Source organism: Symsagittifera roscoffensis, chromosome 7, assembly GCF_963678635.1.
Source record: "Symsagittifera roscoffensis chromosome 7, txSymRosc1.1, whole genome shotgun sequence".
Taxonomy (NCBI): Eukaryota; Metazoa; Xenacoelomorpha; order Acoela; family Convolutidae; genus Symsagittifera; species Symsagittifera roscoffensis.
The window spans coordinates 28210629-28282717 of NC_087068.1; the positions used below are offsets into that span (position 1 = coordinate 28210629).

At 34.7% G+C, this 72089-nt stretch overlaps 4 protein-coding genes across 6 annotated transcripts in view; 2 read left to right on the plus strand and 2 right to left on the minus strand.

Annotated features, from left to right (window-relative positions):
• Nucleotides 1-3589: 3589 nt before the first annotated feature.
• Nucleotides 3590-17274, minus strand: LOC134851975 (trypsin-1-like). Its single transcript, XM_063868250.1, has 5 exons — nt 17151-17274; nt 7608-7783; nt 4935-5096; nt 4252-4426; nt 3590-3780 (listed from the first exon to the last, which is right to left on the minus strand). Exons 1-5 carry the CDS (start codon nt 17272-17274, stop codon nt 3590-3592), a joined length of 828 nt encoding a protein of 275 aa, XP_063724320.1.
• Nucleotides 17275-28115: 10841 nt separating this feature from the next.
• LOC134851976 (uncharacterized) lies at nt 28116-56523 on the plus strand. The gene is made up of 8 exons (XM_063868251.1): nt 28116-28139; nt 28676-28786; nt 33826-33936; nt 38968-39078; nt 43401-43511; nt 48543-48653; nt 53695-53805; nt 56500-56523. Exons 1-8 carry the CDS (start codon nt 28116-28118, stop codon nt 56521-56523), a joined length of 714 nt encoding a protein of 237 aa, XP_063724321.1.
• A 2126-nt stretch (nt 56524-58649) lies between these two features.
• LOC134851677 (calmodulin-like) lies at nt 58650-60435 on the plus strand. The gene is made up of 3 exons (XM_063867861.1): nt 58650-58719; nt 59264-59406; nt 59768-60435. Exons 1-3 carry the CDS (start codon nt 58650-58652, stop codon nt 59900-59902), a joined length of 348 nt encoding a protein of 115 aa, XP_063723931.1. The 3' UTR covers nt 59903-60435.
• Nucleotides 60436-61353: 918 nt separating this feature from the next.
• LOC134850907 (torsin-like protein) overlaps nt 61354-72089 on the minus strand; it is a 442884-nt gene continuing 432148 nt past the window's right edge. For all 3 annotated transcript variants that reach the window (XM_063866699.1, XM_063866698.1, XM_063866700.1), the window contains exons 4-5: nt 62163-62530; nt 61354-61898 (exon numbers count right to left, since the gene is read on the minus strand). In XM_063866699.1, the coding sequence (XP_063722769.1) occupies nt 61542-61898; nt 62163-62530 (725 nt within the window). In that variant the 3' untranslated portion in view covers nt 61354-61541. The remainder of the gene's footprint in view (nt 61899-62162; nt 62531-72089) is intronic.

The window sequence follows — 72089 nt, forward strand, 5'->3', positions numbered from 1 at the left end:
GACTTTGAAAAATTCAAAGCTACTAATTCAGCCAAAAATGTTTAAAAAAAGTTTCAACATTCTCCAGGAAACAAAACAGTTCCGTACTATTTTTAATATATTTTTTCGGCTTTTAGGTAATATTTTAAAAAGAAGTTTTTGAAAGTTTTTTAAATTTGTTTTGGTCTCTATAGCCTTCTAGTCTCAGTTGTTTTCTTCAACATCCTTCTGGTAGCATTTGTTCAACATCCTTAATTGTAACATTTTCAGTTCTGCTGTTGGGTAATAACTAGCATCAAAAAAATGCAAATTGAGCTGAGCGAGCATCTGAAGGAATTCAATTTGAAGGCAAGTACTCTTCCTGAAAACAAACAAGCCAACAAACAGTTGCAAAAGAGTCAATGAACGCAAAGAAACAAAAAACTGAATTAGTTTTTGTTAACTTCATATTTCGAGTTTCAAAAAAAAATTACATGGCTTAAAAGCTCTTCTAATTTTAAGAATAATTTATGACTGGAATTTTTGATAAAATGAATTCAGGTCAAAATGAACTCAGTTAAATTCCACTTCGAAACTAGAATTCGATCACGTTTTTTTTCACACAACTTCTTCGTTCGTATTTGGTAAGTGCATTGTACTGCCTGGTAGCAGATGAATTTCAATTGAGCGCAAGAAGTATATGATTACCTAAGTACATTCATGAATGCATTAAAAAAAATTATGCACTACAGTAGCTAGTAGAACTTATTAAGATTTTCCTGAAAACAAAACAAATCATTACGATCTCTGTAAGAGTCTGAACTACGTTCATCGACTATTAACCAGTTACACTACTGGCTTAAAATATCCTGACAAAACGCAAAAATATTGAAACTTGAAACGCATTTTTCTCAAATTGAGTTGACATTAGACAAAAAATGATGATGAAAAACTGGCTGAGAGTTTGGACAATTTTTTCGGTGTAATTTGTTTTGCGAAGTTTGGGTTAAAATTTTACCCCAAAATTGATCATTTTAGACTTTTTAGTCAATAGAAAAATACACCACAACTACGAAATCAATTAGTGTCAAAACAATATCAAAGTGAGCCTCTTACTTGGCCTAGCAAAAATTAAGAAAGGTATACACGCCAAAACATTGTGTAAAAAAAGTTTATTTCTGTTTGATAGCCAAGTAAACCAAAACGATATCTATAAAAATTAATAAACTTCTGAAAAACAATTTTTCAACGTTCCTTATTTTTGGAGAATATAATTGACTTTAAGAGACTCATTTTAGCCAGTAATTGTTTTGTAACTTCGGTAATCTCAACCCATCAAACTCAAGTTATGAAAATTTAAATCAAATCTTTGCTAAGTCGAGCTTTTTAGGATGAATAGAAGTAGAGGCGTGATTTGAAAAAAAAATAAAAAACCTTGAAGTGGAAATTTTTTTTTTTGAAAAATTGTATTGCCTAATTCAAAAACCGGAGATTGCTCCTTTTTTGCTCCGGATCGTCAATTTGTGTACAGATTCCAAAGAAACAAGCTTTTTTTTTTACAAAACTTCCTGTTTCAAGACAAGTTCTTGAAGGTTTCGCGTATCTTTTTGGAGACCAAACTGTTCCTTAATTTTGTTGAGCCAGAGAAAAAACTTACATTGATATATTTTTGCCAGTATTTGATTTCACAGTTTCGGTGTAAATTTTAGTTGACTAAAAAGGCTAAAATGATCAGTTTTTGGGGGAAATTTGGCCTGAAATTCGCAAAACAATACACCGAAAAAAATATGTTCAAATTGTGAACAAATTTTGTGCTCGTATTTTTGGCTAAAGTCAACCCAATATGAGAAAAACGCGTTGTAATTTTCAAATTGTATGCTTTTTGCCTTGATAATTTAAATCAGCACTGTATTACAAAGATCAATAAGTTTGATTCACCGCCAAATGTGTAATTTTTTGTTTTTATAACAATAATAGGATGTTCACAAATAGCTGTCAATCTTTTTGTTATATTAATTGAACATCCTTTCAGGTTAGTTGAGAATTTTAAGCGTTTCTTAAGTGTGTCAATAGCGTTTCCTAAACAAGAAAAATTTTGGTGTCGCTTATCCAAATTTGATGCTTTTAAATATTACCAAAGTGGGTAACTTGTGTGTGGTCGGGGGGTCGAACCCCTGAAAAAGAGCTTCCTCCATAAATCCGCTACTGTTTGTAGTAATTCAGTCTCAGCGCGAAAGTCTTAACGAACTCGAGTCGAGCTTTCAGTCTAAAAAGAACAGGTGGGCCGGAGCTTTTGTTGAAGCACATCGGAGAAGTTAACATTCTCCTTTATATTTGTGCATTTAGGTAGACCAGCGTACTGGTGGATGCGCTGTCAACATATATTGGCGGTCTATCAAGAGAAGGGTTCAGTTTTGTTATCAATAAAATCGCTATTTAGATTTTGGGCCACAATAGTCACCTCGGTTTTTTTGAGAGTTGGTCCTGAAAATAGCCATATTTCAATGAAGATTTTGTAGGTGTATAAGTGTCTCGGCTCTCTCTAATGTTCAGCCATGGACCTATGAAGTCACGAACAGTTGCCACATGCACTTATTCATTTGCAAAAAAATCGACTGCAGTAATTTAAAATCTGTTTCCAGATTATGTCAAAGATTCTGCCACACCTTCCCTCCAAATGCTGGTGGTTAATAACATACCACTGTAGTTCAGAGACACTTCTCTGCGCAAAATGGTTGAGAAAATTGCTATTCTCAAGCAATCTGCACAACCTACTAATGCATAAAAATGTTTTTTAATCAGGGTTGTCCGATTAGTCACTTGCGATAGCCCACCCGCACCGGAGTTCCATGGATAATAATCGATTATATTGGATTTTTGTTGACAACCTCAAAAAAACTACAAAAATAATCAATTATAATCGATTAAAAATGGATTATAATGATACTATTTTTCTAAGCAATATAATCCCAATATAATCGATTATAATGGATTATAATCGATTATTTTTGAAAGAGAATAAAATTTGTTTTTAAAGCAAAATAATCCGCAGAGGTCACTGGTTCTGGAGAAGTTTAGGAGAACATGAATATGAACAAATGGGAGAACATGAAGATGAAAACATTTAGCCTGTTTTTCTGATTCGTTATAAATGTATGCTGATTCTATGTTTTAAATCATTCTTTGCTTTAACTGCATGTTTTTAGGAAAACTTAGTAACTTTACATTTTTAAACTTGCTTTTTTCTTCCAGACATAGAAAGAACTAAAAATAGAATAGCCTAATTAACGAAATAAAATGGATTATAATGGATTATAATGGATTTTTATTTTTCAAAAAAATCAATTTTAATGACCACATAATCGATTACGTGGTCTAAATTTGCCACAATAATGGATTATAATGGATTATAATGGATTATAATGACAACATTTCAGACAACATTTTTCCAATATAATCGATTATTATCCATGGAACTCCGGTGCGGGCAGCTGCTGAAATTAAGACGCCCGCGACACTTATTCGACAAGTTTGCTTGTTCGTACTCACAAACATATACTGATAAATAATTGAACGATCTCCGTTCTGGATCAATTAACTGGACGGAGGATAGTTCACGTGATCTCTACTTTTATGCTATTTCGAAGATGTCGTCAAATTTACTTAAAGTGACGTTCATGTCTTTGTTTCCGTACAACACCCCTCCACTGCGGAGAAAGTCGAGCACCTGGATGAAATTGGTCTTCGTGTAGGCCCCTGGAGTGAGGCCACAGTCGGGGGCCGCTGGACCGGCCGTGACCAGACCACACAAGTAGGGCACGCCTAAGAACATAACAGGCGTTCTTCACACCTTTCAACCGGACGTTGGTGTTTTGAGGCCCGACACCACAAAATAAAGCACAAAATAAACCAATCATTTGAGTTTGCTTCACACCTAACTACAAAGATCATCGTCTGTAAAGTCTCAGAGGTTTCGGCCCAGAAAATCAAAAAGTGGTTCACACACAGTCGGAGTTTATTTCGCGCACACTCGCATAAAATTATGGATTATTTCCATCCCCTCGCCTCACATAGGCATCAATTTTTTGGTATTACAAGGTTAGCTAAATGAAGACTAAATTTGTTTGGATTAACCAAACGACTCTTCCATATCCCAATTTGTGTAATCAACTGGTAATCATTGAGAGCAAGAGTTGAACATGCATAATATTCGCAGTTGGGGTCGGAGGAAAAAAGAGCTAGATTACATTGTTGCTCGTTTTTTGAGATTTTTATAAATGAAGTGATGGGCACCTGAAACGAAGCACTCAAGAGGTCCCCCTGAGTCTCCGCCACACGCATCTGCCTTGTAGCCCCTCTCATTCCCTCCCCCACACATTAGAGTCTGCTTCTGACTCGGACCGAATCCTGTGTCCGCAACCAGTTGATCTGTGATGCACGAATCGTCCTTCCGGGTAATGTCTCTTTCCTAAATGGAAATGTTCAGAGTATTTAAATGAAATTGCTGATCTTGAGCATACCACAATTTACATATGAGTTGATCTTCTTTTTCCGAGGGTTGACTGAACATGATTACGGTAAAAAGAACCAGGGACGGGAGGGGGGGGGGGATTTCATTGAGTGATGATTCGCTGAGTTCTTGAGGAATGATGTCAAATCCACCCGCCATTTTGACAGAGCATTCCTTGCTATTGCAAAAGAATTGATTACTATTGTACTGATTGGTCGCTGAATGAAGAATGCTGTCAAATTGTCTATAACTTTTAATGTTAACAGAATCGCGAAACACGTCCGATTTAATTTTCGATGTTTTTAGCAATAGAGAAGGGAAAACAAAACTTGTAAGTTGCCTTACCCTCGTAAAGATTGTTTTTAACGATCATTTAATTTCACCAACTCACAGCGAGTTTGGTAATATGAAACGAAATTAGTAATTAACACAAATTAAAACAACCATCCGTGACGTGAGAACTTACCTGAACAAGTTCCGGGAATTTGGATTGATCATTACACGTAGGTGGGTCCTTGCATGCTAGCCCCCACCCTGTCACAACCATGACATCCCCAACTTTGGGTTCAGTAGCCGCATTGGCAGGAAGCGCAATCGGGCCCACATTCACTCCCAAATTCATCTTATTCTAAATAAATTTAGAGTAATAAACACGGAGCCGTTTATTTAAAACTCGTTACATATATGTTCCCTTCTAGCTGCTTTTATTTCCCTTTGAAATAAAATCAGTGAATAAACGGCAGAAATTTTTAGAAAAAACGGTTCAAGCTTGTTGCAATCAGACGAAATTTTTCAGACTAATAACCAAGTAATAACCAAGACTGCTCGTATATCAGGGCAAAGCCATGAATGTTCCGACTATCCCTTAATTCATATCGAATAGTTTTTAGGAAAAAAAATTATTGAAAACCTATAATTTTTGGACAGCATCAAAGTGTGAAATTTTGAGTTGTACAAAATCAATACGACCAATCTGATTAGCTAGCCTCAATTTAATATGAACGATTTTGTTGTGCGAGATAATTCGCCACGCATAAATAATTCGCGTTACCCTCTCAGCATTAAGAACAAGAGTGCTCGTATCAGGGCGAAGCCCTAAATGTTCCGACTGCCTTTTAAGGTTTATGGAGCAGTAGTAACATATAAAAATTAAATACAATAAAATAAAATAAAAAAAAAAGTTCTTAAATTTGAAATTTTTTTTATGAAATCATCCCCCCACACGCCAAATAAAGTACAAAAAAATAAATTCCGCTAATTGTAACCAATCAATTATGGCAAATAAGCTTCTTTCAACCAATTTGGAACGATTTCTAAGACGGATTAAATCTCGCTTACGCGTTAATAGAGCGAAATATATCGTGCGTTAATTGTCCCAAATTGACCAAAATGGCAATCTTTAAACCCCCATAACTTTACGAAAAAAAAATCACAAGTGAAATAATATTTCAAATTTATGCTCAAGACAGCAATAGCTTTCGAATGATATAAGAAAATTTTGTAAAAAATTGGCTAGTTAAAAAGTCGAAATTTGTCTGAAGAAAAAAAAACCCACCCCGATCACAAATATTCAATTACTTTCAATAAACTCTTCAAAGCGCGCATAAGTTACTCCAGTACATGACCAATTTGAAGAAAATGTCAATATCTTTTTACATAATATCTTTTTAAATCTGAACTATAATATCGTTTTAGATAATATATTTTTAAAGTATTATAGGGTAGATAATATCTTTTTAAATTTGAACTCAGGAAGTCGATATCTTTAATAGGGTGTAAAAAATTTTGGTTGAAAAATGTTATTTCGATTGACTGAACAATTGACTGATTAAAACAAAACTCAACAAGCATATAAATTTTCAGTTTTCATCGAAAGTCGGAACAATAAGATGCTCCAATCATTAATTTTTGGCTTTCAACCGCTCAAAAACCAGGCGAAAATGAGATGCATTTTGGATTGCTGGATTTTGAATTGTTCAACCTTAGCGTTGAGCCTACATTGAAAATAAGCGTTAAAAAAAGAGAAAAAACAGCGATCGCCATCGATGAACTATCGATGTTCATTGCATCAATAGCAAATTTTATTGATAGATTATCGCTAATTTGGCTTATTTCTAGCGGTGAAATAGCTATACAAAACTATCAAGTGCAAAAACAATGAACTACCCGTATTAGATCCCGCAACCATCAGCTTTGTAGCTATGCATGTTACCTCTGCTCAATCAGTTCTTAGCTTATATCAAGTTAAAGAGATTATCAGATAAAAACTCTCATTTGAAAGCTACTAGAATGAGCCAAAATTTCTGAAGTTTTAGCGCTGATTATTACAGAATCATTACTGAAATAGCTCTGAAATGTCGCAGGTTTAGCTATGCAAAAACTCTGAATTATACATGAATCAGCGCTGGAAATTAGCGATCACTAGGATACTGCAGAAAAAGCAATAATTAACGGTGGGACTTCAACCCGGGTAAATAAAGGGTGGATAGCAGGTCTATACTAAACATAACTATCTCAGATTTACGAATTGAAAAGTCGGTCCTTTTTCCTTTCCCTCCCACTTCACACATCTATCAATTTTATGGTAAAACGAGTGGTTTTACAAAGTTAAAAATGGAGACCAAATATGTTTGGCACAGCCTAGTCAATCCGCATGTCATTTTTTATAACGATCGGACAATGTAAACAGTAGTTTTTTCAGTAAAAATTGCAGGTGGGGGAAAAGGAAAAGAGCCAAAAAGCCTAACGCAAACTCCGGAGCATGTTTTTCTATTAAAAAAAGTATATCACATTATTTGAACATTTTATGAGGGCACATTGCTTTATTAGATGTTTTTAAAAATTCAGATCTGTATCATACCCAGGTGCGAGAAAAAATATACCAAAAATTTCGTTTTGAGGCACTTTTAAAAAAAATTTTACCAAAAAATTGCGTTTTTTCGTCGCGCGCTCCCCCCTTAAAATTAATATTATGGGGCCGAAGAATGTTATGGGTCCGTCAACCAAAAATGGATATCTCAAAATAGTACAAAGGGGGGGGGACTCTTTGTTTTGGCAGGGGGTCAAACCACTAAAAAAGAGGTGTCCGCCCAATTCACCCACACCCCCTCTCCACCCCTAAATCCGCCCTTGATCATACCTGCAAGAGAATTAGTGCGCAATCAATGTATGATTTGTTGTGCAGTATTATATCCCACTGATCAAATGCGATGGTGTAGTTTTGATACAAGGGGTATTTGGAACTGGACCCGTAAATCACTTCTCCTGAGGAGAATCCTCCTTTTGCAGGGTCCACACAGTGGCGGGCTGTCACGACTAAAACTTTTTTAAACATATTTGAACTTGATTTACACAGTATTTGAAAAACTAAAGAAATTCAAGAGTCACGAGCCCAAACATCTAAGTGAATTCTTTAAGACTCTGATCTGAGATCCATGCGACTGATACGCATATTAGACGATTAAATTCACCCCATTTGCATTTGCATTTGCATTCACCCCCGCCACTCTCTTCCTTCAAAAAACCCAATCCACCTCCGTTGTAAATATTGAACTCTCCCCAAGCGTTTCGGCTGTTTTTTAAATCAATTTTTCAAAAAAAAAAATAGGTCGAAATTGACCAATTGTTTTTTTAACACGAAAGCTTTGTCAAAAATACTCGCCTAAAAACAGTTTACACCTACATCAGTACATGCATATACACATACATACATATATACATACATACATACATATATACATACATACATACATACATACATAAAAAAAAATACCATCCATAACATTTTAAAAAAAAAAACAGGTTAAAAGTTCCACTTTTGTGCACTTTTCAGAAGGTTTTGACTAAAAAACTGCAATTTTTTTTGTTAATTTCTTAAAACTTGTCCAACTTCAACCCCCTCACCCCCTCCCCATAGTTTCTAAATAAAAAATGAAAATGATTATAAGCAAAAAAAATTTGAGCAACATAGTATAACAAGTAACAAAAGCCGAAGTTGACCAGCAAAGAAGTTGAAGTTTGAACAACAGGTGACACACTTTAGTTAAAAACGCGCTAACGAGTCTGTGTGCGTCGAAATTCAAATATCATTGAAGCTTGATTGTTTTTATCTATAAAATGAAAATTAATTGGTTTTAATTGATTTGAAATGAATTTCAATACTTTTTTTAAAAAAGCAATACAATTTCTTTTTAATTGATAATAGACAAGAGATTAAGGGAGGCGGAGCAATAAGCAGAATGGTCCAAGTGCAGAATGGGTCCAAGAGCAGAAAAACAGAAAAAAAATTGACTTCTGTTGGTTTATACGGACTAATTGATAAAACAAATTTTTGAATTGTCAAAAAACACCAAAAAATGAATAAATTGTGCATGAATTGAATAATTTCATTAAGTTTTTTATTAAAACTTTTTAAAAAACCTTGGTTAAAGTACACAAATGATGCATAAATTGTTCGTTGCTTTGGTATTATTGACATTTCTGATACTTAATTTACCGATTATGGTATAAAAGATGATGTTTTTCAATTTTTCTGCTCTTGGACCCTTTCTGCTCTTAGACCATTCTGCTTATTGACTGGCCACCAGATTAAGTTTCAATTCTTTAGTCATTTACAAGGAAAGTGAAATTTGATCGATTTTCTTGGAAACTTCAGTGCGGGTAATTTAGTTTTCCGTGTTGCATTTTTGTCTAATGCTAATGTGGGGGATATTGAAATAAATACTGGGGGTTTTGTCCAAGAATTTTTTGGTCCCTGATAAGTTTAGTCCAGGGGGATCATATCCAGTGGAATTTTATCCAGGGAACTTAATCTTAGGGGATTTAGTCCGCAAGCGCTGTCAATGGTTTTAAATAACAAACGCTTTCTTCTGTAAAAAAACTGCGACTCATTTACAGAGTGTAAATTATCATTACACTGATGGAAATGTTCAATATGCCCGGGTTGACCTCCTTACACCGAAAATGCTTATCATACAATTCCATACATCAAGTGTGTGGGAAATTGCTTTTCGTACAATTTTCATACAATTTCGAAAAATGGGTGAAAAAGAAATTATTATGAAATTATGAAAAGTAAGTAATTTTGAAAATTTGGCCCAAAATTAAGTAATTTTGAAAATTTGGCCCAAAAATTTTTTTGTTTTTTTTTCAACCGAAAATCGATTCTTGTACTTATGCAAACATTTAACAAATTTTTTTTTGCATACAAAATTTAATTTTTTGTGTGCATAACGTAGTCCTGAAAACATTAATGTTGGGACTTTTTTCCTTTTCGCTTCATAATTTTTTTTCAAAGCGCTGAAAATTCCTTTTTCTTTTGTAGGGCGTGTTTATGTATGCCTTGAACAATGTCTGATAATTTAAAAATTCAAATTTTTAAAATAATCGTCGCTGAAAAATTTCGCCAAATGTTAAAAGTTTGTTATTTTTGTTATATCATTTGTGAAAAAACAGCTCGAAGACAACTCAGGTCGTTTTATATGCATTGTACCTGCATGATTGTCCAAACTTTGGTGCTTTCAGTAAACCAAGGTCTTTGTCATTTGTGTTTGGTTACAAACACAACCAAAATTTTTCAAAAATTAAACTTAGAAACAAAAAATCCATTTTCTGTACGTATGGAATTTATGAAATTGTATGACAAGAAGTTTCTCATATATAGAAATTGTATGATAAGAAGTTTGGGTCAACCCGGGTGGATGTGAAGCAAGAACAGCCCTACGCGTTGATGACGCAAAATGACAGAATGTTTAGCATTGAAATCGATTTCCGGGGGTGATAGATACGGATATGTTTACGGAAAATGTATGCGAAATATGATTTACGAGCGAATGCTCGCTTCTACAAACGGTGAATAGATCGCTGTGCAGATCAACAGATCAACTTCCTTTGGAATTGACCTCAATTGTGAAATTTGAATTGAGCTTCCAAAAGTCTCATCTTATCGAGTTTGTTTTTTAAACTTTCGATTTTCAAAAAATATATATCTCTTTAAAGTTTTCTCAATTTCCATTATTTTTCAAGGTTGACATACAAAAAGTGAGATCTACTTAACGTGTTTAGGGGGGAGGATGTTAACTTGGTCCCATTTAATTTTTTAATGTTATTACTGCTCCATAAACCTTAAAAGGCAGTCGGAACATTCAGGGCTTCGCCCTGATACGAGCAGTCTTGTTTCTCTTTATAATACCAAGAAAATGCATTTTTCTCTCCTTGTAATCGAAATAAAGTCTATTGTTTTTTCTCCATATACTCCCAAAAAATTTCTATTTTTTCACCATATATTGACAAAAAAACTCTTTTTTCCCCATATGGTCCCTGTAAAAACATGACCCATTGTAAGCATGATTTTATATTTTGAAACAAAAATACGAATCATTGCTTTAAAAGAATATATATATATATATATATATATATAAATTGGTGACATATTTTCGATTATAATGGCAACATTTTTTGCAAGATTTTGTCAATATAACCTATTTTTATCCGAAAAACTTCTGTGCAGGCGGAGGGCGGGAGGCTACAGGAAAAAAGAAACAATTATAATTTTATGCAGTATGTAATTACTAATTTTCATGTTACTAAAATCATTTTTACTCTAATTGTATAAACGCACTCAGATCATTTCGTAAGATTGCCCCTCCACAAAGTTGTCCACTTCTGAAACAATACGCTCAATGGGTGATAAAGACTATTGACATTCATCAAGCTAGAGATAATTCTTGAATTTTATGCATCCTAATCTTTGATTGTCTGATTTTATTTGATTCAATTAGTTTTTTCTGAGTTTATTTGAACTATAGTTCACTTCAAAAAAGACATTGGCACAAAGTTAGCTGATTTTTCTCACTTTTAGTTTCTAGTTTTCGGCTGATTAAGTTTCCCTCCAAGAATGGAATTGAAAAAGCTGGATAATCAGAATACTGCAGTTATGTCACCCATCTCAAGAGGAGTTCAGCCAATTAAAATGAAAAACCATCTATGGATTAATGTAATTCATAAGAAAAACACTCAATGAGTAAATCAAATGTTACGGAAGGTTATGATAGGAAGTTATCGGAAACACACCTTGGAGAATTGCAGAGTTACTAAAGATAATTAAAAGATTAAAGCGGATTGATTATTGGAATAAGAAACGCAACAGGCACCCATGGTGACCTGAGTTTGATTCCCAGTAGATAGTGAAAAAAGAATTTAGGATGAGAAGGCTTATGGTATTACAGGCTTCAAGTCAATCATTAAGGTTAGGAAAAAGATTAGAAGGAAAACTAAAAGCATATTAGGTTAGGTGGAGACTAAGGAAAATGAATTAAAAAAGTTATTTATAAAGTTAAATTTTTGTGGATCAACTTTGGGATCAACTTTGGATTAATTTTATTTTATTTCGTTGAACAAATCAACTATTCGAAGTAAGTTTGTTCTTCATTTGTTTTTTTTTTGTTAGCAACTAACCTGCTAGCAAAAAAAAAACGTAAATCAAAAAATAAACCAATTTTAAAAAAATAAAGGACTACAAGATTCAAAGCACGAATCTGCGGGTTATAAAGCACACGGTATTTAACTGCTCCAGCTGTCCCAGAAATTTTGTAGATTTTAGGAGTCTTCCACAAAAAAAAGAAAAAAAGCAAACTAGATGTTTTAATAATTTCAGACACTTTGAAACGGTAAAAAAAAGAAAATCAAACAAATTACTCCTATTTGAAAACGCACTACTCATATATGACACTCGCCAGTGTGTGTGAAATTGATAAATGACAAAGGAAAAAACTAAGGATTAACCATCTACGAGCTATAAATAAGTAATCATTCATAGAAGTTTCCAAATTGGAAAAATTTGCGGTACTTCGAGAACATTCGTTGCTTTAAGTCCTCAAATTTACAATTAGGCTACCAACAAAGCGAATAAAGCACATGATGATAAACCGCGATCGAATGAAATTGACCAAAAAAAAAACGAACACCAATTTGTTTGAGTTCATTTTCAAAAACTGAATGTGTACTTTATAGCATAGCCAACAGACAGTTGAAAAAGAGTCAATGAATGCAATGAAACAGATTAACTTAAAGCGTTTGAATTCCAAGACCAATGTAAAATTGAAAACTTTCTGATAAACTAACCCAAAATCGGAGAGTAGATTTTGCATATCTTCTAGCAAATGAACTTGAATTGATCTCAAAAGTGCGTATCTTTCCAAGGGTTTTCATAAGTGCATTTATAAATATGACTATTATTCGATCTGATCTTGATACAATTAGAATTGATTATAATAAATTATTTTCATCCCAATTTCCGTTTTTTTTGTTATGACATTCAATCCATTTCAACCAGCCATAAAATAGTTCAATTGCTTATGTTCGCCCAATTTGAATTTTTTTTTCCATAGAATTTTCTAAACGTGAAGTTTTAAAAAAATCCTTTTTTGAAACAATTTTAACTTCAAACGTTTTTTTTCATTGTTTCTTGTTTTCAATTTTGGTTATTTTCAAGCTTAACTGAAACATTTCTTTTTTTACTACATGCACATTTCTTTTTTACAACTTAATTTTGGGAAAACTGTTTTAGTTTCATAGTTACTTTGGTAGCGTTTTTTTTCTATATCACGGAAATATCTCAAGTAATATACAAGATTTAGAGAAATCAAAATTTTAAAAGCATTGTTATAATATCTAAACAGATATAATTTAGTGTGATAACATTTTGGCTAAACAAAAAATCTAATAGTTTATAACAGATAGCTTAAAAGAGACATGTTGGAAGAAAAATCAGCAAAAATAATTAACTGCAAGAGTTATAATCTCTTGGAAACTGCCGGTTACGATTAAATACCGGTTACTCAAACTTTAACTTGGATGCTAGTGGCCACAACTCGTTTTTCCGGTTTGACGCAGAAATGATCAACACCTTTTTCCTAAATTGAAAAACGAAAAAATCCTCTTTTTCCGATTAGTAGCATTTACATATCATTACAAAAAAAACTTCCATTTGATGAAAACATCTGACGGACAAAATTGTAATTTTTTTGGCGCCATTGTTGGGAGCAAAGCTTTACACACTAGCCATAAAACATAGAATATAGAAACACAGTCAGAGCTGATTGTCGGCATCTTCTTTATGTGAACACACACGATTTTTGGTTGCAACATTATGAAATTGTTTCAACTTTTGGTGTTCGAAGATTTGAATTTTGAAACTTGACACTTCAGTTAAATGAGAACTGTAGCATTTGCGCTTGGTTTTTATTCCAAAACAATGATTTAATCTAGCTTTAACCTAGAAATAAATAGTCAGAAAACGCCACGCTGTATTTAATTTTCATTTAAAAGTCTGTCGGCTTAAGTTTTCACTAAAAAAATATATAGAGGAGCATGATAAGCGTTTTTCTGTCAAGGTCAACCCAAATCACTGATTCCTGAAGCACTTCATAACAATTTTTCAATGATAAACCCAATAACTAGAAAGTGGAAATCGGATATCCAATTAGGTATTTTTAGCTTATCAGGAACGCGCTTGAACCTATTAGGTGTTTTTGTATATGGCCAGAATTTGCACATTATTCTCAAAATCTAAGCTTTCAATGTAATTTGCTCTTTCATGATTGGTTGAAGTTGAACAAAATGCTAAATTTCAACTGCATTTTCAAAGAAAACGGAAAATTTATGCTTGCGGTGTTTTTTTTTTTCAATCAATTTTCGGCGATTGAAATAATAGTTTCTGACAAATTGTTTCTTACCCTATTGAAAATATTGACTAATTGAAATCAAATAAAAAATAATAATGTACCATCGATCTACTTTTGCAAAGTTTGTGGAAGTTGAAAATTGCCAATTTGGCCATGTTCTGGACTAACTCATGCCTAATTAGAAGATTTTGTTCAAAATGCTGGAAACGTGACGTGAAATGACAAAGCGTGGCAAATTATCCGGCACAAAAAAAATGTTTCAAAGTGAATTGAGGCTGTTAATTGCTCATATTAATTTTCACACTTGATGTTTGATTTTGTTAAACAATTAGAGTTTTCCAATATTTTCTTTCCTTAAAACTGTTCGATATGAATTAAGGGACAATCGGAACATTCAGGGCGTTGCCCTGATAATGAGCAGTCTTGTTAATTGTTTATGAGGCGATGAAAAAAATATTTTGAAGTCGAGAAGCAAAATGATAACCAACAGACAATAGAGAAAATCAAGAATTTCATCGAAATAGGATTTTTTCTGGATTGTTTTTCCAATCTTGGTGTTTAAAAAGAGTGTTTTTATGACAAGCGTATTGGTCTCAGTTGACAGAAAAATAAAGAAGACAAACAAGTGCACTCTCGTGTTTCGCATTTAAAGCAAATGAATTTAATTTTTTCTGAACTTAATATTCAGTTTTTTTAAAATTCAATCAAATTAAGGAGAACCGCACTCAACTCTATTTGTTGTTTTTTCGCTCGGAAATTTAAACAAATGTTTTGACCGAAAAAAAGTTGAAGGCGTTTTCTTGAGACTTTAGTAAGGTTTGGAAGAGTGAAGTTTGTCTCTTTTTAGCAATGACTAGGAAACCATTTTAAAATAAAATCAAAAATCAAACTAAAAATAGTTTTCAGCATCAGTTTTTTGTCAAATATTTTCCCTCACAAGAAATACTTCCTGTGTAATTCTTTTCACTGGGTTCATTGACAATTGAAAGTAATTATTCTGAACTTCTTTAGTTTCGTTCACTGTAACGAAAAAGTTTTAATTCTAACTTGCATCGTTATTGCCACTTCAATTAAATTATAACTATCAAAAAAAAAGAAAGGACAAATCACGAAGAATTAAAAGTTAGCATGAACAACCTGAAAAGTTTTTCCTGAAAACAAGCAAACGGAACGATCTGAATAGCGCTATTCGACTTAATCATTGACTCTAAGAAACCATCAGGCAAGTCTCTAACTTAAGCGACGTTATCATTTCAAAACATGTATAGCCGGTGGCTGTGCAAGTAGCACAGAACGTTCCGACGATATTCTTAAAAAAGACGTTTTTTTAATTGATGATTATTTTTGCTGGTCATATCATACATGGAGCTGGCGAATACCTAGAATTTAGGCATTATCGACAGTCAGAACAAAACAAGCCAACCAGGAAACGGTTTAATTTAAAAATGATTTTTAAAAAATCAAAAAAAAATCTTCAATTTTTTGTTTAAGTTTTTTGCAAAAATTGTTTTGAATTTTTGACCTTTCTTTTTCTGACGATGGGACAAAATTTTCGAAAAATAATTTTACCGGAGTTAAATTAAGGTTTTAGGGCTTATTCTTCTACAATAAGCCTGCTCGCCTGCTCGCTCGAATTTAGATTTAAACTCAAACAATTCAAACCGGCTTTTCTCGATACTGGAATAACGTTTTGCAAAATTATTAATTTTATTCGAATCAGGGCTAAAAGTGTTTTACTAAGATTTATTATTACCTCCATTAAGATAATTATTTGCGGTAAATAATTTTGGTTAAAAAAACAAACCTGATCTCTCACCTTATTTGCTCGAAATCAAACCAAATTTTAAAAATTTCAAACTGGTTTTTTCAACACTGAGAAAACTTTTAAAATATTTTTATTTCTTTCGAATTATTTTTCAAAGGGTTTTTATATGATATATTGCGTGACCCATTCGGTGAGTATTTGTGATACCTGATATTGTGTGGAAAACAAAGAGAAAATTATCGATGTTCATTGCCACAATAGCAAATTTATAATTTCAGCGATTAAACAACGATAAAAACCAGTCAAAATGAGCAAAATTTGAAACTTTCCGGTGTTCGATACCGCAGCCATCAACTTTTTTTACATGAATGCTACCTCTGCACCACCATTTCTTAGATCTGTACAAGTTATAAGATTTATTAACTCACAATATCATTTGAAAGTTTAAAGTTAAAATTGCGCTGATTTTCTAAAGATTTTCTAATGAATCATTATTGAATTTTCTCTGAAATATCGCAGGTTTAGCTGTGCAAAAACCCCTGAATTCTACATGTATCAGCGCCCCGGGATTCTATTACCACCTATAGGTATATAGATGCAGGATTAAGAGGCAATGACTTAAACAATGACTTCTGAGCTACCCTGTGAAAATTTTTACCGCAAACAAATTGATTTCCAATTGCGGGATTCATTTATATTTTCAATTTTGTCTTAAAGATTTATCAAAGGAAAATAAGGGATTTATATGCTCTTAAATGGTGATTTATTTACCTTCTTAATGTTTAAATCAAGGGATAAAATGAAGATTGTTCATGGGAACGAAGGTGATTTATAAAAATGAAGGTAGTTGAAAACGAAAAATTTTTTTAAAAAAGGGTGACTAAAAATTTAATTTAGAGGAGCAATATTTTTTAAATGTTCAGTATTGCGTTTGCTTGATTCAAAGAAAATTCTAGAATTCAGCGACAAAATAAATAACTGGCAAAAAGCGGTGTAATCTACAGTCAAATAATGGGATCTGAACTATACTACCAAAGTACCCAAGCTTCGTGCCGTAAGGTTTATTTTGATTGTTTTGATGAATTGTCAAAAACCTTACGACCTACAATTTAGAAATTTCGAAAAACTCAGATTGTTGGCGTCAGAATTCTTGTACAGCTAGCCCAAAAAATTAACACTTACCCTAGACTAATGAATACAGTCCACGGATGTTGGCTAATGTCAACCGACTTGCCGTTGATGATTCGGTCGCTTGAGATCAATTTGTACTTAGAAGTCGAACTCTCATTCCGATCGGATGAGTAATCATAGTCGTAGAAGTGACCTCGGAAGTAGTCGTAGTCGTAATCACTAACCATGCCACTGACCTATGATTATTTTGAAAACATTTTTTTATTGTTTGACAGTTTTTTTTTGCAGATTCTGACAATGTGTCTTATCCTGAGAACTTAAACGGTAAAACTTATTAGTTTTATTTCTGTAGAAAAACTGTTAAATTGTTCTAATATTTCCCACATTTCTATTTTTTTTGGAGTTTTTTGAACATGAAGCTCACTTGTTCTAGAGATATTTCTACAGAACATCGGGATTCATAATTATTCGAAAGGAAACTTCTCATTTTTATTATTTCAAAAAAACTTAATGTCTTAAGCTGTGTCGATCTGAAACTCAAAACTTGCATATGAACACTGACAAAAGGTTTAAGTTTTCTTCACCAGCTGAAAGAATATGATCAAATTTTATTGCTTAAGACATACATTATTAAAAATATTAAACTTTTTCTCTGTAGTTATAACTACAGATAACTACAGAGAAAAGTTAATATGAAGACTTGTTTCCAACGAAACGCAGGCCCAACCCCGATATTTTACTATATATAGTTGCGCAGATTGGTACTTTAAAATTAATAAATCTAAGTTTTTGCTCTGACCATTCAAAACGGGAAGAATTTCTTGGTTTTCACGCAAAATCAGGTACCGCAAATAATCATCGGAATGGGTCAAGTGATTTACAAACTTGAAGCCCTTTCAGTCGTGATTCAAAAGACTTGAAATATTTTTCAAAGAAATTCTCATTTTTGAGAAAAACTGGTTTCAATTTTTGATTTTTAGTTAAATTTTGAGCGAGTGAAGCGAGCGAGAAGGCTTGCATTAGCTTATTAATGCTTAACTTAAGCCCTGAAAACTAATTTTACTTGATTAAAATTAGTTTTTGGAATTTTCAACGCCCTTTTTTTCGGAAAAAAAAACGATTCAAAAAAAAAGTACATTTTCTGAAAAAAAAAATCGAAACAGATTGCACACATTGATTCTTTTGTTTTTCTAGTCATTATTCGACAAAAACTGCTATCCAATTTGTTTATTTTACTATGATTGTCGAACATTCTCAGGTTCGACAGTCATGATTTTTATTTAGATCCTCTGATCTTACCACGCAGAAAATACTGCACGAATTCGGGAAAAAAATCATTCTTTGTTTGTATTTTGTAAATACTAGAGTTCGAACACTCTATCTATCCTTGTGTCTACTCAAAAATTGTTATAACTTTGAGTGATATAAATTTTAAAAGTCCCCAAAAGCATGGTTTTTTTTCTGATTATCAACTCTAAAAAAACTTTTCGATTTTAGTTATAACTGCAAAGAAATGAAAAACATACTACTCTTCTGTTGCCTTCATTCGAAGGTTGTTAAAGACATCAACTTTTTAAAATTTCTTCCATATAAATTACATCAATAGTTAGAAAATTTCATAGCAACAAAATTGAATAATAGTTCGAAGATCAACTCACTGGATCAACCAGATTGAAGCATATTAAGCTCAAAATTTGTAATTTTTTGATTGTTTTTCTCTCTGTATTTACAGTTGCTTGGAACATTTGGAAACACGTTCTTCTTTGTTTCATAACTGTCACTTGGTTTAATGAGCCATGTGTCTTAGTTTTCTACAGCCTATACATACTGGACGACATTTAATACGCATCAAAAAAATTGGATTTAACTTTTTTTTCGGTGTGATTACTTTACTAGTGGGCGAAATTAATCGCAAATTTAAATTTCACTCTCCAAAATGCCTGTTTTTAATGTCCAGTTTAAGCAACATTCAATTCAGTTTTGATTACTTTTTTTTTACATATACCAAGAGCAAATGATCAGAGCTACCCTCTATGTAAAATACCAATATTTCTTTTAAAAAACTGACAAATGTAATGAAAAGGCCAGATTTCCTTGTCGGCTCTTAGTTTTTCAACCTTGACAAGGATTATCTTGATAAGTCTTTAAAACAAAATGTAGGTAACTTCATTGAGAGTAATTTTGAGCATTTGCTCTCGGTCTATGTAAAATTTTTGATCAAAACTGAAGTAAATGTTGTCAAAATGGACCTTGAAAAGAGAGTAAAGAATTTAAGAGAGTAAAGAATTGAGTGTAAATCTAAATGACTAATTTGATGCCTGAAATTAATCAAAAATACGTTGATTATGAGAAAAAATGTGTGGAGGGATTATCATTGGTTTTTTTTCCAATCTTTTGACCTTAAGAAGGCAAGAAAGTTGCTGAATTTAGGTGGAAATTAGAGTCAGCACAGACCAACTTTTACATTTTATTTTTTTCAGAAATAAAATTTTATCGTTTTTTCAGTGACAAATTAAAATTGTGAGTTGTGTTTTTTGGTCAGGCTTTTCAAAATTTGCTTGGAATTTAACTAGTTTTCATGCAAAATTTCGAATAAAAATTACCCCTTTAAAACAGGTCAATTCATTTGATTCAAATATCAAAAAGTAAACCGGATCAAGTGATAAGGAATAAACATTAATTGAACCCGCCTACCTGTTTAAAATTAAATCATGACTCATTTCAAAAGTGTAACTTTGTTTCAAAGTTTTGCAAAAACAATTGCATTACAAGAAAGCTGGTGAAATTGGTCCTCAATTGTCCTCAACATTTCCTGGCTAAAGTTAACGAAATACGATGTAAACGAAACTGAAAATTGCGTCTTAGTTCAGTTTATCCGGCGTGTTAAATCACCTGTATAGTGATTTTTTCAGCACAAAATTCAGTGAAGAATCCAAAACCGAAAAATTATGAGTTATCATAAAAATTAATCAAATTAATGAATAATATAATCATAATTCCGCAGACTACTACAAAAAGAATATCTTCAAAAATCCAAATATTTGTGAAAAGAGAGGGGATTCAACAGAAATGTGTTTGAAAATACCATGTATGTTGTAACAAGTCAAAAACAAACATGCATGTCAAAACAACTCTTGAAAAAACGTCTCGAAAAAACTGGGATATCGAACTTTGATTGTCGCTCAGTATATATTGCCAAGTATAACAGCAACAACGGCAATATATATTATAATGGCCACTTTTTGTTGAAAATGCTAGGGCACATCGTAGGATGAAATAGCGGAGTTTCTTGCAAAGTATAATGCATAAATTCAAATTTCATTACAATTATGCAACCTCAAACTATGGTCTCATTGACCACATTTTTTGAAAACACTTGTCAATTAGAGTATTCTTTGCCTGATTAGTACACAACTCGGTTATCGAATTTTTAGAAAACTTGTTCAATTGGTTTCTCACAGAATGGAAGTTCAAAAAAGATCACTTTTGTTAGCGCCGTTATACCTGTAAGCAATGAAAAAACAACTGCAATTTTTTACAATTTTTTTTGAAAGTTATGAAATAGACAAGCAAAAGCTATATATTGCTGCGAGAAATTTTGTAATCAGATCGATGCACGCGGTGTCGTGATGTGAACAAGTGTCGAGATGCAATATTTTTTTACTTGTCTAGTATAGAACAAATATTAAAAAATTTAACAAAACACACATTTGAAAAAGATTTCAGGATAAGATGCATATTGTCTTTTCTATTTTGTTTTGGCTGATTGCTTTAGTAAAAACATTGCAAAAAAATAGCACATGTTCAGTACATTTCACTTCCATATTTCAAAAGCTAGTGCCTCATTTAAAACATTTTTCAAAATTTGAAAAACTAGTGCAGCATTTCAAACACGTGAAATATTTCTAACAACAACTTGAAATTATTATATTAGTAATTGATATATCAAATCAAAATGAGATTCATTTTTGGAGTAGAACAAGTCTAAAAAGATTTTTGGGAGAGCTATTACGAGAATGAGCATAGATAATTTGCCTTGACGCATGTGTGCATTAAACCAATAATTAAAAAACCATAACAAAAGTTGATGATTTTAAGGCATACTATTGACTACAAACCGTGAATATAATCAATAAATAAAATTAAATTAAAATATTTCAAAAAATGACATTTGTTTCTAAACTCTTTCGTCCGGTAATTTTTTTTGCTACGGAACCAGTTTTTCTCTTTTTTGAAAATCATCAGATCTTAGCAAAAACACTAACTAAAAAATTAATTCGTTTTTCACGCCTTCCCCTCTAAATCCTCCACTGTGTGTGTCTATCTCAATCAATATCTCGAATTATCTAGTGTTTCAATCTTGGAAAATCTTGAAAAGATATTGTGAAAGTGTGTTTTTTGAAGTGCGGAATTCAAGATCTTCTCTAAATATACATAGTCCCATGGACCAGAAAACTTTAGCAAGATCATTGCAAATTTGTGCATTATCTTGTCAATTGTTTTTAAATTTGTAAAGTTTGGTAAATTAAATTTTACAAGAACTTTTCTGCCCATATTTTGTCCTGCTGAATATCTAGTTTGCAGCAATTGGAAGTTTTTGATTTATAAAAAAAACTCCCTTTGAATTTGTCGGAACATTTTGAACATTAGTTGTGGTAAGATTGCTCGTCTCAGGGCCAAAACTAGAATGCTCCGAGTGCCTGTTAAGATATATGCAGTGTTCGTTTTAAAAAAAAACGATGCCGTTTCAAAAAAATAAATATCAAAATGTTTTTTTTTGAGATTTTTTGAATTTAATCTCACTCACGCTGTGTATGAAACAATTGATATCTTTTGCATACAGCAAAACTTTAAATAGACCAAAAAGTAATAGCATATGCGTAGTGCTCAAAAGTTATTATGCCATGTTGGTTGTTACGATTTCTTAAATTTGGCCGATTAATTTTTTGATCAGTCAAGAAAGATTTTTTCTGCGAAAGAATAATTCGTATATTTTCGGCTTCTATCAGATCATGCAAAATGCAGATATTTTTTACACTTTCATACATAATTACAGTGTAAGTGGCTACCTGTGGCACGCTGTGTAAGGAACAAAATGATATTTTTTGCATACAGCAGAACTTTAAGTAGACCAAATAATAAATCTCAGCTCAATTTGGAACGATTTCTATCATGGATTAAATCACCGCTTACGCTTTGATAGCGCGAAATATATCGCACGTTTATTGTCTCAATTTGGTTTTTAAACCCACATTTGGTCTTTAAACTTGGTGATCACAGGTGAGCAAAAAACGATCACAAGTGTATAATTTTGTTTAAAATTTGAGCTCAAGATAACAACACAACAATGGCTATTTGAAAGGTCGAGTTATGACTGAAGAAATAAACCACCCCGAGCACAAATATTCCGCCATTTTCATCAAAATTCGGAACAACAATTCAATGTGTTGGTGTTAAATAATTTTTCACACAAATTTTTCAATAAACCTGTAGCCATTTAAATAATTGGTCTGTCTTTTTGAAAAAAAGGACCGAGTTTGTGCTCTGTTTTTTTTCTGTTTTTCTCCAGACAAATTTAGACTTTATAACTGGCAATTTTTGAAAATTTTTGTTTAACATTTAAAAAAGTTGTTGTCCTGAGTTCAATTTCAAAAAGATGTTTTACCTGTGCATATGTTCTGTAGGTTTTTAGGGGCGATCGCGAAAATCTAAAAATGGCAATTCTTGGTCGCAAGAGTCTGGACATACCAAATATGAGTCGCGATGTTTTGGTCGCGCCACCTCTGTTTCGGTCGCGAAAGTCGCGATGGATCATCATGGTCGCGAAAGTCTGGAAATGCCAGGTTTTGATCGCAAAATCTGGACATTCTTAATTTTGGTCTGGAAAGTTTTGACATGGCAAAATTTCGTCGCGAAAGTGTGGACAAGAGTCTGGGACCTCGACCCGGGTAGCAGCTTTTCAAAAGTTATATTCGCGCAATTGTTTGTGTTCAGTTCAAATTCTTTTGTTTGAAAACATATCAAACCTAGATAAGGCCCACTCAAAGGACGGAAAATTTGTGTATTTCTCATCTTACAGAAAAGATGTCTTTTGAGCTGGCTAAAAATTAGTTTTCAAGCAATAATTCGACAGAATCGCTGAAACTGTAGTAATATAAAGCTTCATAAAGCTTTTTATAGAGTATCATAAAGCTTTTTTTTTTTACAAATTATGTCAATATTCGAATCCTCTTTAGGTTCCAGACAAGCACAAGCAATCAAAAGTGAATACGTCTCGACTTTTTTGCGTCTGAACTTACGTACACATCAAAAAACTATAATTTCGGACCTAAAAGTTTTTTCTAATAAGCCCGTAATTTTTGGGGCAGTTTCGAAATATTCATGTCATACCGTGTTGTACGAGTTTTTACTGAATCCGTACGGGTTGGGAACTAGGTTGGTAACTCAATGACGAATAAAAAATAACTGAATCATATTCTCTTAAATCGTGTTCTGAGAGTTCAGTGCACTTAGCATAACGGACTGGCCTTGTCGCTCAACGTCAGTTGACCTGCGGTACAGATTAAATTATTATGTTTAATTTTTTATTTGTACGTCACTAGCTTAATGCCAATTCTGCCGGATGACATTCCCCCTCTGAACAGGAAATTTTTGAGTTTCGAGTTCCTGTGGGACTGATAAAGTTTAAATTTTGAGTTCATGTATCCCCTTGGGACTTTTAGCTATCTAGCTTTTCAGTGGGTTCCTTCAATTGTTTTTTGTGTTGCTTCGCTTGCGCCTCCTCGCCTTGCTTCGTGTCGGTGCTGATTTCATCATTTTCATCTTCATTGTTGCTTCTCATGCGCTTCGGTCGTATTGCTTTATTCGTCTGTCGCCGGTATCTCGTGACTTTTTGTGATTTCTTTCTTTTCTGTCATCTCTATCGTTTCTCTTTTCGGGCTGTCGGTTGGAGTTACAAGGTCTATTACGCTTATTGTATCTTGTTTGCCACTTGGTTTAATCGTCTTAAAATGTTTAATGCAGGCAATAAGTTCGGGGGAATTTTCCTTAAGCCTCATTTCGTGGACAAAACTAGAGATGCTGCTGGATTGATATTGTTTTTGGATTGTTTTTTCGGACGAATCAATGTTGAACTGTTTCTGTTGGATACTGTTTATCGGGACTGGATTGCCTTACGCCTTGGCCAACGTTGATTGCCCTATCCGCGTTGTTTGTGATGTCTGTGGCTGAGTTTGTGGAGGCGTCTTTTTGACGTCTATCCGTTTCGGCGAGGGCGCCATATCTGGTTGTTTAGGAGTCGTTTTTCCTGATTGTTTCCGGGTTTCAATTTTTTTCCTTCTGGCACTGAAGTCTTCCTTCATTGCAATTCCTTTCGGGACAGTTTTTTGGGCAGGCCTGTTTGTTCATCTTCTTTAAACATTGGGTGTTGGGGCACGTTTGGCTAATCATTATCTAAAAAACGAAAACATGGACCTGTACGTCTTGCAGACTTGTATGCGTCATAGTCGCTTAATCGTGATGATCTACACGGTCCGTAGATAGACGGGTTTGGTACAAAGACAAATCCTTTGTTCCTTAGCAACCTAGGTTGTTTTCCTCTAGTCTGTACCCAAGCTTTATGTGACGTATAAATCTATCTATTTTCTCATCTATAGTCTCATATTTTGTTCAAATGTCTTTAGGTATTTTATTTTTGTTGCTCGTCTTGTTTTTTTTCTGGCTACCTGTTGTATTTTCTTTCTAGAGTTTGAATCTTTTTGTGGCTGTGTTCCTTTAACTCAAAATTTTAAAGCATCCTTTTCCCTACCTAGTAAATATCTAGTTCTCACACCGGTTTTAGTCTGAGTCGATGATGATCACGTTTGCTTCTGGAATTCTTACTATGTCGGCTCTGAGAGATTCTGAAATGGATTCTGTTTGACTTTAACTTCTTTTTCAGACCAACACTGTTATTTGTGCGTTTTTACTGGTGGTAGTGGGGCGTACATCAGACTTTTCCGATCTAAGTACATCTGGGATCATCGGATACCTTCTCTTCTTGATCCGATTCTCCTCTCCAGATGATTTCTTGTTGTCTTCCTCATGGGGCTTGGAAATTTTTCCCGCTGCCTTTTGCTCGCGACCAATCTGGATTGAAGCCTCTCTTAAAACCTTTATTCTCAATTCTCCGGCTCACGTTTCTTTTAGCACAATTGATGAATTTTTTATTTTGTTAGAAGCTTTTTCTGCTGACTGCTGGTTTCTGGGTGAAGGTTTGATCGAATGATTGCTTTCGTCTAAACTTTCAGATCTTGTGGTACAGGGCTCGGAATTCGTTTTTGGTTCCAATATAGTGCTTATTTTTCTTATTTTTTCCTTGCACGCTCACATCGGTTGGTTAGTGTGTTTAGAATTACGTTGTCAATCAATTCAATATATGTAAAGAATGAGTTAACTGATGCTTTTACAAATTCTTTGTCGTGTTCACTGGGTAGTATTTCTAATCCTAACGGGTTTAGCATCATGTAGTCTATTAGTCCGATCGTTGTCCCTGCCAAATGTTTTTCAAAGTTAAACACGGTCAAGCGATCGATTCATCTAGTGAGTCTACTTTGACTAGTTTTTGACCTTTCACTTGCGTTTAATGCGCAGATCAAAGCTTGGTGGTCTGTGATGAAGGTGAAATTTTCCCGTGCAAGTAATTATTGAAGTGTTTGATTGCCCAAATGACCCCTAACTTTTCTAACTCATTTACCAAATAATTCGTTTTCTAAACATTTTAGGAATCTGCAAGCGTATGCTATTGCGACGCAGCCTTCATTGGTAAGTTTTTCGAGGGCGGCATTTAACCCGAATGTAGAGGCGTCGCAGACCACTCGGGTCTCTACGTTTTGATCAAAATGTTTACTCTCAGTTTTTTTTTCATGAAACCAGACCCAAAATGTGATTGATTGCTGTTTTGTGATCCGAGTTCGAATCTAGTGTTTTGTGTTTGTTAGTAATGATTTGATGGCTGATGCAGCTTTTGCCAGATTTGGTATATATCGTATAAGGTGATGTATTGAACCCATAAAAATTTTTAGTTGTTTAAATGTTTTAGGTGGTGTGAGTTTTACTATAGCGTCTTTTTTTACAATTTAGTGGTTTGGTGCCGTCGCTATTAATGTGATAGCCAAACCATTTCACTGGCTCGCACGCGAACTTGCATTTTTTTATTGACTTGACTAAGTTTTTGTCCTTTAGTTTTGAAAGGACGTTACTTAGTTGCTTTTTGTGTTCTACTTTGGACTTTTTGTAACGACTAGTATGTCATCCAAAACGGCGAACGTGTTTTCGCAATTTGTCAGAGTGAGGTTTACCGCTTTTTGAAATTCGGCAGGCAAGAAGAGAGTGTATCCCATCCCAGATGTACTTAGATTGGAAAAGTCTGATGTACGCCCCACTACCACCAGTAAAAACGCACGATTTACAGTGTTGGTCTGAAAAAGAAGTGAACGTCAAACGGAATCACTTTAAGTATTTCTTAGAGCCGACAAACTAAGAAATCCAGAAGTAAACGTGATCATCATTGACTCAGACTAAAACAGGTGAGAGAACTAGATCTTTACTAGGTAGGGAAAAGGAGGATTTAAAATCTTGATTTTAAGGAACACAACCACAAGTAGACTCAAACTCTAGAAAAAACAACATGTAGCCAGAAAACTAACAAGACGAGCAACAAAAACAAAGTATCTAAAGACAATTGGACTAGGCATGTCCGTGAGGCCGTAGAATTGGAATTGGTATGTTCCAGTAGCATGGCCTCCAATGAGGCTAAAAATGCATCGTCTTTTTGTTTCTTCATCCGGAGGAGTTTGCGAATATGCATAGCAAAGATCAAGTGTCGACAATAGTGTCGGTTCTTTTTCCTTTGTTTTTATGATTTGTGCAACACTGTCAATGTAGTTCGATCTTGGGCTTTTGATATTTGTTTTTGTTGATAAAATTGTTTAGCTTTTTCGAGTTCAATACTAGTTTTACTGTTTGATCCTTTTTTACCACTATTACAATTGGACTGATTAATTGCTTATCCAAAGATTCATTTAACTTCATGATGTGTTTTGATTAATCAATTAGTTCCATTTTTTCTTCACGCGTTCTTGGAGATGAGTTGGTTCCCTTCTTCTTTTTTGTTGTATTGGTGTCATGTCTTTGATGAATTGCGTTTTCCTTACAAAGTTTTTAGATTTTCCAATTCTTACACACAGTTGCCAAAAATTTTCTTTTACCCATTGCTTTAGCTTTTTTATGAACTTTCTAATTCTTGCACTTAAAAAATTTGGTTGTGATGGGTTTTTCTTTTGCAAGTGGGATTACAATTTCTGTTAGGATAGTGAGTCCGGTGATGTTTGCTTTTTGGTCGTCTTCAGTTATAAATGAATTGAATTGCACCGTCCAGCCTCCTTATTCTATCGCAATTCTTAGTCGTCCTTTCGGGAGGATTTTTTTTCCATTGTAGCATACCAAATTTATTGCCGCGTCTTCCGGAGAGATATATCTGCTGAAATTTGCTGATTTTTCATTTGTCTGAAGTCTTTGCGCTGTTTTCTTGTTTATGAAGGTCATTGGGCTTCCTAATTTTGCCTTTGCGATTATGCTCTCTGATTTAGTTTTTTTTATAATGGGGCCGCTTAAGTCTTCTTCTCGCATAGCGATTATGTTTTTTGCTTCAAAGGCTTCAAAAATGACTCGTGGTATGTCTTCGCAACCGTTGGTAGAGATTAATTCCGCGTAAGCTAAGGGGTCGATCTCTTCATCTTCGTTTTCTTCATATTGTTCTTCCTCAGGTTGGTTTCCGTTCGACTCCTGCACGTAGTTTACATTTGTTGATCTGCATACTTTTGCAAAATGTCTTCGTTTTGCTTGATTGGTAACAATTTTATCTTTGGCTGGGCACAATTGTAAATGATTGAGACCGAATGAATTTTCTACCGCATTTGTATCAATTCTTGGACTTATTTGTGAATTCTGCGTACTTCATGAGTTATTATTTCCTCTTGGGAAATTTTGACGTCCTCTGCAGAAACCTCGGACTTTTTGACTGATTGCTATGCATTTGGAGCTCCTCTGCCGCGTGAGTGCTTGTATTCAATGGGTTCTTGTTTGATTTTGGAATAAAATCATTGTGAGTTGAAAAGTGAAAACTATTTTCAAACTATAATGTTGTTTCTTGGACTCTTTCATTATTCTTATTTTTCAATCCCATAAGGCATTCAAAGTACCATGTCAAAAGTGTCATGATTTACAGAAGTCATCAGTCATGCAAACATTTTTGTAACTGTCAATCTTTTGTGCTTTCTCCAACCACGATTGTTAAAGTATTTCTGTAACAACGCAAAGAGAAACCAAGACTGTCACGTCTAGAACTGGTTGAAAACAACTGGTTTTAAACTGTACCTGAAACCGATCCGATCGATTTTCGAGTTGGAAAATAAAAACGTCAAAAAGAATGAGCGCAGCCAAAAAGGTACGAAACTCTTTCCCACTGAATTTTAAAAAAAATGGTAAAGTGTGTGCGTTCTGATTAAAGTATAGGGTTTGAGCCTTGTTGTTTTAAATGTTTTCAGATATGCTGGTTATCAATCAACGGAAAGGGGTTGTTTTGTTTAGAAGTCTGATGGCAAAGCGGTTAAACCGAAGGGAGCTACGGCGGCCACGGTACCTGAACTAACAGAGGAGCAGATAGCTGACTTCAAAGACGCATTCTCTCTCTTTGACAAGGTATATAGTAAAAACAATTTTTCCCAGGCATCCAAACAACTTTTTGACTCCCTCAGCCTGCAAATTTCTACAAGTAATTTCTTGTTTTAATTGTTCAATTGTTTACTGTTCCATTGTTTGAAAAATGGAGAAACTCAATTTACTGGATCCGGATTTACCCAATTTAAATATCAGAAGACTCCTCAAAGCACTCAGAATTTGAACCTGTAAGATGACTTGGTGAAAACTAAAAAGTCAACTGGTAATGGAACCAAAAGTTTTTCTTATAATTTTTAACGCCTTCAAAGGTTTAATAATTTTCGTTTGAACTAAGTTGATATCTGGAAACATCAACATGTGCATGAATGTGAATGAATTAAGTCAGTGGCAAGTAAACAACTAAAACAGACTTGATACTTATGGATACTTGATGAGTTATGGATGATTCAGTTAAATAAATCACTATTAAATTAAGATTACTTAGATGAATGCTTAAAACAATTACGTAAAAACGTAACTATGTGAACTCACACGCGGGTTGCCCTCTGCCTGTAACTCATTTTTTAATGCAAATTATTCGAATAAAAAGTGAGACAATTTTTGATTGTTCGTACGATTGTTTTCCTTGTATTACTTGTAAGAAACCACCCGGTTTGTAGTTTAATGAAATTGAAAATTTTTGTAATGATGTATCTTGTTGGAAAGTTTTGCTTTTGCTTCATTTTTCTCTAATCTCAAAATTGAAAAAATCCAAAAATAGCCTTAACTTACACTTCCTGATTCCAATCATAATTTGATTCACTTTTCAGCTATTCTGAGTTTCTTTCAGACAGTTTACTCAAGTTGACTTAGTATAACCAGAAAAATGCCACTAATTGTTCCGATTTTCGATACGAACGTAACGGAAGATTCATGCTCGGGGTGGGTTTTTTTTTCTTCAGACAAATTTTGACTTTTTAACTAGCCATTTTTGACTGAACTTTTTTATATCATTCGATGAATTGCGTTTTCCTTACAAAGTTTTTAGATTTTCCAATTCTTACACAAAGTTGCTAAAAATTTTCTTTTACCCATTGCTTTAGCTTTTTTTGGAACTTTCTAATTCTTGCACTTAAGAAATTTGGTTGTGTTGGGTTTTTCTTTTGCAAGTGGGATTACAATTTCTGTTAGGATAGTGAGTCCGGTGATGTTTGCTTTTTGGTCGTCTTCAGTTATAAATGAATTGAATTGCACCGTCCAGCCTCCTTATTCTATCGCAATTCTTAATCGTCCTTTCGGGAGGATTTTTTTTCCATTGTAGCATACCAAATTTATTGCCGCGTCTTCCGGAGAGATATATCTGCTGAAATTTGCTGATTTTTCATTTGTCTGAAGTCTTTGCGCTGTTTTTTTGTTTAAGAAGGTCATTGGGCTTCCTAATTTTGCCTTTGCGATTATGCTCTCTGATTTAGTTTTTTTATAATGGGGCCGCTTAAGTCTTCTTCTCGCATAGCTATTAGGTTTTTTGCTTCAAAGGCTTCAGAAATGACTCGTGGTATGTCTTCGCAACCGTTGGTAGAGATTAATTCCGCGTAAGCTAAGGGGTCGATCTCTTCATCTTCGTTTTCTTCATATTGTTCTTCCTCAGGTTGGTTTCCGTTCGACTCCTGCATGTAGTTTACATTTGTTGATCTGCATACTTTTGCAAAATGTCTTCGTTTTGCTTGATTGGTAACAATTTTATCTTTGGCTGGGCACAATTGTAAGTGATTGAGACCGAATGAATTGTCTACCGCATTTGTATCAATTCTTGGACTTATTTGTGAATTCTGCGTACTTCATGAGTTATTATTTCCTCTTGGGAAATTTTGACGTCCTCTGCAGAAACCTCGGACTTTTTGACTGTGTGCTATGCATTTGGAGCTCCTCTGCCGCGTGAGTGCTTGTATTCAATGGGTTATTGTTTGATAGCTTTCGCAATTTGTCAGAGTGAGGCTTATCGCTTTTTGAAATTCGGTAGGCATGTCCGTGAGGCCGTAGAATCGCATTTGGAATTGGTTTGTTCCAGTGGCATGGCCTCCAATGAGGCTAAAATTGCATTGTCTATTTGTTTCTCCATCCGGAGGAGTTTGCGAATATGCATAGCAAAGATCATGTGTCGACAATAGTGTCGGTTCTTTTTCCTTTGTTTTTATGATTTGTGCAACACTGTCAATGTAGTTCGATCTTGGGCTTTTAATATTTGTTTTTATTGATAAAATTGTTTAGCTTTTTCGAGTTCAATACTAGTTTTACTGTTTGATCCTTCTTTACCATTACTACAATTGGACTGATGAATTGCTTATCCAAAGATTCATTTAACTTCATGATGATTTTTGATCAATCAATTTAATCAATTTTTTGTTCACGAGTTCTTGGAGATGATTTGGTTTCCTTCTTCTTTTTTGTTTAATTGGTGTCATGTCTTTGATGAATTGCGGTTTCCGTACATAGTTTTTAGATTTTCCATTTCTTACACACAGTTGCTGAAAATTTTATTTTACCCATTGCTTTAGCTTTTTTCGGAATTTTCTAATTCTTGCACTTTAAAAAATTGGATGTATTGGGTTTTTCTTTTGCAAGTGGGATTACAATTTCTGTTAGAATAGTGAGTCCGGTGATGTTTGCTTTTTTGTCGTCTTCAGTTATAAATGAATTGAATTGCACCGTCCAGCCTCCTTATTCTATCGCAATTCCTAATCGTCCTTTCGGGAGGTTTTTTTTTCCATTGTAGCATACCAAATTTATTACCTGAGTGATATATCTGCTGAAATTTGCTGGTTTTTCATTTGTCTGAAGTCTTTGCGCTGTTTTCTTGTTTAAGAAGGACATTGAGCTTCCTGATTTTGTAATTGCGATAATGTTCTCTGAATCAGTTTTTGTTTTTATAATGTGGCAGTTTAAGTCTTCTCTTCGCATATCGATTAGGTTTTTTATTTCGAAGGCTTCAGAAATGACTCGTGGTATGTCTTCGCAACCATTGGTAGAGATTAATTCCGCGTAAGCTAAGGGGTCGTTCTCTTCATCTTCGTTTTCTTCATTTTGTTCTCCCTCAGGTTGGTTTCCGTTTGACTCCTGCATATAGTTTACTTTTCTTGATCTGCATACTTTTGCGAAATGTCTTCGTTTTGCACAATTGGTAACAGTTTTATCTTTGGCTGGGCACAATAATAACTGATTGAGACCGAATTGTCAACCGCATTTACATCAATTCTTGGACTTACTTGTAAATTCTGTGTACCTCAGGGGTTATTATTTCCTCCTGGGAATATTTGACGGCCTCTGCAGAAACGTCGCACTTGTTGACTCTCTGCTAGTAGTTCCTTGAAATTTTTTTCATATGACATATGGGCTGTGATTATGTCTCGTACCCTTTCATCTTCTCTATCACTGCTTTCGACGCGTGACGCTAGTTCGACTAGATCCGCATGGAATTGTTCTAATGATTCGTTTTTCGGTTGTTTCCAGCAGACGAAGTTATACCTCTCGAAAGCAATTGACCTACTTCGTTGTGACAAAAATGTCTTCCAGTTTTTGTTGCAATTCTTTCTTTGTTATGGCGTGTATCTCAAGTCCTGGACGTTCTTGCTGTACTTGTTTTTTGCCTTGGGCTCCTAAGCACAAAAATATATAACTCCTCACTTTGGTATCTACTTCGTCCCACGGGAAATTGTGTCGAAGTGATCCTCTCTCTCTAACTCTTGCTTTTTTGTTTTCCCAGTCAACTTTTTTCTCTTGATTTCGTATAACTCGTTTTCGTTTTCCGCTTCTGTTTCACCGTTATTTTAAATTTGTAAATGGGTTCCGTTGGTACTATAATTGGTGGCTTAAGATGAAGTATAGTTCGTAATTCTTTTTGTCTGATCAGGACGGCCAATGCTATCATCGCTGTTCATTTGGTCCACTCCACTGATGGTTCGGTCGTTGCCATCTGCCAGATTAGTTAAATGCTCAGATGATTTTTGTATCCTTCGCTGGCTGCGCCATGTCATACCGTATTGTATGAGTCTTAACTGAACCCGTATGGATTGGCAACTAGGTTGGTAACTCAATGAAGAGTAACCGATAATTGAAACATAATCTCCTAAATTGTGTTCTGAGCGTTCAGAGCTCTTCTCATTTCGGACTGGCCGTGTCACTCAAGGTCATTTTACCTGCGGTACATATTAAATAAATAAGTATAGTTATTTATTTGTACATCACTAGGTTAATGCCAATCCGCCCAGATAACAATTAACAAGAGGAAATTGACCATCAAAGACGAGCGACTCGTTTTTAACAATTATTTTGTTTTTGTAAAGTTTCATCCTTTGTCATTTTGCACCGTGTTTATTCTTTTTTTACGTGTCTTTTTTCAAGATGCTGAAATTTTTCACCCGAAGTCAACTTGCGCGCGTTTTCAGGGTGATGGAAAAGTTTTTCAAACTATGCATCAAGAAATGGGTCATTTTTGCTTATAAACTGCCCAAACTTTAATTATTTGAAGGTTCAGTCAGTGTTGCTGTTTTTTTCTGCCATCTTCTCCTTTCATTCTTTTCATTTTGGAATAAAATCATTGTGAGTTGAAAAGTGAAAACTATTTTCAAACTATAATGTTGTTTTTTGGACTCTTTCATTATTCTTATTTTTCAGTCCCATAAGGCATTCAAAATACCATGTCAAAAGTGTCATGATTTACAGAAGTCATCAGTCATGCAAACATTTTTGTAACTGTCAATCTTTTGTGCTTTCTCCAACCACGATTGTTAAAGTATTTCTGTAACAACGCAAAGAGAAACCAAGACTGTCACGTCTAGAACTGGTTGAAAACAACTGGTTTTAAACTGTACCTGAAACCGATCCGATCGATTTTCGAGTTGGAAAATAAAAACGTCAAAAAGAATGAGCGCAGCCAAAAAGGTACGAAACTCTTTCCCACTGAATTTTAAAAAAAATGGTAAAGTGTGTGCGTTCTGATTAAAGTATAGGGTTTGAGCCTTGTTGTTTTAAATGTTTTCAGATATGCTGGTTATCAATCAACGGAAAGGGGTTGTTTTGTTTAGAAGTCTGATGGCAAAGCGGTTAAGCCGAAGGGAGCTACGGCGGCCACGGTACCTGAACTAACAGAGGAGCAGATAGCTGACTTCAAAGACGCATTCTCTCTCTTTGACAAGGTATATAGTAAAAACAATTTTTCCCAGGCATCCAAACAACTTTTTGACTCCCTCAGCCTGCAAATTTCTACAAGTAATTTCTTGTTTTAATTGTTCAATTGTTTACTGTTCCATTGTTTGAAAAATGGAGAAACTCAATATACTGGATCCGGATTTACCCAATTTAAATATCAGAAGACTCCTCAAAGCACTCAGAATTTGAATCTGTAAGATAACTTGGTGAAAACTAAAAAGTCAACTGGTAATGGAACCAAAAGTTTTTCTTATAATTTTTAACGCCTTCAAAGGTTTAATAATTTTCGTTTGAACTAAGTTGATATCTGGTAACATCAACATGTGCATGAATGTGAATGAATTAAGTCAGTGGCAAGTAAACAACTAAAACAGACTTGATACTTATGGATACTTGATGAGTTATGGATGATTCAGTTAAATAAATCACTACTAAATTAAGATTACTTAGATGAATGTTTAAAACAATTACGTAAAAGCGTAACTATGTGAACTCACACGCGGGTTGCCCTCTGCCTGTAACCCATTTTTTAATGCAAATTATTCGAATAAAAAGTGAGACAATTTTTGATTGTTCGTACGATTGTTTCACTTGTATAACTTGTAAGAAAACACCCGGTTTGTAGTTTGTTGAAATTGAAAATTTTTGTAATGATGTATCTTGTTGGAAAGTTTTGCTTTTGTTTCATTTTTCTCTAATCTCAAAATTGAAAAAAGCCAAAAATAGCCTTAACTTACACTTCCTGATTCCAATCATAATTTGATTCACTTTTCAGCTATTCTGAGTTTCTTTCAGACAGTTTACTCAAGTTGGCTTAGTTTAACCAGAAAAATGCCACTAATTGTTCCGACTTTCGATACGAACGTAACGGAAGATTCATGCTCGGGGTGGGTCTTTTTTTCTTCAGACAAATTTTGACTTTTTAACTAGCCATTTTTGACTGAACTTTTTTATATCATTCGATGAATTACGTTTTCCTTACAAAGTTTTTAGATTTTCCAATTCTTACATAAAGTTGCCAAAAATTTTCTTTTAGCCATTGCTTTAGCTTTTTTTGGAACTTTCTAATTCTTGCACTTAAAAAATTTGGTTGTGTTGGGTTTTTCTTTTGCAAGTGGGATTACAATTTCTGTTAGGATAATGAGTCCGGTGATGTTTGCTTTTTGGTCGTCTTCAGTTATAAATGAATTGAATTGCACCGTCCAGCCTCCTTATTCTATCGCAATTCTTAATCGTCCGTTCGGGAGGATTTTTTTCCATTGTAGCATACCAAATTTATTGCCGCGTCTTCCGGAGAGATATATCTGCTGAAATTTGCTGATTTTTCATTTGTCTGAAGTCTTTGCGCTGTTTTTTTGTTTATGAAGGTCATTGGGCTTCCTAATTTTGCCTTTGCGATTATGCTCTCTGATTTATTTTTTTTATAATGGGGCCGCTTAAGTCTTCTTCTCGCATAGCGAATAGGTTTTTTGCTTCAAAGGCTTCAGAAATGACTCGTGGTATGTCTTCGCAACCGTTGGTAGAGATTAGTTCCGCGTAAGCTAAGGGGTCGATCTCTTCATCTTCGTTTTCTTCATAATGTTCTTCCTCAGGTTGGTTTCAGTTCGACTCCTGCATGTAGTTTACATTTGTTGATCTGCATACTTTTGCAAAATGTCTTCGTCTTGCTTGATTGGTAACAATTTTATCTTTGGCTGGGCACAATTGTAAGTGATTGAGACCGAATGAATTGTCTACCGCATTTGTATCAATTCTTGGACTTATTTGTGAATTCTGCGTACTTCATGAGTTATTATTTCCTCTTGGGAAATTTTGACGTCCTCTGCAGAAACCTCGGACTTTTTGACTGATTGCTATGCATTTGGAGCTCCTCTGCCGTGTGAGTGCTTGTATTCAATGGGTTCTTGTTTGATAGCTTTCGAAATTTGTCAGAGTGAGGCTTATCGCTTTTTGAAATTCGGTAGGCATGTCCGTGAGGCCGTAGAATCGCATTTGGAATTGGTTTGTTCCAGTGGCATGGCCTCCAATGAGGCTAAAATTGCATTGTCTATTTGTTTCTCCATCCGGAGGAGTTTGCGAATATGCATAGCAAAGATCATGTGTCGACAATAGTGTCGGTTCTTTTTCCTTTGTTTTTATGATTTGTGCAACACTGTCAATGTAGTTCGATCTTGGGCTTTTGATGTTTGTTTTTATTGATAAAATTGTTTAGCTTTTTCGAGTTCAATACTAGTTTTACTGTTTGATCCTTCTTTACCATTACTACAATTGGACTGATGAATTGCTTATCCAAAGATTCATTTAACTTCATGATGATTTTTGATCAATCAATTTAATCAATTTTTTGTTCACGAGTTCTTGGAGATGATTTGGTTTCCTTCTTCTTTTTTGTTTTATTGGTGTCATGTCTTTGATGAATTGCGGTTTCCGTACATAGTTTTTAGATTTTCCATTTCTTACACACAGTTGCTGAAAATTTTATTTTACCCATTGCTTTAGCTTTTTTCGGAATTTTCTAATTCTTGCACTTTAAAAAATTGGTTGTATTGGGTTTTTCTTTTGCAAGTGGGATTACAATTTCTGTTAGAATAGTGAGTCCGGTGATGTTTGCTTTTTGGTCGTCTTCAGTTATAAATGAATTGAATTGCACCGTCTAGCCTCATTATTCTATCGCAATTCCTAATCGTCCTTTCGGGAGGTTTTTTTTTTCCATTGTAGCATACCAAATTTATTACCTGAGTGATATATCTGCTGAAATTTGCTGGTTTTTCATTTGTCTGAAGTCTTTGCGCTGTTTTCCTTTTGTAATCAGCTTCCTGATTTTGTAATTGCGATAATGTTCTCTGAATCAGTTTTTGTTTTTATAATGTGGCAGTTTAAGTCTTCTCTTCGCATATCGATTAGGTTTTTTTATTTCGAAGGCTTCAGAAATGACTCGTGGTATGTCTTCGCAACCATTGGTAGAGATTAATTCCGCGTAAGCTATGGGGTCGTTCTCTTCATCTTCGTTTTCTTCATTTTGTTCTCCCTCAGTTGGTTTCCGTTTGACTCCTGCATATAGTTTACTTTTGTTGATCTGCATACTTTTGCAAAATGTCTTCGTTTTGCACAATTGGTAACAGTTTTATCTTTGGCTGGGCACAATAATAACTGATTGAGACCGAATTGTCAACCGCATTTGCATCAATTCTTGGACTTACTTGTAAATTCTGTGTACCTCAGGGGTTATTATTTCCTCCTGGGAATATTTGACGGCCTCTGCAGAAACCTCGCACTTGTTGACTCTCTGCTAGTAGTTCCTTGGAAATTTTTTTATATGACAAATGGGCTGTGATTATGTCTCGTACCCTTTCATCTTCTCTATCACTGCTTTCGACGCGTGACGCTAGTTCGACTAGATCCGCATGGAATTGTTCTAATGATTCGTTTTTCGGTTGTTTCCAGCAGACGAGGTTATACCTCTCGAAAGCAATTGACCTACTTCGTTGTGACAAAAATGTCTTCCAGTTTTTGTTGCAATTCTTTCTTTGTTATGGCGTGTATCTCAAGTCCTGGACGTTCTTGCTGTACTTGTTTTTTGCCTTGGGCTCCTAAGCACAAAAATATATAACTCCTCACTTTGGTATCTACTTCGTCCCACGGGAAATTGTGTCGAAGTGATCCTCTCTCTCTAACTCTTGCTTTTTTGTTTTCCCAGTCAACTTTTTTCTCTTGATTTCGTATAACTCGTTTTCGTTTTCCGCTTCTGTTTCACCGTTATTTTAAATTTGTAAATGGGTTCCGTTGGTACTATAATTGGTGGCTTAAGATGAAGTATAGTTCATAATTCTTTTTGTCTGATCAGGACGGCCAATGCTATCATCGCTGTTCATTTGGTCCACTCCACTGATGGTTCGGTCGTTGCCATCTGCCAGATTAGTTAAATGCTCAGATGATTTTTGTATCCTTCGCTGGCTGCGCCATGTCATACCGTATTGTATGAGTCTTAACTGAACACGTATGGATTGGCAACTAGGTTGGTAACTCAATGAAGAGTAACCGATAATTGAAACATAATCTCCTAAATTGTGTTCTGAGCGTTCAGAGCTCTTCTCATTTCGGACTGGCCGTGTCACTCAAGGTCATTTTACCTGCGGTACATATTAAATAAATAAGTATAGTTATTTATTTGTACATCACTAGGTTAATGCCAATCCGCCCAGATGACAATTAACAAGAGGAAATTGACCATCAAAGACGAGCGACTCGTTTTTAACAATTATTTTGTTTTTGTAAAGTTTCATCCTTTGTCGTTTTGCACCGTGTTTATTCTTTTTTTACATGTCTTTTTTCAAGATGCTGAAATTTTTCACCCGAAGTCAACTTGCGCGCGTTTTCAGGGTGATGGAAAAGTTTTTCAAACTATGCATCAATAAATTGGTCATTTTTGCTTATAAACTGCCCAAACTTTAATTATTTGAAGGTTCAGTCAGTGTTGCTGTTTTTTTCTGCCATCTTCTCCTTTCATTCTTTTCATTTTGGAATAAAACCATTGTGAGTTGAAAAGTGAAAACTATTTTCAAACTATAATGTTGTTTTTTGGACTCTTTCATTATTCTTATTTTTCAGTCCCATAAGGCATTCAAAATACCATGTCAAAAGTGTCATGATTTACAGAAGTCATCAGTCATGCAAACATTTTTGTAACTGTCAATCTTTTATGCTTTCTCCAACCACGATTGTTAAAGTATTTCTGTAACAACGCAAAGAGAAACCAAGACTGTCACGTCTAGAACTGGTTGAAAACAACTGGTTTTAAACTGTACCTGAAACCGATCCGATCGATTTTCGAGTTGGAAAATAAAAACGTCAAAAAGAATGAGCGCAGCCAAAAAGGTACGAAACTCTTTCCCACTGAATTTTAAAAAAAATGGTAAAGTGTGTGCGTTCTGATTAAAGTATAGGGTTTGAGCCTTGTTGTTTTAAATGTTTTCAGATATGCTGGTTATCAATCAACGGAAAGGGGTTGTTTTGTTTAGAAGTCTGATGGCAAAGCGGTTAAGCCGAAGGGAGCTACGGCGGCCACGGTACCTGAACTAACAGAGGAGCAGATAGCTGACTTCAAAGACGCATTCTCTCTCTTTGACAAGGTATATAGTAAAAACAATTTTTCCCAGGCATCCAGACAACTTTTTGACTCCCTCAGCCTGCAAATTTCTACAAGTAATTTCTTGTTTTAATTGTTCAATTGTTTACTGTTCCATTGCTTGAAAAATGGAGAGTCTCAATTTACTGGATCCGGATTTACCCAATTTAAATATCAGAAGACTCCTCAAAGCACTCAGAATTTGAATCTGTAAGATAACTTGGTGAAAACTAAAAAGTCAACTGGTAATGGAACCAAAAGTTTTTGTTATAACTTTTAACGCCTTCAAAGGTTTAATAATTTTCGTTTGAACTAAGTTGATATCTGGTAACATCAACATGTGCATGAATGTGAATGAATTAAGTCAGTGGCAAGTAAACAACTAAAACAGACTTGATACTTATGGATACTTGATGAGTTATGGATGATTCAGTTAAATAAATCTTTATTAAATTAAGATTACTTAGATGAATGTTTAAAACAATTACGTAAAAGCGTAACTATGTGAACTCACACGCGGGTTGCCCTCTGCCTGTAACCCATTTTTTAATGCAAATTATTCGAATAAAAAGTGAGACAATTTTTGATTGTTCGTACGATTGTTTCACTTGTATAACTTGTAAGAAACCACCCGGTTTGTAGTTTGTTGAAATTGAAAATTTTTGTAATGATGTATCTTGTTGGAAAGTTTTGCTTTTGCTTCATTTTTCTCTAATCTCAAAATTGAAAAAAGTCAAAAATAGCCTTAACTTACACTTCCTGATTCCAATCATAATTTGATTCACTTTTCAGCTATTCTGAGTTTCTTTCAGACAGTTTACTCAAGTTGGCTTAGTTTAACCAGAAAAATGCCACTAATTGTTCCGACTTTCGATACGAACGTAACGGAAGATTCATGCTCGGGGTGGGTTTTTCTTTCTTCAGACAAATTTTGACTTTTTAACTAGCCATTTTTGACTGAACTTTTTTATATCATTCGATGAATTACGTTTTCCTTACAAAGTTTTTAGATTTTCCAATTCTTACACAAAGTTGCCAAAAATTTTCTTTTACCCATTGCTTTAGCTTTTTTTGGAACTTTCTAATTCTTGCACTTAAAAAATTTGGTTGTGTTGGGTTTTTCTTTTGCAAGTGGGATTACAATTTTTGTTAGGATAGTGAGTCCGGTGATGTTTGCTTTTTGGTCGTCTTCAGTTATAAATGAATTGAATTGCACCGTCCAGCCTCCTTATTCTATCGCAATTCTTAATAGTCCTTTCGGGAGGATTGTTTTTCCATTGTAGCATACCAAATTTATTGCCGCGTCTTCCGGAGAGATATATCTGCTGAAATTTGCTGATTTTTTATTTGTCTGAAGTCTTTGCGCTGTTTTTTTGTTTATGAAGGTCATTGGGCTTCCTAATTTTGCCTTTGCGATTATGCTCTCTGATTTAGTTTTTTTTATAATGGGGCCGCTTAAGTCTTCTTCTCGCATAGCGATTAGGTTTTTTGCTTCAAAGGCTTCAGAAATGACTCGTGGTATGTCTTCGCAACCGTTGGTAGAGATTAATTCCGCGTAAGCTAAGGGGTCGATCTCTTCATCTTCGTTTTCTTCATATTGTTCTTCCTCAGGTTGGTTTCCGTTCGACTCCTGCATGTAGTTTACATTTGTTGATCTGCATACTTTTGCAAAATGTCTTCGTTTTGCTTGATTGGTAACAATTTTATCTTTGGCTGGGCACAATTGTAAGTGATTGAGACCGAATGAATTGTCTACCGCATTTGTATCAATTCTTGGACTTATTTGTGAATTCTGCGTACTTCATGAGTTATTATTTCCTCTTGGGAAGTTTTGACGTCCTCTGCAGAAACCTCGGACTTTTTGACTGATTGCTATGCATTTGGAGCTCCTCTGCCGCGTGAGTGCTTGTATTCAATGGGTTCTTGTTTGATAGCTTTCGCAATTTGTCAGAGTGAGGCTTATCGCTTTTTGAAGTTCGGTAGGCATGTCCGTGAGGCCGTAGAATCGCATTTGGAATTGGTTTGTTCCAGTGGCATGGCCTCCAATGAGGCTAAAATTGCATTGTCTATTTGTTTCTCCATCCGGAGGAGTTTGCGAATATGCATAGCAAAGATCATGTGTCGACAATAGTGTCGGTTCTTTTTCCTTTGTTTTTATGATTTGTGCAACACTGTCAATGTAGTTCGATCTTGGGCTTTTGATGTTTGTTTTTATTGATAAAATTGTTTAGCTTTTTCGAGTTCAATACTAGTTTTACTGTTTGATCCTTCTTTACCATTACTACAATTGGACTGATGAATTGCTTATCCAAAGATTCATTTAACTTCATGATGATTTTTGATCAATCAATTTAATCAATTTTTTGTTCACGAGTTCTTGGAGATGATTTGGTTTCCTTCTTCTTTTTTGTTTTATTGGTGTCATGTCTTTGATGAATTGCGGTTTCCGTACATAGTTTTTAGATTTTCCATTTCTTACACACAGTTGCTGAAAATTTTATTTTACCCATTGCTTTAGCTTTTTTCGGAATTTTCTAATTCTTGCACTTTAAAAAATTGGTTGTATTGGGTTTTTCTTTTGCAAGTGGGATTACAATTTCTGTTAGAATAGTGAGTCCGGTGATGTTTGCTTTTTGGTCGTCTTCAGTTATAAATGAATTGAATTGCACCGTCTAGCCTCATTATTCTATCGCAATTCCTAATCGTCCTTTCGGGAGGTTTTTTTTTTCCATTGTAGCATACCAAATTTATTACCTGAGTGATATACCTCTCGAAAGCAATTGACCTACTTCGTTGTGACAAAAATGTCTTCCAGTTTTTGTTGCAATTCTTTCTTTGTTATGGCGTGTATCTCAAGTCCTGGACGTTCTTTCTGTACTTGTTTTTTGCCTTGGGCTCCTAAGCACAAAAATATATAACTCCTCACTTTGGTATCTACTTCGTCCCACGGGAAATTGTGTCGAAGTGATCCTCTCTCTCTAACTCTTGCTTTTTTGTTTTCCCAGTCAACTTTTTTCTCTTGATTTCGTATAACTCGTTTTCGTTTTCCGCTTCTGTTTCACCGTTATTTTAAATTTGTAAATGGGTTCCGTTGGTACTATAATTGGTGGCTTAAGATGAAGTATAGTTCGTAATTCTTTTTGTCTGATCAGGACGGCCAATGCTATCATCGCTGTTCATTTGGTCCACTCCACTGATGGTTCGGTCGTTGCCATCTGCCAGATTAGTTAAGTGCTCAGATGATTTTTGTATCCTTCGCTGGCTGCGCCATGTCATACCGTATTGTATGAGTCTTAACTGAACCCGTATGGATTGGCAACTAGGTTGGTAACTCAATGAAGAGTAACCGATAATTGAAACATAATCTCCTAAATTGTGTTCTGAGCGTTCAGAGCTCTTCTCATTTCGGACTGGCCGTGTCACTCAAGGTCATTTTACCTGCGGTACATATTAAATAAATAAGTATAGCTATTTATTTGTACATCAGTAGGTTAATGCCAATCCGCCCAGATAACAATTAACAAGAGGAAATTGACCATCAAAGACGAGCGACTCGTTTTTAACAATTATTTTGTTTTTGTAAAGTTTCATCCTTTGTCATTTTGCACCGTGTTTATTCTTTTTTTACGTGTCTTTTTTCAAGATGCTGAAATTTTTCACCCGAAGTCAACTTGCGCGCGTTTTCAGGGTGATGGAAAAGTTTTTCAAACTATGCATCAAGAAATGGGTCATTTTTGCTTATAAACTGCCCAAACTTTAATTATTTGAAGGTTCAGTCAGTGTTGCTGTTTTTTTCTGCCATCTTCTCCTTTCATTCTTTTCATTTTGGAATAAAATCATTGTGAGTTGAAAAGTGAAAACTATTTTCAAACTATAATGTTGTTTTTTGGACTCTTTCATTATTCTTATTTTTCAGTCCCATAAGGCATTCAAAATACCATGTCAAAAGTGTCATGATTTACAGAAGTCATCAGTCATGCAAACATTTTTGTAACTGTCAATCTTTTGTGCTTTCTCCAACCACGATTGTTAAAGTATTTCTGTAACAACGCAAAGAGAAACCAAGACTGTCACGTCTAGAACTGGTTGAAAACAACTGGTTTTAAACTGTACCTGAAACCGATCCGATCGATTTTCGAGTTGGAAAATAAAAACGTCAAAAAGAATGAGCGCAGCCAAAAAGGTACGAAACTCTTTCCCACTGAATTTTAAAAAAAATGGTAAAGTGTGTGCGTTCTGATTAAAGTATAGGGTTTGAGCCTTGTTGTTTTAAATGTTTTCAGATATGCTGGTTATCAATCAACGGAAAGGGGTTGTTTTGTTTAGAAGTCTGATGGCAAAGCGGTTAAGCCGAAGGGAGCTACGGCGGCCACGGTACCTGAACTAACAGAGGAGCAGATAGCTGACTTCAAAGACGCATTCTCTCTCTTTGACAAGGTATATAGTAAAAACAATTTTTCCCAGGCATCCAAACAACTTTTTGACTCCCTCAGCCTGCAAATTTCTACAAGTAATTTCTTGTTTTAATTGTTCAATTGTTTACTGTTCCATTGTTTGAAAAATGGAGAAACTCAATATACTGGATCCGGATTTACCCAATTTAAATATCAGAAGACTCCTCAAAGCACTCAGAATTTGAATCTGTAAGATAACTTGGTGAAAACTAAAAAGTCAACTGGTAATGGAACCAAAAGTTTTTCTTATAATTTTTAACGCCTTCAAAGGTTTAATAATTTTCGTTTGAACTAAGTTGATATCTGGTAACATCAACATGTGCATGAATGTGAATGAATTAAGTCAGTGGCAAGTAAACAACTAAAACAGACTTGATACTTATGGATACTTGATGAGTTATGGATGATTCAGTTAAATAAATCACTACTAAATTAAGATTACTTAGATGAATGTTTAAAACAATTACGTAAAAGCGTAACTATGTGAACTCACACGCGGGTTGCCCTCTGCCTGTAACCCATTTTTTAATGCAAATTATTCGAATAAAAAGTGAGACAATTTTTGATTGTTCGTACGATTGTTTCACTTGTATAACTTGTAAGAAAACACCCTGTTTGTAGTTTGTTGAAATTGAAAATTTTTGTAATGATGTATCTTGTTGGAAAGTTTTGCTTTTGTTTCATTTTTCTCTAATCTCAAAATTGAAAAAAGCCAAAAATAGCCTTAACTTACACTTCCTGATTCCAATCATAATTTGATTCACTTTTCAGCTATTCTGAGTTTCTTTCAGACAGTTTACTCAAGTTGGCTTAGTTTAACCAGAAAAATGCCACTAATTGTTCCGACTTTCGATACGAACGTAACGGAAGATTCATGCTCGGGGTGGGTCTTTTTTTCTTCAGACAAATTTTGACTTTTTAACTAGCCATTTTTGACTGAACTTTTTTATATCATTCGATGAATTACGTTTTCCTTACAAAGTTTTTAGATTTTCCAATTCTTACATAAAGTTGCCAAAAATTTTCTTTTACCCATTGCTTTAGCTTTTTTTGGAACTTTCTAATTCTTGCACTTAAAAAATTTGGTTGTGTTGGGTTTTTCTTTTGCAAGTGGGATTACAATTTCTGTTAGGATAGTGAGTCCGGTGATGTTTGCTTTTTGGTCGTCTTCAGTTATAAATGAATTGAATTGCACCGTCCAGCCTCCTTATTCTATCGCAATTCTTAATTGTCCGTTCGGGAGGATTTTTTTCCATTGTAGCATACCAAATTTATTGCCGCGTCTTCCGGAGAGATATATCTGCTGAAATTTGCTGATTTTTCATTTGTCTGAAGTCTTTGCGCTGTTTTTTTGTTTATGAAGGTCATTGGGCTTCCTAATTTTGCCTTTGCGATTATGCTCTCTGATTTATTTTTTTTATAATGGGGCCGCTTAAGTCTTCTTCTCGCATAGCGAATAGGTTTTTTGCTTCAAAGGCTTCAGAAATGACTCGTGGTATGTCTTCGCAACCGTTGGTAGAGATTAATTCCGCGTAAGCTAAGGGGTCGATCTCTTCATCTTCGTTTTCTTCATAATGTTCTTCCTCAGGTTGGTTTCCATTCGACTCCTGCATGTAGTTTACATTTGTTGATCTGCATACTTTTGCAAAATGTCTTCGTCTTGCTTGATTGGTAACAATTTTATCTTTGGCTGGGCACAATTGTAAGTGATTGAGACCGAATGAATTGTCTACCGCATTTGTATCAATTCTTGGACTTATTTGTGAATTCTGCGTACTTCATGAGTTATTATTTCCTCTTGGGAAATTTTGACGTCCTCTGCAGAAACCTCGGACTTTTTGACTGATTGCTATGCATTTGGAGCTCCTCTGCCGTGTGAGTGCTTGTATTCAATGGGTTCTTGTTTGATAGCTTTCGAAATTTGTCAGAGTGAGGCTTATCGCTTTTTGAAATTCGGTAGGCATGTCCGTGAGGCCGTAGAATCGCATTTGGAATTGGTTTGTTCCAGTGGCATGGCCTCCAATGAGGCTAAAATTGCATTGTCTATTTGTTTCTCCATCCGGAGGAGTTTGCGAATATGCATAGCAAAGATCATGTGTCGACAATAGTGTCGGTTCTTTTTCCTTTGTTTTTATGATTTGTGCAACACTGTCAATGTAGTTCGATCTTGGGCTTTTGATGTTTGTTTTTATTGATAAAATTGTTTAGCTTTTTCGAGTTCAATACTAGTTTTACTGTTTGATCCTTCTTTACCATTACTACAATTGGACTGATGAATTGCTTATCCAAAGATTCATTTAACTTCATGATGATTTTTGATCAATCAATTTAATCAATTTTTTGTTCACGAGTTCTTGGAGATGATTTGGTTTCCTTCTTCTTTTTTGTTTTATTGGTGTCATGTCTTTGATGAATTGCGGTTTCCGTACATAGTTTTTAGATTTTCCATTTCTTACACACAGTTGCTGAAAATTTTATTTTACCCATTGCTTTAGCTTTTTTCGGAATTTTCTAATTCTTGCACTTTAAAAAATTGGTTGTATTGGGTTTTTCTTTTGCAAGTGGGATTACAATTTCTGTTACAATAGTGAGTCCGGTGATGTTTGCTTTTTGGTCGTCTTCAGTTATAAATGAATTGAATTGCACCGTCTAGCCTCATTATTCTATCGCAATTCCTAATCGTCCTTTCGGGAGGTTTTTTTTTTCCATTGTAGCACACCAAATTTATTACCTGAGTGATATATCTGCTGAAATTTGCTGGTTTTTCATTTGTCTGAAGTCTTTGCGCTGTTTTCCTTTTGTAATCAGCTTCCTGATTTTGTAATTGCGATAAAGTTCTCTGAATCAGTTTTTGTTTTTATAATGTGGCAGTTTAAGTCTTCTCTTCGCATATCGATTAGGTTTTTTTATTTCGAAGGCTTCAGAAATGACTCGTGGTATGTCTTCGCAACCATTGGTAGAGATTAATTCCGCGTAAGCTATGGGGTCGTTCTCTTCATCTTCGTTTTCTTCATTTTGTTCTCCCTCAGTTGGTTTCCGTTTGACTCCTGCATATAGTTTACTTTTGTTGATCTGCATACTTTTGCAAAATGTCTTCGTTTTGCACAATTGGTAACAGTTTTATCTTTGGCTGGGCACAATAATAACTGATTGAGACCGAATTGTCAACCGCATTTGCATCAATTCTTGGACTTACTTGTAAATTCTGTGTACCTCAGGGGTTATTATTTCCTCCTGGGAATATTTGACGGCCTCTGCAGAAACCTCGCACTTGTTGACTCTCTGGTAGTAGTTCCTTGGAAATTTTTTTATATGACAAATGGGCTGTGATTATGTCTCGTACCCTTTCATCTTCTCTATCACTGCTTTCGACGCGTGACGCTAGTTCGACTAGATCCGCATGGAATTGTTCTAATGATTCGTTTTTCGGTTGTTTCCAGCAGACGAGGTTATACCTCTCGAAAGCAATTGACCTACTTCGTTGTGACAAAAATGTCTTCCAGTTTTTGTTGCAATTCTTTCTTTGTTATGGCGTGTATCTCAAGTCCTGGACGTTCTTGCTGTACTTGTTTTTTGCCTTGGGCTCCTAAGCACAAAAATATATAACTCCTCACTTTGGTATCTACTTCGTCCCACGGGAAATTGTGTCGAAGTGATCCTCTCTCTCTAACTCTTGCTTTTTTGTTTTCCCAGTCAACTTTTTTCTCTTGATTTCGTATAACTCGTTTTCGTTTTCCGCTTCTGTTTCACCGTTATTTTAAATTTGTAAATGGGTTCCGTTGGTACTATAATTGGTGGCTTAAGATGAAGTATAGTTCATAATTCTTTTTGTCTGATCAGGACGGCCAATGCTATCATCGCTGTTCATTTGGTCCACTCCACTGATGGTTCGGTCGTTGCCATCTGCCAGATTAGTTAAATGCTCAGATGATTTTTGTATCCTTCGCTGGCTGCGCCATGTCATACCGTATTGTATGAGTCTTAACTGAACACGTATGGATTGGCAACTAGGTTGGTAACTCAATGAAGAGTAACCGATAATTGAAACATAATCTCCTAAATTGTGTTCTGAGCGTTCAGAGCTCTTCTCATTTCGGACTGGCCGTGTCACTCAAGGTCATTTTACCTGCGGTACATATTAAATAAATAAGTATAGTTATTTATTTGTACATCACTAGGTTAATGCCAATCCGCCCAGATGACAATTAACAAGAGGAAATTGACCATCAAAGACGAGCGACTCGTTTTTAACAATTATTTTGTTTTTGTAAAGTTTCATCCTTTGTCGTTTTGCACCGTGTTTATTCTTTTTTTACATGTCTTTTTTCAAGATGCTGAAATTTTTCACCCGAAGTCAACTTGCGCGCGTTTTCAGGGTGATGGAAAAGTTTTTCAAACTATGCATCAATAAATTGGTCATTTTTGCTTATAAACTGCCCAAACTTTAATTATTTGAAGGTTCAGTCAGTGTTGCTGTTTTTTTCTGCCATCTTCTCCTTTCATTCTTTTCATTTTGGAATAAAACCATTGTGAGTTGAAAAGTGAAAACTATTTTCAAACTATAATGTTGTTTTTTGGACTCTTTCATTATTCTTATTTTTCAGTCCCATAAGGCGTTCAAAATACCATGTCAAAAGTGTCATGATTTACAGAAGTCATCAGTCATGCAAACATTTTTGTAACTGTCAATCTTTTGTGCTTTCTCCAACCACGATTGTTAAAGTATTTCTGTAACAACGCAAAGAGAAACCAAGACTGTCACGTCTAGAACTGGTTGAAAACAACTGGTTTTAAACTGTACCTGAAACCGATCCGATCGATTTTCGAGTTGGAAAATAAAAACGTCAAAAAGAATGAGCGCAGCCAAAAAGGTACGAAACTCTTTCCCACTGAATTTTAAAAAAAATGGTAAAGTGTGTGCGTTCTGATTAAAGTATAGGGTTTGAGCCTTGTTGTTTTAAATGTTTTCAGATATGCTGGTTATCAATCAACGGAAAGGGGTTGTTTTGTTTAGAAGTCTGATGGCAAAGCGGTTAAGCCGAAGGGAGCTACGGCGGCCACGGTACCTGAACTAACAGAGGAGCAGATAGCTGACTTCAAAGACGCATTCTCTCTCTTTGACAAGGTATATAGTAAAAACAATTTTTCCCAGGCATCCAGACAACTTTTTGACTCCCTCAGCGTGCAAATTTCTACAAGTAATTTCTTGTTTTAATTGTTCAATTGTTTACTGTTCCATTGTTTGAAAAATGGAGAGTCTCAATTTACTGGATCCGGATTTACCCAAGTTAAATATCAGAAGACTCCTCAAAGCACTCAGAATTTGAATCTGTAAGATAACTTGGTGAAAACTAAAAAGTCAACTGGTAATGGAACCAAAAGTTTTTGTTATAACTTTTAACGCCTTCAAAGGTTTAATAATTTTCGTTTGAACTAAGTTGATATCTGGTAACATCAACATGTGCATGAATGTGAATGAATTAAGTCAGTGGCAAGTAAACAACTAAAACAGACTTGATACTTATGGATACTTGATGAGTTATGGATGATTCAGTTAAATAAATCTTTATTAAATTAAGATTACTTAGATGAATGTTTAAAACAATTACGTAAAAGCGTAACTATGTGAACTCACACGCGGGTTGCCCTCTGCCTGTAACCCATTTTTTAATGCAAATTATTCGAATAAAAAGTGAGACAATTTTTGATTGTTCGTACAATTGTTTCACTTGTATAACTTGTAAGAAACCACCCGGTTTGTAGTTTGTTGAAATTGAAAATTTTTGTAATGATGTATCTTGTTGGAAAGTTTTGCTTTTGCTTCATTTTTCTCTAATCTCAAAATTGAAAAAAGTCAAAAATAGCCTTAACTTACACTTCCTGATTCCAATCATAATTTGATTCACTTTTCAGCTATTCTGAGTTTCTTTCAGACAGTTTACTCAAGTTGGCTTAGTTTAACCAGAAAAATGCCACTAATTGTTCCGACTTTCGATACGAACGTAACGGAAGATTCATGCTCGGGGTGGGTTTTTCTTTCTTCAGACAAATTTTGGCTTTTTAACTAGCCATTTTTGACTGAACTTTTTTATATCATTCGATGAATTACGTTTTCCTTACAAAGTTTTTAGATTTTCCAATTCTTACACAAAGTTGCCAAAAATTGTCTTTTACCCATTGCTTTAGCTTTTTTTGGAACTTTCTAATTCTTGCACTTAAAAAATTTGGTTGTGTTGGGTTTTTCTTTTGCAAGTGGGATTACAATTTCTGTTAGGATAGTGAGTCCGGTGATGTTTGCTTTTTGGTCGTCTTCGGTTATAAATGAATTGAATTGCACCGTCCAGCCTCCTTATTCTATCGCAATTCTTAATAGTCCTTTCGGGAGGATTGTTTTTCCATTGTAGCATACCAAATTTATTGCCGCGTCTTCCGGAGAGATATATCTGCTGAAATTTGCTGATTTTTTATTTGTCTGAAGTCTTTGCGCTGTTTTTTTGTTTATGAAGGTCATTGGGCTTCCTAATTTTGCCTTTGCGATTATGCTCTCTGATTTAGTTTTTTTTATAATGGGGCCGCTTAAGTCTTCTTCTCGCATAGCGATTAGGTTTTTTGCTTCAAAGGCTTCAGAAATGACTCGTGGTATGTCTTCGCAACCGTTGGTAGAGATTAATTCCGCGTAAGCTAAGGGGTCGATCTCTTCATCTTCGTTTTCTTCATATTGTTCTTCCTCAGGTTGGTTTCCGTTCGACTCCTGCATGTAGTTTACATTTGTTGATCTGCATACTTTTGCAAAATGTCTTCGTTTTGCTTGATTGGTAACAATTTTATCTTTGGCTGGGCACAATTGTAAGTGATTGAGACCGAATGAATTGTCTACCGCATTTGTATCAATTCTTGGACTTATTTGTGAATTCTGCGTACTTCATGAGTTATTATTTCCTCTTGGGAAGTTTTGACGTCCTCTGCAGAAACCTCGGACTTTTTGACTGATTGCTATGCATTTGGAGCTCCTCTGCCGCGTGAGTGCTTGTATTCAATGGGTTCTTGTTTGATAGCTTTCGCAATTTGTCAGAGTGAGGCTTATCGCTTTTTGAAGTTCGGTAGGCATGTCCGTGAGGCCGTAGAATCGCATTTGGAATTGGTTTGTTCCAGTGGCATGGCCTCCAATGAGGCTAAAATTGCATTGTCTATTTGTTTCTCCATCCGGAGGAGTTTGCGAATATGCATAGCAAAGATCATGTGTCGACAATAGTGTCGGTTCTTTTTCCTTTGTTTTTATGATTTGTGCAACACTGTCAATGTAGTTCGATCTTGGGCTTTTGATGTTTGTTTTTATTGATAAAATTGTTTAGCTTTTTCGAGTTCAATACTAGTTTTACTGTTTGATCCTTCTTTACCATTACTACAATTGGACTGATGAATTGCTTATCCAAAGATTCATTTAACTTCATGATGATTTTTGATCAATCAATTTAATCAATTTTTTGTTCACGAGTTCTTGGAGATGATTTGGTTTCCTTCTTCTTTTTTGTTTTATTGGTGTCATGTCTTTGATGAATTGCGGTTTCCGTACATAGTTTTTAGATTTTCCATTTCTTACACACAGTTGCTGAAAATTTTATTTTACCCATTGCTTTAGCTTTTTTCGGAATTTTCTAATTCTTGCACTTTAAAAAATTGGTTGTATTGGGTTTTTCTTTTGCAAGTGGGATTACAATTTCTGTTAGAATAGTGAGTCCGGTGATGTTTGCTTTTTGGTCGTCTTCAGTTATAAATGAATTGAATTGCACCGTCCAGCCTCCTTATTCTATCGCAATTCCTAATCGTCCTTTCGGGAGGTTTTTTTTTCCATTGTAGCATACCAAATTTATTACCTGAGTGATATATCTGCTGAAATTTGCTGGTTTTTCATTTGTCTGAAGTCTTTGCGCTGTTTTCTTGTTTAAGAAGGACATTGAGCTTCCTGATTTTGTAATTGCGATAATGTTCTCTGAATCAGTTTTTGTTTTTATAATGTGGCAGTTTAAGTCTTCTCTTCGCATATCGATTAGGTTTTTTATTTCGAAGGCTTCAGAAATGACTCGTGGTATGTCTTCGCAACCATTGGTAGAGATTAATTCCGCGTAAGCTAAGGGGTCGTTCTCTTCATCTTCGTTTTCTTCATTTTGTTCTCCCTCAGATTGGTTTCCGTTTGACTCCTGCATATAGTTTACTTTTGTTGATCTGCATACTTTTGCGAAATGTCTTCGTTTTGCGCAATTGGTAACAGTTTTATCTTTGGCTGGGCACAATAATAACTGATTGAGACCGAATTGTCAACCGCATTTGCATCAATTCTTGGACTTACTTGTAAATTCTGTGTACCTCAGGGGTTATTATTTCCTCCTGGGAATATTTGACGGCCTCTGCAGAAACCTCGCACTTGTTGACTCTCTGCTAGTAGTTCCTTGGAAATTTTTTCATATGACATATGGGCTGTGATTATGTCTCGTACCCTTTCATCTTCTCTATCACTGCTTTCGACGCGTGACGCTAGTTCGACTAGATCCGCATGGAATTGTTCTAAAGATTCGTTTTTCGGTTGTTTCCAGCAGACGAAGTTATACCTCTCGAAAGCAATTGACCTACTTCGTTGTGACAAAAATGTCTTCAGTTTTTGTTGCAATTCTTTCTTTGTTATGGCGTGTATCTCAAGTCCTGGACGTTCTTGCTGTACTTGTTTTTTGCCTTGGGCTCCTAAGCACAAAAATATATAACTCCTCACTTTGGTATCTACTTCGTCCCACGGGAAATTGTGTCGAAGTGATCCTCTCTCTCTCTAACTCTTGCTTTTTTGTTTTCCCAGTCAACTTTTTTCTCTTGATTTCGTATAACTCGTTTTCGTTTTCCGCTTCTGTTTCACCGTTATTTTAAATTTGTAAATGGGTTCCGTTGGTACTATAATTGGTGGCTTAAGATGAAGTATAGTTCATAATTCTTTTTGTCTGATCAGGACGGCCAATGCTATCATCGCTGTTCATTTGGTCCACTCCACTGATGGTTCGGTCGTTGCCATCTGCCAGATTAGTTAAATGCTCAGATGATTTTTGTATCCTTCGCTGGCTGCGCCATGTCATACCGTATTGTATGAGTCTTAACTGAACCCGTATGGATTGGCAACTAGGTTGGTAACTCAATGAAGAGTAACCGATAATTGAAACATAATCTCCTAAATTGTGTTCTGAGCGTTCAGAGTTCTTCTCATTTCGGACTGGCCGTGTCACTCAAGGTCATTTTACCTGCGGTACATATTAAATAAATAAGTATAGTTATTTATTTGTACATCACTAGGTTAATGCCAATCCGCCCAGATAACAATTAACAAGAGGAAATTGACCATCAAAGACGAGCGACTCGTTTTTAACAATTACTTTGTTTTTGTAAAGTTTCATCCTTTGTCATTTTGCACCGTGTTTATTCTTTTTTTACATGTCTTTTTTCAAGATGCTGAAATTTTTCACCCGAAGTCAACTTGCGCGCGTTTTCAGGGTGATCGAAAAGTTTTTCAAACTATGCATCAAGAAATGGGTCATTTTTGCTTATAAACTGCCCAAACTTTAATTATTTGAAGGTTCAGTCAGTGTAGCTGTTTTTTTCTGCCATCTTCTCCTTTCATTCTTTTCATTTTGGAATAAAATCATTGTGAGTTGAAAAGTGAAAACTATTTTCAAACTATAATGTTGTTTTTTGGACTCTTTCATTATTCTTATTTTTCAGTCCCATAAGGCATTCAAAATACCATGTCAAAAGTGTCATGATTTACAGAAGTCATCAGTCATGCAAACATTTTTGTAACTGTCAATCTTTTGTGCTTTCTCCAACCACGATTGTTAAAGTATTTCTGTAACAACGCAAAGAGAAACCAAGACTGTCACGTCTAGAACTGGTTGAAAACAACTGGTTTTAAACTGTACCTGAAACCGATCCGATCGATTTTCGAGTTGGAAAATAAAAACGTCAAAAAGAATGAGCGCAGCCAAAAAGGTACGAAACTCTTTCCCACTGAATTTTTTAAAAAATGGTAAAGTGTGTGCGTTCTGATTAAAGTATAGGGTTTGAGCCTTGTTGTTTTAAATGTTTTCAGATATGCTGGTTATCAATCAACGGAAAGGGGTTGTTTTGTTTAGAAGTCTGATGGCAAAGCGGTTAAACCGAAGGGAGCTACGGCGGCCACGGTACCTGAACTAACAGAGGAGCAGATAGCTGACTTCAAAGACGCATTCTCTCTCTTTGACAAGGTATATAGTAAAAACAATTTTTCCCAGGCATCCAAGCAACTTTTTGACTCCCTCAGCCTGCAAATTTCTACAAGTAATTTCTTGTTTTAATTGTTCAATTGTTTACTGTTCCATTGTTTGAAAAATGGAGAAACTCAATTTACTGGATCCGGATTTACACAATTTAAATATCAGAAGACTCCTCAAAGCACTCTGAATTTGAATCTGTAAGATAACTTGGTGAAAACTAAAAAGTCAACTGGTAATGGAGCCAAAAGTTTTTCTTATAACTTTTAACGCCTTCAAAGGTTTAATAATTTTCGTTTGAACTAAGTTGATATCTGGTAACATCAACATGTGCATGAATGTGAATGAATTAAGTCAGTGGCAAGTAATCAACTAAAACAGACTTGATACTTATGGATACTTGATGAGTTATGGATGATTCAGTTAAATAAATCACTATTAAATTAAGATTACTTAGATGAATGTTTAAAACAATTACGTAAAAGCGTAACTATGTGAACTCACATGCGGGTTGCCCTCTGCCTGTAACCCATTTTTTAATGCAAATTATTCGAATAAAAAGTGAGACAATTTTTGATTGTTCGTACGATTGTTTCACTTGTATTACTTGTAAGAAACCACCCGGTTTGTAGCTTGTTGAAATTGAAAATTTTTGTAATGATGTATCTTGTTGGAAAGTTTTGCTTTTGTTTCATTTTTCTCTAATCTCAAAATTGAAAAAAGCCAAAAATAGCCTTAACTTACACTTCCTGATTCCAATCATAATTTGATTCACTTTTGAGCTATTCTGAGTTTCTTTCAGACAGTTTACTCAAGTTGGCTTAGTTTAACCAGAAAAATGCCACTAATTGTTCCGACTTTCGACACGAACGTAACGGAATATTCATGCTCGGGGTGGGTTTTTTTTTCTTCAGACAAATTTTGACTTTTTAACTAGCCATTTTTGACTGAACTTTTTTATATCATTCGAAAGTTATTGTTAACCTGAGCTTAAACTTGAAAATATATTTTACCTGTGATCATTTTTCGTGAAGTTACGGGGGTTTAAATATTGCCATTTTGGCCAATTTGGGACAATTAACGCGCGATATATTTCGCGCTATTAACGCGTAAGCGGAGAGTTAATCAGTCTTTGAAATCGTTCCTAATTGGTTGAAAGAAGCTTATTTGCCATAAGTGATTTGTTACAAGGAGCGACATATATGCTTTTGTACTTTATATGGCGTGTGGGGGAATGATTTTCATAAAAAATTTCAAATTTTAGAAAAAATTTTTTCATTTTGGTTGATTTCATTTAATTTTTTAATGTTATTACTAATCCATAAACCTTAAAAGGCAGTCGGAACATTCAGGGCTTTGCCCTGATATACGAGCAGTTTTGTTATTTTTTACCGCTATAGCAACTTTTTGCTTTATTTTTCGCTTTCATATTTTTTCGCTTTCACATTTTCCTCAAATAGAAATTATTTTATTGTTCCGACTTTCGCTCTGAAAGTAACTGAATATTTGTGCTCGGGTGGTTTTTTTTCTTGAGACATATTTTGACTTTTTAACTAGCCATGCCAAGTATTGTTTTCCTGAGCTCAAATATGAAAAGATATTTCACCTGTGATCATTTTTCGTGAAGTTATGAGGGTTTAAAAATGGTCATTTCAGCCAATTTGCGACAATTAAGGCGCGATATATTTCGCGCTATTAACGTGTAAGCTGAGCGTTAATCCGTCCTAGAACTCGTTCCAAATTGATTAAAAGAAGCTTATGTGCCATAACTGATTTGTTACAAGGAGCAAAATTTATTCTTTTGTACTTTATATGGCGTGAGGGGGGATGATTTTTATTTTAAAAAAAGTTCAAATTTTTGAAGAAGAAATTTTTTATTTTATTTTAATACAATTAATTTTTTTTGTTATTACTTCTCCATAAACATTAAAAGGCAGTCGGAACATTTAGGGCTTCGCCCTGATACGAGCAGTCTTGTTAATATTGTTGTTACTGTTATTACTTTCTCAATCGGAACCACATTTTGCTGTGCTTTTTGTGGCAAAATTTGAGCCGTTTTTCGCCTTCTTCAATATCTCATTCAATAGGAATCTTAAAATGTTTAAACCGACTCCTTTTATATTTTGAAAAGGAATTTTATCAAAATTTTTTACTGGTTTGAGCTGAGTTTTTCAACTACATTTGTTTTTAAAGCCAATTCTCCGCATCATGCTGTCTATAGCTTTTAGGAAATTTTCTAAGCACCTTTTTTTGTAAGCATAAAATTTCAATCCCATTATACCAGGAAGAATGCAAAAATTTTTCTAACTTTATAAAAATCTCAAACACAACCCTAAATCAGTTGCTCTAGAAACAGACAAAATCAAAAACAGAATAGTTTTCCTAGCACATATAATTAAACAAGACTGCTCCTATCAGGGCGCGAAGCCCTGAATGTTCCGACTGCTTTTAACGTTTATGGAGCAGTCATAACATAATATAAATAAATTTAATAAAATGAAATGAAAATTTTTTTTTCTAAAATTTGAAATCCAAAAAGCTTATGACCAACAAGAAATCTTCTTTCAAGGTTTTACTAGAAACTTGTAAAATTTTGTGTTAATTATTTTTTTTTGTTTTGAACTTAAAATTAAAAAAGAGAGACCATAATATGGCCTTCAATGATTCTCAACAACCAATGTTTTTTAGTTCAGCTCGGCATGTTTCGAATAATCCAGCTTGCTTGCTTATTATGGAAAATACTTTTAGTTCTTAACTACTCTTTTTTTAATTCACCTAAAAAAGCCGCACACTAGTCGAGGAAAGAGAGAAAGCGCCAATTCTTTCTCAATCAACATTCTTTTTTTCATCTCATAAAAACGTGTATATTCACACTTGATTCCTTTTCACAGCATTTGTGTTGAAGGCTTAATAAAATAAATCTCAAAATGATATAAACTGCAAAAAAAGTGTTGCTAATCTTAAGCTTAACTGTTATCTCAATTCCAGTATTTCAGAAATAATCGGTAAATCTTGGCGCATTATTTTGAAAACTTTGTTTGAGTTTCAGACTGATCTAAAGTTGTCAATAAAAATGTACTTGTTCATTGATAGCCAACCAACAAAATTTAACAGCATATAAAACCCACAAGCTAATAATTTCCATTTTTGCTCCTTAGTTTTGTCTCTTTTCTCCCTATCAAATGCCCAATTCAAATCTTGAACTATGTTCTGCTTGCGACTTATGTTTATAACTATACAAAAGGTCATTCATTTTGGCAAAACTGATTTTTTTTTAAAAAAAAGAACAAATTTAGTGTGTGCACAAAAAATTTCCGATGGTGGACAAAAAAAAGATTATAATTGATTTCATGTCCATATGTTCTATCATTAACTCACAAATTCAGCATAAAATTACATGAAACAACTATGAAAAAATTATATAAAAAGAAAATAAAGTGGAAAAGGGCTTAATGTTCCAAATTTTTAAGAAAGTAAGAAACATATATTCCACGGGTGATTTTTTATTCAGGCCGTTGTTACAACAAAAACCTTTAAGAATAGAAAAACGCAGTGAAGACACTGATGTAGGTGGTAACGATGTATTCTATAGTGTCCGAAAAGTTGTTCACGCTCAACGTTTGTTTTTGTGGTTAAAGTTTTTTTGAGTTCAGTTCTTTTGCTTTGTTAAAAGGAAGGCAAACTCCACTATTGAACAGCGAAAAAGTTAAGGTCACAAAAAACGAGATCAATTTCTAGTTTCAAAAATTTCATAGAGAAAAACGCAACTTAATTTAGTTAGTTTTATCAAAATATTGTCAATCATATATTGTTTCTGAAAAAGCAGTTTTTTTTTTCCTTTTTTGAAATTCAAATTTCTTTTCTACAAACCGATCTTTTTTGTTTCCTAGCGTTCGTTGACTCGTTTACAACAGTCGAATCAAAATTTTTTCAGCTTGACATTCGATACTGAAATATTCGAAGTTCAAGGCTGTTTTGGCTTGCACTAGTCTATCTGGGATTTAAAACTTCGCATTTCCTATGTAATAGTTTCAATACGCAAACCATTTATGCGTGGTGAATCATCCCACAAAAAAAACTGTTTCAAATTGAATTGAGACAAACTGAATTGGTCGTATTAATTTCGTATACCGTTCAAACGTTCGAGTTTTAAGTTTGATAGTGGCAGTCCAAAATTCATAATGTATCAAAAAATATATAATCACACTTTACTTGAGATCAGTTACGGAGCAGCCTTGTTTTTTTTAAAAAACTTTTGTTCCGACTTTCGCAACAAAAGTAACGGAATATTTGTGCTCGGATGTGTTTTTTTCTTTAGACAAGTTTTGACTTTTTAACAAGCCATTTTTGACGGAATTTTTTTTTTTATCATTCAAAAGGTATTGTTGTTCTGAGCTTAAATTTGAAAAAATGATCATTTTTTTCGTAAACTGATCATTTTTCGTATAGTTATGGGGATTTAAACATAGCCATTTTGGCCAATTTGGGACAATTAACGCACGATATATTGATTTGTTACTAGGAGCAAAATCTATCACTTTGTACTCTATATGACGTGTGGGGGGATGATTTTCACACAAAACCTCAGATTTAAAAAAAAAATCGTTTTGTTTTTATTACCTTTAAATTTTTCATAAGATTACTGCTTCACAGCCCTTAAAAGGTAGTCGGAACATTCAAGGCTTCGCCCTGATACGAGCAGTCTTGTTTAAATAACATTTCAACGGTGTGCTTAATCAACTGAAAATTTATGCTTTATTTGAAGAATGCAAAGTTTTGATGTAAGATTCGCCTAGGACGGGGATGGTAAGATCACCACAGTGGAGATAGGACGGGTGATGAGGAGTCTGGGCCACAAACCAACTGATACTGAGCTGAAGGACCTCATCAACGAAGTAGATAAGGACGGTGGGTGAATTCGGTCTATTTGGATATTGTCGTTGTCTACATCTCCAAATTAACATACAAGTTTGACCTCCATACACTGAAAATGCTTGTCATACGACTCCATACATCAAGTCTCAGGAGAAAAATTTTTATAATCAATCCAATTCTATGAGCGTTATTGATCCATGTGGGTAGTTGTTAGAAAACCGTATAATTTTATTTAATTTGTTTGAAAATAAGAAAATGGACTCTAAATCATTCTTGGAAAACAATTCAATTCAACCGTCTCCCCCGTCCAGCATCAAGGGGTTTTGGATTTTAGCATATTTGCAATTAAACCAAATACCAATCAATCATGAAATTATATCAAGATTGTTTGGTATTTGATTGTCATGAAGTTGCTAAACTCTTCACTGATCAGACAAATAATCTGGAGCTGATTGAAAACTTTTTAGAACAAAAAATGACGTGTTAAGTCTAATTATGCTACAAAACATGAGTTGAAATGTTTTGCTAATGTTCGAGAGGTCACAAGTTTTGCCAATAAATGAAGCTTTTTTCTCAGGAAATGGCGTGATCTGTTTCGACGAGTTTCTGGGCATGATGGCGAAGAAGGTGAAGCACTCGGACAGGGTGTCGGAGATCAAGGAGGCATTCAAGGTACTCGACAGGGACAACGACGGATTCATCACTGCACAGGAACTCAAGGTCCATATCTTAAGCAGAACAGTATTTGCAATTTAGTTTACTTTGAATAAAAAACTAACAATAAGCACATAATAATTAGAGCTGAACGCTATTTTATGTTTTGAAATCATTCGAACTTGGGTTAACCTTCGACAGCCTAAAATCAATCAATTGAAGATTTCTGATTTGAAGCATCAAGAAGCTTCAGGTTTATCAAAACTTTTGACATGGTTGTTTTACAGCGTGATTTTGACCTATAAATACCACAATATCCTAATACTCGAATAATAATAAGTGAGTAGCATCATTCTTTTTTGGATTGAGCCAAACTGACATTTAAGATGTTTTTTTTTTCATTATTGAAAACTGTAAGTAAAATTAGGCGGTGATGGAGGGATTGGGTGAGAGTGGGAGTGACGTAGCAGACATGATCAAAGAGGCCGACACAGACGGAGACGGGAGGGTGAACTACTCAGAGTTCCTGGCCATGATGACTGCCAACAAACCAGCCCAGTAGTGCTCATCCATTATGATACCAACTTAACGATCAGTTATACATTATAGCTCGTGCTATGGAAATAAAAACTAGATTGTGTCACATATCAAGTTTGAATTGATGTTTGAGCAAATTGAAAGTAACTGATATCAACTTCATATATCGAAGTACTGTTTGAATAAAAAATTGTCTGGAAATTAATATTTCCCATTGATGTTCAGAAGTATCGGGACAATTTGATATTTTTCCGGATGCAGCTAGCTCAAAAGTCACAAAGCTCCGAATTGTCCAAATAGCCATAAAGAACTTATAGTGATGAAAAATTTGATAGTTTTAAAAAGACCGAAAAACGTTTTAAGAAGTGGTTGAAAAACTTTGCAGCTGACAACGAATTACGTGGACCGAATACACAGCCACGGGTCAAAGAAGTTGCAATTTTTCCTGCATGAACAAAACTATTACGATGATTTTAAGTCCACTATAACAAGGTCATGATCAGAAATGAAGTGAATGTATCTTTTTGAGCTCAACGATATTTTTAAATTTCTGTTTATCTCAAGAATTAACCCAAAACAGGGGAAAGAAATTTTTAAAAATTAGTTTAAACAAATCCAAATTGCTTTTTTGTTACATTTGTTTTTCTAATTCAGTATTTTGATTCAAGGTTGATGTTTCAACTCAAATCAAAACCAATGTTGCAACAAGTCAAAGCTGTTCAGTTGCAAATTTTTTTTTATTTCTCATGAATAAATTACTTGCCTATGGTGAAAATTTTTCCAGTTTGGGATGATTTTTTTACAAAAGATTTGAAAAATGTTTTCTGACATTGAATTTTTTTTGTGCGTTAAAAATAAATTAAAATGTGCTGCAAAACCTTTAGCTGACAATATAGATCCCTTTTATATTAGAAAACTGTCAGCTCAACGATTTGAAGCACAAAAACACAAACAATACTCGGTTCTAATCCTGTATCCGATAAGAGTTGATAGAGAAAAAAATTTTCTCGATGAACTCTGTTAGTTTGAGCAGTCATACCGGTAAAGTGAAATAGAGTTCAAACGAGATCTTACTTTGTAATCTGAATTTCTCCTAAATATTTAGGATCTGGAAATTCGAACGCCGGAATTTTTAAACATGTTTCTAAATCACATACAGCATGCAGCAAGTTGCACAGAAACTCTGGCCTTAAGTAAAACGACCTTCATAGTTTGGATAAGGTAGTTAAAAACACAAGTAAAAAGTTTTTTTTTGTTAAATAAACTTCTAGTTTGAGAAGTTCATAGAGCGAAAGAGAGAATTTTGCAAATCACATTATTTGTTTCCCTTCCATTTTCAAATTGCTTTTTCAGCTTCAAAAAACGTTGATTGAAAGGGCCTAAATTTCCTAAAAAAACAATTGCATCTAATGAGAAATCGAAAACAAAAACTCTTTCGAATTTTTCTTCTTCAAAATTTAGAAAAGAAGCCCACGACAAAAAAAAACTGAGGTTGAGAAAATCCAAAATTTGATGAAATAGATGAAAATGCCAGAAAATCTAGTGATATTTGTGGTGTAAACTTGTAATCTACTTATCTTATCATACATGGAGCTAGTGTTGATAAGGAAAAAGTAAAGCTTAGCACCTCGTTGACTTATTGATTAGAGTTAAAAGATCGCACTTCACAAGTCTGCGCGAAAAGTCGCGCTGTGCGAAAAGTCGTGCATGGCTATGGCTCTGGGAACACTTTTGCATCCTACATCTGCAAACTTTGGGTCGTAATCAGGAACGAACTTTATGGTGTTCAATATGCTTTCCACGATAGATTCTTTCGGGCAAAAACCAAATCGTCTTTCAACTTCATTCCGGATACAGCACTTCACGTGATTTTTGTCGAGCGGGAAGAAGGGCACGAAAAAGTCTATCAGGTGATGGGCCAATATAAGGCTCTTGTAAAATGAGCCCTGTTTGTCTGCGAATGCGATAGCCTTCAGAACCGTCTCAACTTCCAGGGTGGGTATGTCATGGGCACTCAGACCCTGAAAAAAAGGACAATGAACTTGTGAGCGAGTTTCAACAGAAGTAACTTCTAGCATAAATTTTAAAAAAATTATACTGATTTTTTGGTGCTTCTGGGTTTCAGATGCATTAGCTTTTGTTTCTCAACGGTCAAATTTTTCGGGGCTACTTTGTTCGACAGTTAACGGAAACTCAAAACGAGTTTGCAAATGTTATAATTTTGGTACACACGTAAAAACACTTGTGGTAATAAAACCGGCCGATGTTAATGTAATAAGTATTACCTTTTGGTCATATTGATAAGCCATATCAACCAGACCGTCGAATCCGGTGTTAGTAACAAGAATAAAAGTGGCCTTTCGACAGTCAACTCCATTTACTTGTTCATTACTATCAAAAAACGGTCTCGCACTTTCCAGGAGTTTCACGTTCATCAGGTGCGTCTCATCCAAAATAATCAGCGCACGATCACATTTTTCCACAGCCCTCTTGATTCTGCCCAGAAGTTTTTCTCTATAATCCCTGAGGTCTTTCTCGTCATCCTGGTAAGGAAAATCAAGAGGTGCGTTTATGTAGTCAAAAAACCAAGTCTTCTCTCCTTCTTTGAACATTGTGTCTCTAATAATCTTCAGTGCGTGCGTCTTCCCAACACCTAAAATAGCACTAAACTATCAATTAATAAGACTGTTTCGTTGCAAAAAAAACGTGATCATTTATAAAATTTTGGCCGTCATTGAAAAATCTGCTAACTTAGACAACATTTTAATTTAATTGAATTAAAAACTCCAGCCGACATTATCAATGACATACGCATCAACTTTTTGGACAATCAAAAAAAAATTATCCGCCCAGGTCCAACGCTAGGCGCAATCCCCTAAAGATGTTGGCTTAAGAGGAACAAGCAATTAATCGAGTTTTGACTTCTTAAAAGTAGTGCACAATAAACATCCATATCTAATATTTCAAGTTTTTTTAAATTTCCACAAAATTTACAGAATAAAATTGAGTAAAAAAATCGGAAATGCTGCTGATAATCTAAATGCAAAATCATTCCTTACATTTAGTCAACAGTTCTTTTAACACGTTCATGCTTCTACGTACTGCAGTATACACCAAATAAGCTGCAAGGTTGCTTATATAGGGGCAGGGGCCAAACCAACAGAGACCGAAATTAATCGTCTCGCAGCATGAACAGAACTGAGATTAAGTGTTTAGTTTATAAAAATGTAGACTTTAGGAAATGATGCAAAAGGTTTAAGACCACATCAACATAGAAAATTAATGAGCGGGTCAAAAAAGATATCAAGCATTTTTTGATTATTCAGTTCATAACTATAGAAAAATTTGTGAGAAAGGTTGTTAAATTGGTACTTAATTTGGATATCATCAACATTCTCAATAAAAGTCATATCATTTTTATGCATTTTGTCAATCTGAATTGAAATTTTTAATTAATAGCTGCGACTCTAAAGTATTGAAGCTTAGCTTCTCTAAATGATGATCGAAGATTTAGATGATGTGGATAAATTTGAGTTTATTCACTCCAGTTAATGGTATAGTGATCTCTTTTAAGTGCTCCAATAAATGTAGCTCAATCACAATAGCAAACTGATAATCAAACATCAATTCATAAACGCGTTAACAGCCTAGCTCAATCACAATAGCAAACTGATTATCAAATATCATTTTATAAACGCGTTAACAGCGAAGTTTAAAGAAAACTACTCTAATAATTCTTTTTTGCATTTTGACATTTGAGCTTTTTTTCGTTATTACACACATAAATTGAAACCATAATGAATGACGGGTTTATAGAACTCATATACATTTATGTCGATCACGGTAGCAAACTGGCTACCAAACATCAGTTGATTAAATCTTTAACAGTAACCTTTAAAAAAGACTAGTTTACAATTTCTGATTCCAGATTATAGTTTACAATTTCTGATTCCAGATTATTCAGATAAACTTTCTGTTCATTAAGCATGACACTTTGGAAGGACTGATCATTTTTCTATTTTCACTATTCAATGTTCAATGACTGGAGGATCAAACCAAACTGCAAGCGAAGCACCCACCGTACAGAACAAAACCGTTGACTTCGATAGCAAATTTCTCGCTTTCTTCGATCTTACTAAGTTGATTCTGATTACCGTATAGAAATTGTTTAAAGAAACAAAAAAGCTCTTACTTGTTTTCATTTCCATCAAATTTTACTACTAATGTCATTCTTATGAACACCTTATAGAGCCATATTCAATTTCAAATTTCGCTTTCCAGACTTTTATAATCCAAGGGTGTTTTAATTTGCTTCTTGTTGCAAAGTCTTAAAAGCGCATCTTTTTTCTTGGACTATTTATTTTCTCCATATCTAACATCGCTTTGTTTAGTTCACCTAAGATACTTGACCAGCTCAAATTAATGAGTAGTTCTAACAGAAGGGCACATTGATTTTCAGGAAGCAAGCAATGCGCTAAACATCTTTTCATTTAGACACAAGTTTTGTCAGCTACCAGACTTTTCATATCTACTCGATTGACATCTATGCTAAAATCTCCTACCAATGTAGATTTTTGGAAAACTTGAGGTTTTTGCTTACATAGATGGCGACTCCGCCTTCGCTGCTTTCTCCATTTTCACACCTACAGGGTAGTACGTCTCAATATTATAAGAAATTACGTAATCTCTATCACAAAGCCAAGTCTCAGTTAAAAAAACAGAAGACAATTGAGTTTAAATATTTTCAACCTTTTTAGCAATTGTAAGGGTTGAATTGATTATCTGTTTTTTCTGTCCGTTGGAGGTGTACTTAGCCAGCTCAAATTCTAACATTCCCGATAGTTCTTGGTCACTTGCCTCTCCTAATCTTACTAGGATCTACTTGTGTTTATCATTTGCCACCGGCTTTGACTCATCCTTCAGTCTCTGAATTTAAACATTTGAAGTTCTTTTTTATTCACGGTTTTTCAGATTTTTTAAGGCTCTTTCGATGTTTACTGAGACTCATATTGGCTTGTTTTTGCCATACTCGCAGAAAATTTTTATTTGACAGTTAATAATTATTGTCATAAAAAATCATATCGTTTGCTTTTCTCTGGATATCGATCGGCATCACGCTTTGGTAAGCGTTCACGGATAAATATGGATGATTTTTGGTAGCCTTTAGGTTTTCGGTATGTCCAAGAAGTTGACAGCGATGATATGTTGCGCTTTGTGTCAAAATAAGCAAACTCAGCTATCACAGTGTCTGGATAGAACTAATTGCTTTCATTGATGTGTCGGCATGCCTTGATATCACAGGGTTTAACTTCGATTTGAAGACACTTGTCGAAGAATTCGCAGATGCTGGAGCAAAGAGTGTTCAAATCGAACGGTACATTCTCAAAAACAACTCAATCTTTCAAGTTGGACCGGGCGCTCTTGTTCTGATAACCTTTCCTCTTGGCTCGTAGTATCAATTTTCATAATCACAATTTCCTAAATTTGGTTTCTGATGATTTCTGTCTTTTGCTTCAAGTGTTCAATTATCAGCTTCAGGATCTAATTACATGAGACGTCCCAGACTGCAGAATTAACTTTAGTGATCATCTCGTGAATCCATATCAATAAGTTTATCACAACCATTAAGCTAATTTAGAGATATAAAAGGAAAAAAAGCTATATTAAACTCTAGGCATCAAAAAAAACTTTCGAGTACCATAAAAACTATGTCACCGCGAAGTTTTTCTTACATGGAGATACTTTTCTGCTCGAAAATTTCAACACAAAAAAACTTCAGAGTTAATTATAATTAATTTTTTTTCCAAAAATAACTTAATTTCAATCATTTTGGCGTCCTGATTATATTCATGTTACTTTCCTGGAACTACATCCAACAATTTTGGTCAATTCAATTGAAAAGTTTTTTCAGCCGTATCGTGACCTTTTTTGTATAAGCAAAAAGAATATAAAAACGTATAGTAACGGCGAATTGGTTCATGCTTGAAACATTCATGGTAACTGCTTGTTGTTTCGTTTTCAAAAAGACAATAAAAAAGTTATTTTGGAACCTCGAGGAGCAAAATCATTTTTTCACTGTGAGAGATGCTCTGTTATTATCCATTGTGCTTTCTCGGTTTGTGCTGGCCGAGTGAAAAAAAGTGCTGATAACGATTCCAAATGTGATTATGATTTTGGCATAAAATTCGAGATCAAAAGAGAAAACTTCATGTAGTACTTTCTCTTATTTTGTGATTCACAACAGAATCTTTTAAAATCTTATCCAGAGGTTTATCTGATTATCAAAAAAAAAATGACAGTCAACAAGGACCAGTAAACCATTTACAGATTTTTTTATTGGTTGGTCATAATTAAACATTTCAAATGGCTTACACTTTCCGAAAGACTCTTTCTCATATAATTTGATGAAACATTCAAGAGAAAAAAGGCCCCAGCAAACAATTTCTGATGAACAATTAATTCTGTACGTATTGATAATAATTGCAACGTCAGAGTATCATTATCTCAAAAATTGGATCCCTGCTGTAACCATAGAACTCCTTTTAAAAAGCTTCAAGACCAGAAGATCGCATAACCTTACCCTTGAGGCTTTGAAAAAAGCTGCTCCGAACAGTTTTCAGTGTATTCATTCCCTGTTTTATACACGGTAGGATCTTCTGCTTGGTTCTGTGAAAAAAGCCGCATCTTACAAAGACAAACTAATAACCATATAGGTTAAAGTTTTGAGTGTATTCATTCCCCACTTTATACAAAGAACGACCGTTTTGCATTTTTTTTAAAAGGCGAAGCTTCGCTTCGCAAACAGCAGTGAGAACACGACAAAAGCAGCTCTAAAAAGTGCAATAAAAAGTAGAAATAAGTCCAGAATTAGTATAAAGTTCGCATCGTCTGATATTCGAACCTGTGACGCAGAGATAAAGAGTCTCACACACTAACAACTCCGCCACGCAAGCCTAAAGGTACAACACACTAACCACAAATAAACCAGAGAACAGCTGCTACCCAATTTCCAATGCTACAGGGAAATTTCGAAGTAACTAAAAACTTTTAATGAACACTTATATTTGCGTTACAAAAAAGAAGGTTCCTAATGATACACTAAGCTGACGCTAGTGTAAACAATCAAGGAATGCACACTCAGTGATAGATTTATTGATGGCTATAATTTCGACAATGACTGATAACAAGTGCTCTAGAATTTCATGACTCGAAGCATCATGGCCACATTTAGTTATGACTGAGTTATGACCGATGTGGTTAACTCATAGAGTAATTTCGGATAGGGTACACCGTCTGCTCGTCACGCTATCTTATTTTCGGCCGGATAGATTCGTGCAACTCCTTAGTCTAATACCGATACTAATCTTACTCTTATATCTACTAGTCTCAGGGTGTTTAACTAGTCTCTGCTAGGCTCAATAGATCTAGAGTATACTGGCTTATTGCAACTGCTGAAGTTCTCTTGGAGAGGCAACTAATTTCTAAGTTAAATTCAAATCTCTCTGGTGCTGAAATTACAAATAATTTCAGCACTTACAAATAAGTGGGTTGTTAGTTAGATGGATTATGATTGGTTAATATTAAATATTTTACAGTGATAAAATATCCAATTTATCCAATTATAAAATGTAGTTTAGATCAGGTTCCACCCATCCGGGGTTTACAGAGTTTTTTAGAACTATCTTTCTTCTCTGCAATTTGAAGGATGGATGATGAACGTTGGTATTTGGCGAACATCATTTTCTTGTCCGGTTCCTCTTGGAGAAGAACGTTCCAGGACGCTAGAATTATGGATAAGAAATTGTTACGTCGTCATTCGACAACGACTGTGATCCCCAATGAAATCAATCCGATTTCAAAATGGTTTGCTATGACAGGTTTTTCTGTATTATGTAGAGAACTCGTTTGTGTGCAACCTCGTCTGGGAATGGCGTGAAGATCGTGTGTGGAAGGGATGCCTTGTAACTCGGATCTGTACGTATACTTGAACATCGAGGTGGTCATTGTTCTAGTTCAGTCCTTTTCTGCGAAGTCAAGTCGTACTCTAAATCCTTTGAGTTGTGATTTTGGACGGCATGTAGGTTGTGTTTAGCCATTCTTTTGTTCGAGTGTGATGGGATCGTCTAGTCTTTGGATGTTCGTCTCTGTTTTTGTGTATGATCTATATACTGCAGAGTATGATTTACATTTTATAAAATTATGTTAATTCAGTTTTTTAATCATGATTTTAGTTAGTCGTTTTCACAAAAGCGTTTTGTTTTAGTTTGGTTATTTTGAAGAGTTACTCACCCTTGAGTACCTCTTATTAAAAACAGGAGTGTGGTCACAAAGCGTGGATGTAGCACGGTGCGTTAGGCCGGCTATAGAGCATGCTCAGGACGTCCTCTCTGGTGGGTTAGGCCAGGAGTGGGAGTATGATTTCATGCTGTTTCTTTGAGAGGTCCTGTTATGTGATAACGTTTTATGTTGGTGGGTTTATGTTGGTCTTTCTTATGTTACTTTGGTTGTGTCCTTTTTTCAAAAATCAAATTGTTTTCGGTATGGGTTTGTCTTGCGACTTTTTTGTGTTTTATTATTTCTTTCCGAGACTTTATAATAGTCTTCAAAAGAATAAATTATCCAGTTTTAAACTGGGTTAATCCGGTTTGGGTACCGTTGGTTTTCTTTTCTTAGTCATGCTGTTATTTTATGATTTGTGGTGTTTAGTGAGCTGCGTTGGTTAGTTTGGTTTAGTATATAATTCCTTTCCAACCGGGTTAAAGGAAAGTTTGAAACTTGTTATCGTGTGTTAGAGTTGTTGATAGTGAAAGCTTGAAACTCAAAATCATTATTTAAACAATTCTTCGTGGGCGAGCTGTGCGAGTTTGGATAGAATTCTTGTGCGAGTGAATGAAAATATTGAAAAGGTTAGTACTGCTTTCTCATTTTATCAATTTATTGCATAGAATTTGAATTTTACTGCGTTTTGGGGGAATTTTAAAATTATTAATTTTCATCGCAATTAAGTTTACTGCTTCATGGGGAAATAATTTATAAATAAAATTACTACATTTGGTATGAATTTTACTACATTATTTAGTGCAAGAAATTAACGAATTTTAAGAGAATTTAACAAGTTTGTATTTTTATTTTTCTTTTCTGTTTTGTAGATGATCGTGGTGTGAAGACTAGAAATATAAATCAAACATTGATAGAAAATGGTTAGTACTAATTTAAATTTATTAGTTAAGAGTATTTCAATTTATACTTACCTTAATTTTCTGGGAAAAAACCGTGGGGGAAGATGTCGTGAATCATATCTGATGTTGTTAGTAATTTGGCTAGTATGCGTATTATGTTTTTAGTTTGTAGCAGTGGCCAAAGCAATTGAAGTGCTTTAATGGTATTTAGTTCTTCGGTGCCTACTGCAAACTCGTAAGGTGTGTTTTGAATGAGGTTATATATTTTATGATTAAATTTAGTATTGTGAATGAATTCTATTATGGGTATTTCAATAGGCTGGATAAATTCATGCGGGATAAAAAAGGGTCTGGATTCTTCGGCATTGAAGGTCTTCGTGATGAGACAGAATATATACATTTGGGTAACTGGGTCATAGTTGCTGAGGATGCCGTGGAGGTTAGTATCTTTGATGCAATATGTAAAAATAAGGAAAAACGGTGACGTGTACTTTGAGTTAAGAAACTGAAAACGATGGTGAGGTTGTCTTGATGGGGTATGCAAATCAAAATGATTTTGTATAAAACGATAGTATGTATATGTGTGGGTCTGTTTAGTGCGTAACATAATATCGTGGGAACAGTGCAAATCGCGTTCCTGTGGTGAAAGAAAGTGAAAGGTTAGTGAAAATAACTGAAATTTATCATAGAAGCTCTCGTATGCTTGAATATCAGCTAGTGATTCTGAAATTACGTAATCATTCTTTCTATCAAAAATATTAAGTGTGAATACGTATGATGTTTTGATGAAAAATTTTCTGCTAGTTGCGGGTTTGCGAAGCGGTCTTCATCTAAAAATTGGTCTTGATTAGGGCTGATGATATTATGATCGTAGTATTCTATTGCAAATTCGTTAGCTCGGGGTGCAGTGAATGTTTTTAGTAACTTTTTATATCCAACGTAAGTAAATTGTCGAGGTGTTAGTGTTGTGGTGAGTCTATATAATATATTTTTGTTCTTTTCTATGCTGTCATGATTATTTGTTAGTGGTAGGCAAAGGGGGTTAGTAAAATTATAATAAGCTGTCCAATGAAGTGTTGGCATTAAAACATGTTCATCTACGAAATTGCGTGTGTCATTAGTATCGTTAGGTGTGTTTAATGTATATTGCGGAAATGAGGGTAAGGTGATTTCAAGAAAATTTTTCGTGTTGTTGTGTCGCGGGTGATTGATATATTCGCGGGCTGTTCCGGGTTTGGTTGGGAATGGGTGATTTGGAAATTTTCGTTTAAAAGTGCGATAAGCTCGGTGAGTGCTGGTAGGTGTTTCGGTGGATGTGGATGATTGAGCTAAAGATGGAGTGTAAGCTGAAGAAGGTGTAGGAGTTGGTGGATTTGAGGATGTTACTGTTGATGATAGTTGATGTATTGTAAGAGTGTGGGGGTATGTTAATTGTTGTTGTAGTGTAATAAAATTATCAAGTTTTTCGGGAATTTGGATGTTATCTGGGGAGTTATTATGTGATCTGTCGGAATTAAATGGAGAATAGGTTGGGGTCACTTGGGAAGCATAAGAAGGAGTGGAAATGGATGGGAGTGGATTATTTGGTGGGATTGGTTGAAAAGGGGGTTTTGAAAAAACTGAGGAGTTGGTCTAGGTATAATTTGAGGGAGATGGTTCGGAGTCTGCAAATTCGTCGGGGGTTTCTACATTAGGGTTATTAAATTGTGAGATAGAATATAAAACTGAAATATCTGAGTTAGTATCAGAATACGTGCTTGATGATATATTAATAATCGGAAAATCGGGTAGTGGGAAAGCAAAAAGGGGAATTATTGGGATTTGAGTTTGGAGGTTGGCTGGGTGGGAATTTGAGCGATGGAGGGATCCAAGTTGTCGGCTCATCGTGGGCTAAAAAAATGATTATGTTGAGACTGAAAAGTGTCGTGGTGTGGGGTTGTTCTATAATTTGTTCGTATGTATTATCATTTTGTGAATGATGTGTTATTATATGTTGGATGGGACTTTGTGTTATATTCGGTCTAGAATTTGGATTATTTGTGATTGCTAGGTTTCGGAAATTACGGGGAACTAATCATAATGAATGATTTTGTGGTAGGGGTGGCAACTGTGGTGCGGTAGGTGTTATCTCTATATTATTGTGTTCTTCGTCGTAAGTGTTTTGTCTTGTGGATATTTTCGTGTTATATTCTTTTATTTGTGCATCTAGAAGTATTTTGTTTATTGATGATGAAAAAATTCCAAAAAATCCTGCAAATAGTATACGTGATACACTTGCTTGTCTGTTTACTTGTGTGTGTATAGCGCATGTGTTATAGATTCCTTTTAAAAGTGAGAAAAGAAATCCTTTAAATTTAAACATGGCGTATAAGATAGTTAATTTTTCTAAGATGTAATAGGGCCATCCTAGAAAAGCTAAAATTTCGTTTTTAGGGTGACAAAACTGAAAATATTTATAGGTGAAATATCTTGTGGTCTGTATTTTTCACCGTTTAAATATATGTAGTCTTTAATGTCTTTAAAATATCCGCTATAATCTGGTGTATAAATATCTGCGAATCCTGCGGTTTCGGCAAGTTTTCTTAAATTCTGGTCAATTGATTGTCTTTGTATTGTGTCTATTTGTGTTAATAATTCGTGAAATTGTTGTGTTCTAATGTGATGTTGGATATCTGATTTTGAATATATTCCAATTGATTGTAAATCAATATTTGGATTACTAGCAATATCTCTGATGCTTTCGGGTAAAATTTTTTTGAGTGATTGCATTAACGTAGGGTATGGTGTAAGGAGATAGTATTTATCTTCATCAGGATTCAATTGTACTACATTGTGGCTATTTTCTGATCCACATGGGACTGCGGTATCCCAAAAATAAGTTCGTCTTGAAAGTGTGTCGACAAAATGTACTTTATATTTATAGAATATAGGGATTCTTTTATAACAACGTTTGTCTTCAAAAACATATAGTAGTGATACTTTTTTGGTACAAGTATAAAACCATAAAATATTTCCTTCGTAATCTAGAAAATT

Excerpts from the sequence above, each read along its gene's own strand:
- LOC134851975 (XM_063868250.1), bottom strand. The coding sequence starts at position 17,274 with ATGGTTAGTGATTACGACTACGACTACTTCCGAGGTCACTTCTACGAC. Across the intron at positions 4,427-4,934 it reads AATTCCCGGAACTTGTTCAG|GAAAGAGACATTACCCGGAA; the intron begins GTAAGTTCTCAC and ends ATTTCCATTTAG. Across the intron at positions 3,781-4,251 it reads TCTTGAGTGCTTCGTTTCAG|GCGTGCCCTACTTGTGTGGT; the intron begins GTGCCCATCACT and ends TTATGTTCTTAG.
- LOC134851976 (XM_063868251.1), top strand. The coding sequence starts at position 28,116 with ATGCATTTGGAGCTCCTCTGCCGC. Across the intron at positions 28,140-28,675 it reads ATTTGGAGCTCCTCTGCCGC|AAGTCTGATGGCAAAGCGGT; the intron begins GTGAGTGCTTGT and ends TGTTTTGTTTAG. Across the intron at positions 39,079-43,400 it reads CATTCTCTCTCTTTGACAAG|AAGTCTGATGGCAAAGCGGT; the intron begins GTATATAGTAAA and ends TGTTTTGTTTAG.
- LOC134851677 (XM_063867861.1), top strand. The coding sequence starts at position 58,650 with ATGAGGAGTCTGGGCCACAAACCAACTGATACTGAGCTGAAGGACCTC. Across the intron at positions 58,720-59,263 it reads CAACGAAGTAGATAAGGACG|GAAATGGCGTGATCTGTTTC; the intron begins GTGGGTGAATTC and ends CTTTTTTCTCAG. Across the intron at positions 59,407-59,767 it reads TCACTGCACAGGAACTCAAG|GCGGTGATGGAGGGATTGGG; the intron begins GTCCATATCTTA and ends AAGTAAAATTAG.